Source organism: Setaria viridis, chromosome 6 (genome assembly GCF_005286985.2).
Source record: "Setaria viridis chromosome 6, Setaria_viridis_v4.0, whole genome shotgun sequence".
In the NCBI taxonomy this organism is placed as follows: Eukaryota; Viridiplantae; Streptophyta; class Magnoliopsida; order Poales; family Poaceae; genus Setaria; species Setaria viridis.
In genome coordinates, this window is record NC_048268.2 from 26,084,720 (window position 1) to 26,155,227 (window position 70,508).

General features: G+C 47.7%; 4 protein-coding genes across 13 annotated transcripts; 3 read left to right on the forward strand and 1 right to left on the reverse strand.

Annotated features, from left to right (window-relative positions):
* Positions 1-10,546: 10,546 nt before the first annotated feature.
* Positions 10,547-14,126, forward strand: LOC117860917 (dihydroorotase, mitochondrial). Of its 8 annotated transcripts, none has more exons than XM_034744346.2 (9): positions 10,547-10,960; positions 11,060-11,128; positions 11,305-11,629; positions 11,734-11,915; positions 12,245-12,378; positions 12,566-12,731; positions 12,804-12,920; positions 13,258-13,418; positions 13,637-14,126. In XM_034744346.2, the coding sequence occupies exons 3-9, from the start codon at positions 11,322-11,324 to the stop codon at positions 13,838-13,840; spliced, it is 1,272 nt and encodes a 423-aa protein (XP_034600237.1). In that variant the 5' UTR covers positions 10,547-10,960; positions 11,060-11,128; positions 11,305-11,321; the 3' UTR covers positions 13,841-14,126. The 8 variants fall into 8 exon arrangements, with proteins under 8 accessions (XP_034600237.1, XP_034600239.1, XP_034600240.1 ...); XM_034744348.2 differs by having other exon boundaries at positions 11,331-11,629; XM_034744349.2 differs by having other exon boundaries at positions 11,363-11,629.
* A 3,507-nt stretch (positions 14,127-17,633) lies between these two features.
* Positions 17,634-22,957, forward strand: LOC117860613 (sulfate transporter 1.2). Of its 3 annotated transcripts, XM_034743954.2 has the most exons (15): positions 17,634-17,936; positions 19,348-19,710; positions 19,786-19,834; positions 19,944-20,151; positions 20,227-20,401; positions 20,493-20,558; positions 20,651-20,764; positions 20,904-21,020; positions 21,104-21,230; positions 21,317-21,603; positions 21,685-21,875; positions 21,951-22,036; positions 22,122-22,198; positions 22,282-22,358; positions 22,440-22,572. In XM_034743954.2, the coding sequence occupies exons 2-14, from the start codon at positions 19,378-19,380 to the stop codon at positions 22,342-22,344; spliced, it is 1,893 nt and encodes a 630-aa protein (XP_034599845.1). In that variant the 5' UTR covers positions 17,634-17,936; positions 19,348-19,377; the 3' UTR covers positions 22,345-22,358; positions 22,440-22,572. The 3 variants fall into 3 exon arrangements, with proteins under 3 accessions (XP_034599845.1, XP_034599843.1, XP_034599844.1); XM_034743952.2 differs by lacking the exon at positions 22,282-22,358 and having other exon boundaries at positions 17,639-17,936; positions 22,440-22,957; XM_034743953.2 differs by lacking the exons at positions 17,634-17,936; positions 22,282-22,358 and adding an exon at positions 18,851-19,179 and having other exon boundaries at positions 22,440-22,957.
* A 483-nt stretch (positions 22,958-23,440) lies between these two features.
* Positions 23,441-28,253, forward strand: LOC117860614 (uncharacterized). The gene is made up of 9 exons (XM_034743955.2): positions 23,441-23,893; positions 23,990-24,128; positions 24,290-24,411; positions 26,081-26,284; positions 26,383-26,442; positions 26,843-26,981; positions 27,091-27,209; positions 27,382-27,606; positions 27,737-28,253. Exons 1-9 carry the CDS (start codon positions 23,462-23,464, stop codon positions 27,929-27,931), a joined length of 1,635 nt encoding a protein of 544 aa, XP_034599846.1. The 5' UTR covers positions 23,441-23,461; the 3' UTR covers positions 27,932-28,253.
* Positions 28,254-41,347: 13,094 nt separating this feature from the next.
* LOC117859721 (uncharacterized) lies at positions 41,348-42,574 on the reverse strand. The gene is made up of 2 exons (XM_034742900.2): positions 41,899-42,574; positions 41,348-41,791 (listed from the first exon to the last, which is right to left on the reverse strand). Exons 1-2 carry the CDS (start codon positions 42,297-42,299, stop codon positions 41,614-41,616), a joined length of 579 nt encoding a protein of 192 aa, XP_034598791.1. The 5' UTR covers positions 42,300-42,574; the 3' UTR covers positions 41,348-41,613.
* Between the last annotated feature and the right edge of the window lie 27,934 nt (positions 42,575-70,508).

A 70,508-nucleotide genomic window follows, 5' to 3' on the forward strand; every position in this document is an offset into this window, starting at 1 on the left:
TATACACTCATCTGTTTGTAATGTCATTGAGCGCTCATTTGGAGTATTAAAAATGAAGTGGCAAATCCTTTACAAGATGCCCGGTTATTCCATGGTCACACAAAAGAAGATTGTTGCTACTACTATGGTTCTACACAATTTCATACGTGAACATGCTAGCGTTGATGTGGACTTTGCTAATTTTGATAGAGATCCTACCTACATGCCTACTATTCCGGAAAGATACAACAAGTATGCCGTGCCTTAACATGCCTCCGATGGATCAATTTCGGAATCAAACTTTGTGACTATGGATACCTTTCGTGATAGTATGGCTACATCAATTGCCCTAGCATGGAATTAGTGCAATGATTATTGTAACGACCTTATTTTGGAACTATGATTTTATTTTGAAATTTTAAATTTTTGGAACATGTAATTTATTATTATTTTGGACTTCAATGCATGTACTTTCATTTTATATTTGTGATAAGTAGTTCAAATTGAACCAGGGGCAAGAAAGGCAATCTACCCTCAAACTCCTCTTTTCTGGAGCTAGGGACACCCTCCCAGCCAAACACCCTCACCAGACAGCTCCAACTCCATCCAGAGCTAGCTCCACCTGGAGTTCTGGAGTGGAGCAGCTCCACCCAGAGTTGGAGTCATACTAAACATAAGGTTGCCATTTTGATTCTCTCTCGACCACTTTGCTCTTTTTTTCCTCACGCCGTTTTTCTTTCTTTGCTTCTTTCCCCTCGCGCCAAAGTTTCCCTTTACGCGCACCAAAACTGGCCGCGCGCCTCCATCTGCACAATTTCCAGTCCCATTTATCCCTACTAGATTCATTTTGGTCTTTCCTATTGTCAGTGAACTCTACTTTTACTTCTTGCAATATTTAGACCCCGTTTGGAAGGGATTCTTCCAAAATGGCTTCATCGGTGAAGCTAAAGCTGGTGAAACTAAAAATAGTGGCTTCATCTATCTTCTAGTTCATTTTAATCTCAGCTTGCAAAACAAATTCACGCTATAATGCCTCATTTTGCAAAAAAAAACTGTGAAACCACAGTAAAGATAATCCCTACCACCGGACTTAACGTGTCGCAAGCCTCCTGCAAACGTGTCACGCTGAGGAGAAATTCCGGACCCGAATTTTTTTTAGACCCTGTTTGTTTCCACCCTCCTAAAATTTTAGCTCCTAAAAAGTGACTAAAGAACCAAACACTATGACTAAAAGTGACTAAAAATTTTTAGGAGGCTTCAATTTCTTTAGGAGCTCCACCCCTCCTAAAACCTCCTAAAGCCCATCCTGGACCCTACTGCCCTCATTTATTGCCCCCCTCTCTCTCTCTGTCGGGCATACACCCAGGTCCACGAGTAGGCCTTGGACGGCCCACCAAGGGACGTACTCGGACAAGATCAGAACAAGGATGGGCGTATCCTTCTCGGATTAGTCTTGTATGTTTATGGAAAACTACTCGGGCCAATACCGAGTAGAACTCTGTAATAGTACCCGACTAGGACTCAGACTTGTAACCCTGCCCTCCCGTGTATATAAGGCCGGGCAGGGACCCCCCCTCGACAGATCTCTCAAGACCCGAACAGACAGACATCTTCTCAATACAAAACCAACACACAGGACGTAGGGTATTACGCGATCTAGCGGCCCGAACCTGTCTAAATCGTGTTCCTTGCGTCACCATTGGTTCCTTGATTCTCGACAACCCTCACCGCATAAAAGACCACCTAGGGTACTCCCTAGGCGGGTTGCCGGTCTAAAACACCTACAGCTGGCGCGCCAGGTAGGGGCTTTCGTCGAGTTTCTCAGCGCGAACTCAATGGCGAAGGTCATCATCAGGCCCATTTTTCTTCATCGAAGCCGGCGCCACCTTCATTTTTGGATCCTGGTTTTGCGTCGTCGAAGGCTCGGGATCGTTCCGATGCCAGATCGTCAACACTCAGGAGAAGAAACCAGACAATTTGACCAGAAAAAATCAAGATTTCAAAGTCAACGAGTTCGAGTTCAACTACGCGTTGGATTCGACTTCGCCTCAGACTACTCCAACCTTCTGCTTAGGGGTCGGGCACTCCCGACCCCAGGACTCAGGGTCGGGCGAGGCGGAGCTTCACTCGGGGTCGGGCACGGCGGAGCTACTCCTCCAAAGGGTCAGGCTCAGCCGACCCCTGGACTCAGGGTCGGACTCGCTTCGGATTCGACGGCCCCAGTCAGCATCCAAATCGGTTTCGACTTCAAAGCGGTTCCCGCACGGACTCCGCAACGCAACCAAAGTCCACCAAGGTTTTCTTGCTCGAACCCGAGTCGAACTCGGGCATGACGAAGATGTTGACTCCGACTCATCCTACTCACCAGAGATACCATTATCTGGTCCAGCCCAAGGGTTGGTAATAACTTCGACATCACACGGCAGATTCGTCCACTGGCCGGGATTGCGACCACCTCTTCTCGACCGTGACTACGACTCGCGCCTAGTCGCCCATATAGACAACTTACCATATCAAGAAGGCGTTCCACTCAACCGTGATGAGAGTTACACAGAAATTGCAACATCAAGCTCTGAAAGCTACTACCCGGACAAGGAAATACTTGTTATTACTCAGAATAACAACTCGGGTACTAGCCAGGACAGAACCTCCAGGCGATTAGCACAAATCGACAACATCTCCGAAGATGAATCTACTGCTGACGCCCCTCACGGTGAAACTTCAGAGCAGCGCAACCAAAGAAGAGCATGCAATGCTACTCGAACCGAGCGACAACAGTTGATGGCTACAAGTATCCCCATTACGAATCTTGAAAGGGCTTTCAACGCAGTGCAGACTCAAGAGCACAATACTCCACTAGCGGCCATCGCCTCAATAAACCTTTTAACTATGTTGATGCCTTAGGATAGGGACAACGCAGCCACAGCCCAACTCGTGCAGCGAGGCAACGGACTGATCGCACAACTCGTGGAGCAAGCTTACAAGCTACTCGACAAAGAATCACCAATCCCGTCTGTTCCTCGTATCACATCTCATCAAGAAGGCAGCAGGGGGGCTGCAGACAAAAACGCCGCCCCACAAAACGATGATGCAGTCAACCAACCTCGGCAACACAGCCAAGGTCCAAGCAAACATAAAGCTCATGCGCGACATAAAGATATTGGTGAGGTCAGCTGCACCAACTCGGTTAAAAGCATCCGCCCTACTCGGAAGAACAACGAAATATCCAACTTCAGTGATTTGCGAGAAATTCTCAACAGTCGGCGCAAACGGGAAGTCGACAGCTACAACCATTTTCCTGCTTTCACAAACCGGGTAATGAAAATAAAATTACCCGATAAGTTCAAGCCAACCGGAATTACCAAATACGACGTCAAGCAAGACCCAGTTCAATGGCTACGCTGTTACTCGCTAGCCGTCCAAGCAACCGGGGGCAATAACGACACCAAAGTCATTCATTTCCCCATATGCATGGAACCCGCACCACTGACCTGGCTCGAGTCATTAAAACCGAAGTCCATCGATTCTTGGGCAGACTTGACAAAGGCTTTCACCAACAACTTCGCTGGCTCCATGGCCAGACCAGGCAACAAAATATACTTAAGACAAATTAAGCAAAAAGAGGGCGAGACCTTACGCGACTATCTGCGACGGTTCTTCGAAAAGAAGGCTACCATAGTTGACATCTCCGAAACAGACGTCATTGAGTGCTTCCAAAATGGACTCTATGATCGACGAACATACCAAGATTTCGGTCGCCGACGACCATCCAATGTCAAAGAACTCAAAGTCATGGTGCAACAGTGGGCTGACGAAGAAGACAAAGAGCGAGAACGGTTCGGTTCCCACTGTAACCGAGGACGTGACAACAACCATAACAATGAACCAGATAGAACTCGGCATAACGATGCTCGGAACTCCTATCCGAGTAACCACAATCGCAAAAGGAAGCCCGACAACACCGTTGCCGCCATGACTAGCTCCGGAAAAAAGGGGCACCGCAGAAACGACGAAGGGCCAACCTTCACAGAGCTACTCAAAAAGCAGTGCCCATGGCATCCGTCTAGCAAGCACTCGGCGATAGACTGCTACAGCATGCGCTGAGTCATGCAAGACTTACCCGCACCACCAACTCCTGAAGAGTACACCAAAAACAAAGATAAGGGTAAAAATAAAGCCCGTAACGACGAAGATAAGGACGGCGATTTCCAAACATCTTCAAAAACCGTCAACGTCATATTCGGCGGTATCCCAGGCACTGCATCCAAGCGAGCTAACAAACTCGTACTCAGGGAGATCATGGCCATTCAGCCAACGGACCCCGCACCGTTAAAATGGTCAGAAGTTCCAATTTCTTTCAGCGGAAAAGATCAATGGACAAAATTTTCAGAACCAGTCCTGGATCCAGTTGTGGCAGGTTCAAAGTTAACCAAAGTACTCATCAACGGCGGAAGCGGCCTCAACGTTATCTTCGCCAAGACATTAAGGAAGATGTGCCTCGACGTCACTGAAATGCTTACCCCAACGGATTCACCTTTCTACAGCATCGTGCCCAGAAATGCGGCTATACCACTAGGACAAGTTGTCGTTCCGGTCACCTTCGGAACTAAGGACCATTACCGCACCGAGTACATCAGATTCGAGGTCGCCGACTTCGAGACATCTTATCATGCCATACTCGGACGGCCAGCACTCGCCAAGTTCATGGCCATACCACATTATGTCTACCTGGTACTCAAAATGCCAGGCCCCAAAGGGGAGCTCACGTTACGAGGAGATCTCCGGAGATCCTACGAGTGCGACACCGAAGCCGTGGAAATTGCTGCGACTACTCAATTTCCTAATCCCATGCAGCAAGTCTTCACAGCTTCCAAGAAGCTCCACCCAACCGAACTAGAGATCCCAGAAAACAAGTCGGGGTCCACAAAGGTGAAACCCGCCAGTGAGCAAGACATCAAATCAGTCGACCTCCAGATCGGTGATCCTTCCAAGACAGCCCTGATCGGAACAGGGCTAGATCCTAAATAGGAATTCGCGCTTGTCAGTTTCCTTCGAGCTAACCATGATATCTTCGCTTGGAAGCCGGCTGACATGCCAGGTGTGACCAAGGAACTAATCAAGCATTCTCTCAATGTCGATCCCAAAGCTATTCCAAAACGGCAACGACTACGCCATTTCGCTCAGGACAGACGAGAAGCAATCAAAAAAGAGTTGGCCAAGCTACTCGCGGCAGGATTTATCAAAAAAGTCTTTCATCCCGACTGGCTCGCCAATCCTGTGCTTGGTCATAAGAAAAACAACGAATGGAGAATGTGTGTTGACTACACCGACCTCAACAAACACTGCCCGAAAGATCCTTTCGGGCTACCCAGGATCGATCAAGTGGTCGACTCCACCGCTGGGTGCGCTTCGCTATGTTTTCTCGACTGCTACTCCGGCTATCACCAGATAAGCCTCAAAGAAGAAGATCAAGCCAAAACAGCGTTCATCACGCCCTTTGGAGACCTTCTGCTACAAAACAATGTCCTTCGGACTAAAAAATGCAGGAGCAACTTATCAAAGGGCCATACAGATGTGCTTTGAAAAGCAACTTCATCGCAATGTCGAAGCTTATATCAACAACGTCGTCGTCAAAACAAGAAACTAGGAGGAACTCATTGCTGACTTGGAGGAAACTTTCTCTAGTCTCTGCACTTTCCGATGGAAACTCAATCCTACTAAGTGCGTCTTTGGAGTACCTTCCGGCAAATTACTCAGGTTCATCATTAGCTATCGCGGCATTGAGGCCAACCCGGAGAAAATATCTGCTATCACAAATATGCAGGCACCAGCCAGCATTAAGGATGTGCAGAAACTCACAGGCTGCATGGCTGCTTTCAACCGGTTCATCTCGAGACTTGGAGAACGGGGACTACCCTTCTTCAAGCTTCTCAAACGCCAGGACAAGTTCAAATGGACGGAAGAGGCAGATGAGGCATTAACACAACTCAAAGACTTTCTATCAAAGCCTCCTGTACTCGCCGCTCCCTCTCCGAACGAAGACTTGCTCCTATACATCTCCGCTACTACTCATGTCGTCAGCACGGCAATAGTAGTTGAACGGTCTGAACCAGGCCACGCTTACAAGGTCCAACGACCTATCTACTTCGTCAGTGAAGTACTCTCGGACTCCAAAACTCGGTATTCACCAATACAAAAGCTCTTATACGCTATTCTGCTCACCTCCCGGAAGCTGCGCCATTACTTCCAAGAGCACAACATCACAGTCATCGCCGACTTCCCGCTCGGCGAAATTCTCCATAACAGAGATGCCACGGGTAGAATCTCCAAATGGGCAGTTGAACTCGGAGCTCTCACTTTGAACTTCAAGCTAAGGACAGCCATCAAGTCTCAGGCTTTGGTCGACTTCATAGCTGAGTGGACTGAAAATCAAGTTCCAACACCAGTCGAACGACCAGAACATTGGGTAATGTACTTCGACAGATCCCTCAAACTTGAAGGAGCCGGCGCAGGCGTCTTACTTATCTCCCCCAAAGGAGACCAACTCAAGTACATGCTGCAGATATTCTGGGAAGCATCTAATAATGAAGCCGAGTATGAAGCACTGCTACACGGCCTTCGCCTCGCAATCTCCCTCGGCATCAAACGACTACAGGTGTACGGCGACTCCCTAGTCGTTATAAACCAGGTCAACGACGAGTGGGACCAAAACAAGGACAACATGGACGCTTATTGCAAAGAAGTCCGTAAATTGGAAAACAAATTCTCAGGCTTGGAGTTTCATCACATCATCCGCAACAACAACGTTGCCGCCGACGTTTTATCCAAAATGTGCTCAACTCGTGCAGAAGTTCCAGCAGGAATTTTTGTACATGAACTGCGCAAGCCGTCCATACCTGAACAAGTCACACCACCAGTAGCCTCGGCTACTGACGTCTCTCGCGAAATCATGATGATAGAAGTCGACTGGAGGACACCCTTCATTGACTACATCAAAGATCACCAGTTACCATCCGACAAGAATAAAGCTGAGCAAATCTTCCGGCGAGTAAAGAATTACGTTCTAGTCGGAGACAAGCTCTACAGGAAACGTGCATCATCTGGAGTAATCATGAAGTGCGCCACCAGAGAAGATGGCCAAGAAATCCTAGAAGAGATTCACAGAGGAGTCTGCAGCAACCACGCCTCTTCGAGGACACTAGTTGGCAAAGCTTTCAGAGCAGGCTTCTACTGGCCAATGGCTCTGGCCGACGCCAAACAACTAGTTCAGAAATGCAAAGGCTGTCAATTCTTCACAAAACAGCAACATGTACCAGCCTATAAGCTAGTCACAATACCTCCAACATGGCCATTTGTCTGTTGGGGCTCGACATGATAGGTCCGTTACCAACTGCGCCAGGAGGATTCAATAGAGTACTCGTGGCAATCGACAAATTCACCAAATGGATCGAGGTCAAACCAGTCACTTGCCCCAAGGCAGACCGAGTCCTCGACTTCTTGGATGAAATCGTACACCGCTACGGTTTTCCCAACAGGATTATCACGGACCTAGGGTCAAACTTCAATAATCACGACTTTTGGGAATATTGCGAGAACAGTGGCATCGACGTCCGCTACGTCTCGGTTGCTCATCCGCGAGCCAACGGACAAGTCGAGCGTGCTAATGGCATGATACTCGACGCTTTGAAGAAACGACTACATGACATTGGCAATACCAAAGGTGGCAGATGGCTTAAAGAATTACCTAATGCCTTGTGGGGCCTACGTACCCAACCATGCAAGACTACGGGGCTATCACCCTATTTTCTGGTATATGGCTCGGAAGCCATACTACCCGCCGACATCATGTGGCAATCACCATCCGTTGAACAATACGACGCAGAACTTGCAGCAGAAACACGACGAACGGATATAGACAGTTTAGAAGAAACAAGGTGTGCAGCACTAGTGCAATCTGCCAGATACCTTGACGGTTTAAGGCGTTACCACGACCGCAACGTCAAGGAAAGATCTTTCAACTCGGGCGATATGGTCCTTAAGCGTATTCAAGACACGTCAGGATTGCACAAATTCAATTCACCATGGGAAGGTCCTTACATCATATCAAAGGTTACGGGACCTGGATCTTACAGACTCCAGGAGCTCTCAGGAGAGCAAGTGCCAAATTCCTGGAACATCGAACATCTCTGTCGGTATTACCCATAGCACCACCCAAGTAATCGCTTCAAGGCAACTACTCGGACCAACCGCCCGACTACCAACTTCAAGATGTCTTAGCTTCGACATAAGCTTTCAGCACAACAAGGATCATTGCCCTGATACAAAATCTTCGTATCAATATCTTTACTGAAACAAGAGTACATCAAGTTACATACGAGTACAAATACTCAGAATACACGAAGACTACAAGCAACTGCCTACTAGCAGGCTGCATTTAAGCCTCAGGCTTTTACTATATCACAAGGCCACTCAGGTCTGCCGACCACAAGAAGGGCCCACGCGCAAGGAAGCTGCGCAAAACGCAGCCATGCCCAAGTACCCTACCCAAGGCAACGCCAGGAACTCCAGCATCGCCACTGCCTTGACAGCGGCAACGCCAAATCCGACACGACGCGCCTAGAGGGAACCAAGGCTGCTCTTTTGCTAGCCTTGCGGAGCCAATCTACTCTACGGTCGCACCTCCACCTCTCTCAGAGCGGGATAAAGACCGCAGCACTCATCACCCATCACTCGCGAGTTCCAGCGCGTACCCCACTGGATCACGAGCTGCAAGATGAGGCGTGCGACGAAACCTCCTACGAGGATTCTTCTAGCATCGCGGCTATCCCTACGAGTGCAGGAGTCTGTGGAGGGAAGGTGGCCTCAATCAACGAGGAATCTTCTAGCACCGTTGCACTCTTTGATGGCTCTCTACACTCAAACAGAAGCAACCGAAGGCAATCCATCGCTACCCAGGAACTTGAGTTGGTTCGCTCACCAGATGGCCCTATTTGTAGCCGAAAGCCACAACTACCACCAGCCCAAGAGTTACTATGCACCCTCCCTCCCGCCTAGGCCCCCGCCATTCCGCCCACCGCCGGCGTCCCTCCCCCCTGGCCCCCGCCGGCGGCGTCCTTCCCGCCGCCTGCCGCCGCCGCACGGCAACCCCACCCCCGCCGTCCCCGCTCCCTTGCGCCACCGCACGGGCCGGCCGGGCGCTCCCCCGCCGGATCCCCGCCGCCGCCAGATCCGGGTGAGGGAGGACCGGGAGGGGGGCGGAGGTGCCGGGGAAGAAGAGGAGGGAAGGGGCGCGGCGGCCGGGATTCGAGGGTAGGGGGTGGCGCCAGCGGGAGGAGGGGAGGGGGCGGCGCCGGCGGGTGGACCAAGCGCCGGCGGAGGGGCGGTGCGGGGCCGGCGACGGGCGAGCCAAGCGCCGGCGAAGGGGTGGTGCAGGGCCGGTGGAGGGTCGGTGACGGACGAGCCAAGCATCGGCGGAGGGGTGGTGCGGGGCCGGCGACGGGTGAGCCAAGTGCCGGCGGAGGGACGGTACGAGGCCGGAGTACACCGAAGATTAGCGCCAACAGTAGGGGCATGGGGAAGGGCATCTTGGGTATTTTACCACTTCATTAATTGCATTTAGTCACTTTTAGGAGGTGGAACCAAACATACTTTTTGGAGGTGCCTAAAAACTGGCTAAAAACTTTTAGGAGCTAAAACTCTAGGAGGGTGGAACAAACAGACCCTTAAGAGCAACTCCAAGAGGCTGCTAATCTTACCCTAATATTTTTCTAAGGGAAAAAAGGAGAAAAAACGAACTCCAACTGTCTACCCAAACCTTCCCCAACTTTTTATCAACGCTAAAAAACAGTCCACCACCGCGTATATTTTAGCGTTGGCATTCCTCCCCCAATCCTGATTCCCACACGCTCGCGCGTCCTTTCTGATGGGCCCAATACGATGACATGGGCTGTTTTAAAATATTGGGGATCTGCTGTGGATTGATATGTTTTTGGAGGAAATTTTTTTTGAAGAACGTCCGATACATAGTTTTGGGGAAGAATTTTTTGAAGTATCTCGCGGTACTCTTAGGGTGCGTTTGGTTGGGAGACAATGTAGAACGAGACGGTCCCGTTCCAGTTTTTCGGGATGGGATGATCCCATTTCTTGTTTGGTTGAATGGGATGGGTCCGTCCTAATTTTTTGTTTGGTTGGAGAGATCGCTATAGACGGGACGAGCACCGTTTTCTTCTTCTGTTAACACCGTTCGTGGGGCCCACCTGTCATACTAATAGGTATCTTCTTCATCCACCGGCCGACCGCGGTGGAGCTCGCGCCCGCCGGCCGCTGCCCGCGCCCGCCGGTGTGGACAGACGGCGCGTGACGGGGGCGAAGTGGGATGCCCCCGTCCACTCGTTTTGGTGGGACGGGGGCATCCCGCATCTGGAGGGTATATTCCCTCGTAGGGATGTCCCCGTCCCACCTGTCCTCCAACCAAACGCGGGACGAAGTGGGATCCCCGTCCCGTCCCACTTCGTCCTCGCAACCAAACGCACCCTTAGACACCGAATCCGAAATTTTCATCGAGTGCGGTTGAGAGGAGGCTGGCGTCCATCCGCCCGATCCGGCCCTCCCTCTCTATCTCGTCTTTTCCATCTCTCTGATCTGCCCCCTCTCTCTCCCCTCTCCTTTCCCGATACGAATTTCCGAAGCCTCCCCCATCCCATTCCGTGTCTCAGATCCGCAAGCGGGAAGCAATGGAGGGGAGGTGGTCGGCGCTATGGCGGCCCTGCGTCTAGGGATGACGCCGTTTCGCGAGCGGCAGGCTCTGTGGTGGCCCCGTGCCCGGCGACAACGTGGGTTCGCAAGTTGCCGGCAGCGGCGGTGGACAGGCCCCCGGTGGAGCCGCACTCCCTGAAGAAGGTAAGCGCCTCCGGTCACTGAAGCACTCCCTGGATCTGTTCGCCTCTGCCCACGCTCACCTCTTCATGGCATATGCCCAAAGGTAAATTCGCTTGCCTCCCCCCTTGCTTTCCTCAGAATCTGCGAAACCCTGCGGTGACTCTGACTGCATATTCTCCTGGTCTCGTTGATGTGGTGATAGGGCAGCAAGATGATTCTTACCGGGTGCAAGGTTAGGGTAGAGTACGGCGCCAGAGCAGGGGCATTCTAGGTTTGTTTCTCTCCTCTTCGTGGTTCTGAATAGCCTACCAGATGTAGAACTTTTTTGGCACTCCATTTTATCTGAGCTTGCAATTATCTCGTCAAACACACAAGACACAGAAGATTCTCACAGAGAAGCCAATAGCAATTCTCTGAAAATTAACTATTATTTCTTGCCTGACACAGAAAAGTAGAAAACTTCTATGTTGCAGAAATTCGATCCTTCTGTGATTTGTGAACACAGTTTTGGGAAGCCAATGCAGGCCGCCTCCACCACCACCACCGTCCGCACGCACACGCACACGCACACGAATCCTCCGTCGGCCTCCTTCCTCTGGCTGCCTCCTCCTCGCCGCGTCAGCTTCCGCGCTTCTCCGCGCCTGAGCCTGAGGGCGACTGCCATGGCAGCCACGTCGCAGCAGCAGGAGGAGCAGCTGATCATCACGCGCCCCGACGACTGGCACCTCCACGTCCGTGAAGGCAGCGTCCTCGAGGCTGTGCTGCCACACAGGTTCGTCTGATCGTCGTTGCTGCTTGGTTCTTTGGTGGGCGCATGCCGAGTGTTCGACGCAATGTCTCTGAGAGGTAGTTGTTTGGCTGTGTTCTCTGTGGCAGCGCGAGGCATTTTGGGAGGGCCATCATCATGCCCAACTTGAAGCCTCCGGTGACCACGACGGCGCGTGCGCTGGAGTACAGGGAGGAGATCATGAAGGCGCTGCCACCCGGGAGTAGCTTTGAGCCACTCATGACCCTTTACCTCACGGACAACACTAGCCCAGAGGAGATCAAACTCGGAAGTATGAATTATCTCCATGCAGTTACATGTTCTTCAGACCTTTTTCATCTTCAGATCTTAAGCTGCATCTTTACCTGTGGCATGTAGATCAACTTCACGTGTCATTTGTCTGGTTGTTTTGCGTTGCATCCATGTGCTCCTAATGAGTAAAAATCCAACAAGTAGTCAGTGCTATTGTTGGATTCACTGTCTATTTGTGGTAGACTCACACACAATGCAATGCAGATGTACATATGTGCTAATGTGCTTAAAATACCAAGGTTGTGTGCATTTATCCATCTATGGATTATCTGGATGGTGATGTTTATGTTGAATGCTATGTGGTTTTAGGAAAGAGTGGTGTAGTCTTTGCTGTGAAGCTGTATCCTGCCGGAGCAACTACCAATTCCCAAGATGGTGTCACTGATATTGGGAAATGCATGCCTGTCTTCGAGGAGATGGTCAGACAGGAAATGCCCTTGCTTGTAAGTAGCTTTGGTGCATTGCATCCTTGATGCACTACTGACCTTTTGATTGGAGTTGTGATACACGTGACTAGCCTTTAATGGACATAATCTGTTGAATGGTTCTTGCTTCTACTATTCGGTAATTTATTTTTTGCTGCACTTCCTTATGCAGCGGCTTTTATGGGTACTTGTGATTTTTCTTCAGGTTCATGGAGAAGTCACGGATCCGCATGTTGACACATTTGACCGTGAGAAGGTTTTCATTGATAGAATATTGGCACCACTTGTACAAAAACTTCCACAGCTGAAAATAGTCATGGAACATATCACAACTATGGATGCAGTGAACTTCATAGAATCATGTGAAGAAGGTGCTGCATTACTGCTAGAATGGCATTATACTTCTACCATTTTCTATGATTATAACACTTTCATGTTCCCAGGTCATGTTGCTGCGACAGTGACTCCCCAGCATCTCCTCCTCAACAGGAACGCTTTATTTCAGGGTGGCTTGCAGCCACACAATTACTGCTTGCCAGTACTGAAAAGAGAGACTCATAGTATGTTGCAATCACCCTCCAATAAGAAATGCTACCAGTTGTTACAAATGCACAATGATATTTCTTTTGGTTCATGAAATGACTAGACATTTCCTAAGCAATTATGAAAATCACCTCCTAAACAGGCACGATGATAATCATTTTGGTTCAAAATACGATCAAATATTCCATCATCAATGTATAATTAGATACATAACAATGTTCCTGTATTACATTTTTTGTTGCCTGGTTAGATTTGGCTTCTGCCCATCATTTTAATCAACTGTCATGTGAAAAGCTCTTGTTTCTGTAATTTTGAACAGTACCCCTGTTAACTGTTTCTCAACCTTCTACCCAGGACAAGCTATTCTATCTGCTGTAACAAGTGGGAGTAGACGGTACTTTCTTGGCACTGATAGTGCTCCCCATGATAAACGGAACAAAGAACGTTACTGTGGATGTGCAGGAATATACAGTGCTCCTGTTGCCTTGTCCCTTTACGCGAAGGTATTTGAAGAGGTAATCTCTATATCTATCACGTCCATCCTTATCACTAATCTTCTCTTCCAAGAGAATACATGATCATTTACCACCACCACTACTAGATTTCAAGAAAATTATCTTGGTGTAGATTTGTGTCAATTTCACAATACTGAAGTTGCGAAGTATAACAATCCATGTGGATGTTGAAAATTCTCTTTCTGATTTGGTTTTTGGACATGTTTCCACTATTTCAGGCTGGTGCCCTAGATAAGTTAGAAGCATTTACGAGCTTCAATGGCCCTGATTTTTATGGCCTCCCAAGGAACACTTCAAAGATTGTCCTGAAAAAGAGTGCCTGGAAGGTTCCTGCAACCTATACATACAGTTCAGGGGAGATTGTGCCCATGTTTACCGGCTGCACCCTTGAATGGCTTCCATCTGATCAGACCGAAGAATAAACAATATTGTTTACTTGGGGAAATCAATTCCATTTGTTTCCCCCTTTCTGTTAGAATCAGCATAGCAAACTACGTGGAATTCTTCAAGGCTAGATTAGCGAGAATAACATATTGATAGCAACGGCGAAATGTCTGCTTGTTGAGCTGTTATATTATATCCTTTTGGGATTGCAGACTTTGTAAGGAATCGGTACTCGTAGCCTAAGAGGGGGAGAGGGTGAATTAGGTAACTTACTTATCTATAGCTTTCATTACTTTACATCAAAACATAAACTAGATTATGCTATCTAGATGTGCAATCTATGGTTGATCTAGTGTGAAACCATCATCCAAAAATAAGTTTTACAACACCAATCTTATCAAAATACTAAAATACTATTTTAGGAAAGTAATGGCATGTAAGTTATCAAAATACTAAAATACTACTTTAGGAAAGTATGGTACTCTCTACGTCCCAAATTGTAAGTAATTTCAAGAATCTTGGAGAGTCCAAACATCTCAAGTTTGATTAAAATTATAGAGAAAAATATAAAGATTTATGACATCAAATAGGTATACTATGATAATATAATTGATAAAGAATCTAATGATACTTAGTTGACATCATAAATGTTATTATATTATCATATAAATTTGATCAAACTTGAGATACTTTGACTCTATAAGATTCTGATTCTTGGAATGACTTACAATTTGGAACAGAGGAAGTACATAAGTTGTAAGTATGAAATACGAAAACGTAAGAGAGGATGAAGGAAGCAAACTCTTGACACGTTCCTGTCGATGTGTCCTTCCCCGTGAAGCCGCGAGCCTCTCCAATTTCAGCATTTTTCCTTTGGCTGAGCTAAATTGCATCACACAAGTATCACATCGAGCTGCAGCAGCCGCAAGCCACACGTCAGTTCTGGTAACAAATCTAGCACCCATCCTCCCTGCTCAATCCAAAATCGATGCCTGACGGCGGCGTCGGTTGCGCCCGCCTGCTTCAACGAACGGCTCCAGTAGCTGCTGGATCGCGCCGAGCATGCAGATGGCCGCGCGTTCTCGTCCCCATGGAGAGGCTATCGATGCGACAAAGGAGATGACGGGGATGGGGTTGGGCATGGAGAGCAGCACCAGCACAGAAAAGGGTCCGCGACCTCGCGGCGATAGCGCCATGGCTGCAGCCTGCAGACAACATCGTGGGCCAGGCGGCATCGGGGCTTGCCGCTGATGAGGTCGCAGGCTTCCTGCTTGCTGCGTCGGTGTCAGTCGGGGGCTTGCGGTGCTCTGTGGCTGCTGGTGTCGTGGGCTTGCATTGTGCGGCAAGGGCGTCGGGCAGGCACGGGGCCGGCGGCGGCACTCCTCGGCAAAAGAAGAGGAAGAGGAAAGGGCGACGAGAAAAGAAATGCAGATGAGATACAGTAGAGGGTCCAGTCAGCGCGCCATGTCAGTTTTAGTTGTACATGTGGACGAGTTCAGATCTAGATGATGCAACATAAAAAGTTCATAAACCCAAATATGCAATTTTGAAATTTGTGAACCTAAGTGACACTAGCTGTAATTAAAATATACTACATGCAGCTATATATATAGCTAACGCACGGTCGTCTTTCGTCTGAACGTGACGAGCGGGTTGGCATCTTCCAGGCAAGAACTTTCAACATGACAACGTTATTGTCGATCAGGCGCGTGGAAAAATGTGGTGCAAGTACTCCAACATTTGGACGAAGTTGTATATCCTCGCTGATGCTGACACTGTTTGCGTTTGATTCTTTGAAAAATGTACATGATGCCAGAGAGCTTATTAATTAATTAAGGTGGTGAAAATGCAATTCCTTTTGGCCCCTACGCCAACTACAACTCCACACAACCATACGCTAGCGGAATTAAAAGCACTTCTTTTCTTCGAGGATGACTTGAAATGCTTGTTCTATATACTCCCTCCGCTCCAAATTACTATTCGTTTTGACTTTTCTAAATACATCATTTTTTCTATAATATCTAAACATAGTATATATCTAGATGCATATCAAAAGGTATGTATCAAGAAAAATCAAAACAAACAAATAGTAATTTAGGACGGAGGGAGTACTCCACTCGTTTTTAATATGACATTTAAAACAACCTAATTAGTTCAAATAAACTAGCTGGTTTGTCATATAATATTTATATTTGATAACAGAGTCGTAGTATTATATGACAAACTAGTTACTATACCTAATAAATTCCTCCCTGGCTATAATTTGGCAGACTTGTCCCGTTTGTTAACTAATGTGTCCAGTACGTAACATTTTTGCGTAAATGGAATAAAATTATTCCTTGACAAGTTGACATGATGAAACCTAATGGCCATTTTCAATCGTACGTATCCTGCATTGGTAATTCGCTGCATCGCCACCATTCAAAGTGCACGATTGCGGATAACGACCTCAGCCGCTGCGTGACTCATCCGTTGGCACTTTGTGTTTTGTGAATGGTACTATCTGTTGATTTACATCAGACCATGAGATCAAATTTGAAAGGAACACTATATATTATATTAAAAACCAAGACCAAGCAGTAGCGTGAAAGAATCTCTAGCGCAATGGTCAATGGTTATAGCACATAAGTAGCATCTAGTAAGTCCGGATTTGACTCACTGTGGAGATGAATTAAACGGGTTTGAAATAAAAAAATAGGTAAGAGATTCCCCTGCTGACTTCGGTAAAAAAAGAACAAGCAGAATATATGGGTGCAACAATATATGATTTTCACACTAATTATTTAGCGGTGAAAATTACCACACACCGCCATGCACAAAATTTGCATGAAAAATCTTGTAACTTGGGATGTGCACGTGTGTGGGAGCTTCTTTGGAATTTAGTATTTCTTTTTATAAAACCTTTTAGTCTCCTTAGTTACGGTTGGGAAATCAGACTCTTTGAGAATTCCCAACCGGAATCCCGCAGTGGTTAACGAGATCGGTGTAGGGATGAGAGTCCGTCGTCTGCCCAAGTCTCCATCCGGCATAATGCCCCCGCCAGCAAGGTTCAGAACTCCGGCGATGATACGAGGTGCTAAGCTTTAATAGTGTCACATCAGATGTTCAGATGCTAATTAGAACGACTAAACATGAGCTAATTATAGAACTAGTTGTAGAACCTTGTGCTAATTCGCGAGACGAATCTATTAAACCTAATTAATCCATCATTAGCAAATGGTTACTGTAGCACCACATTGTCAAAATATGGACTAATTAGGCTTAATAGATTCATCTCGCGAATTATACTCTATCTGTGCAATTAGTTTTGTAATTAGCTTATATTTAGTACTTCTAATTAGCATCCAAACATCCGATGTGAGAGGTGTTAATTTAATAGGGTGTTCCTAATAATGTCGCGGGCGCGGGCGCGAGTCCTCGCGCCGCCGGCAACCTTACAGCGACGACGCGACCTACCGCAGCTATCACGCCTAGGTGGGCCCACATGTCACCGGGGCATGGGCGCCAGGCTCCTGAGTCCTCCTGGTCCCCGCTTACTATTCCACGGCGACTCAGGACGGTTCGTTCGTCGTGGCTGGTGTGTGCACCCGCGCGCCGACCGCGCGAAGCAGTTGACTGGACCGGCCGGCCCTGGCCCGCTCGCCAGCGACGTCAAGGATTGGGCCTGTAGGTAAGTGGCCCAGTAGCCATGGAGCCCACAAGGACTTCCGGTTGCCGGGGAGATTGTGCTGCTGCACCGGACCGCGACGTCGCCTCGGCTCGACCGCTCGACCACCACCCGCTTCCCCTCTCCCCTCGCTCCGTCGCTCGCTCAGTATAATTGCAGCGCAAAATCTCCGCAACGCTCCAGACAGACACCCATGAATGATCATTGCTGCTCTCCATTTGTAGAAGGGAGATCGTTCCTTTGACCCTGCAAATTCTCTTCTGTATATATACAAATAAATTATAAGCGGGCGCGGCGGTGCTCGATCTCCGAGTCCTCGTTGCGCACGCCCTGCACCCGGCGGCCCGGCGTCCTTGGCCTCAGGCCAAATGCGGCGGTCCTGGTGGGAAGCTTGAGCGGCCGGCGCTCCATTTGCTCGCAGGACGCGCGCCCAAGGGCCGGCCAGGGCCCCGTCTCCTTCCCGCCCGGTAAAATCTCCGCCCTTCGCCCCCTCCCCCCCCTTCTCGTTGCGCTATCCTGTTCATCTCGCTTGTTTCCAGAATCTGTTTGGATTGGAATATGGTCATTGCAATCTTGGGCCTCCTTTCTCTTGGGGATTTTTCGCCTTTCTCTCTCGGTTCCTGGGCCGGTTTGTTATGAATTTTCCGGCAATCAGTTCCGTTTCTTTCTGTTTCGAACATTTCCTAAATATTTTAGCCCCACTGTTAAGTTCAGAGAACACCCCGCATCACTGAATCCGCTTCTCTCTGATGGTCATGGCCCATTGTTTCATGATCGATTACACGAATAATAATTGGGTTAATCACCTAGTGTTTATTCCCAGCTCATACATTAACATGGTTCACAGGTTCAGCATGATTTGTCCTGACTTCGTTAGCATGATCGTCAGAAACAGCACTGCGGCTCTGCACCTCACTTTTCATACTGGACCTAACCGTGCAACAAGAGTTTGCTGCAACTTTCGCCTGCAGTGCTTATAGAATGTTCAGTATAGTAAGTAGTTGACAATTCAAGGAAAAAGTTGGTTCACCCACCCATTGCTGCAAACTGCATACTCTTCTTAATTTTCCCCAGCTCCTCTGGCTTGAAGGGCAATTAGCAATTTTTTAATGTTGGTATGTAACTGATTCGGTGTTGCTTATCTCAGCTGCTCATCTGTTAGTATCTTCGCCCAGAAACTTGGAATTTTTTTTAAAATAAACTGTCAACCATCTCTACTACACTCTGTGTTTTAAAATACATGGAGGCAGAGTTGGAAACCATTTTAATTGTCTCGAAAGGTACGTTCATAATTTAAAATTGTGTGCTAGATTTTATAAGCATAGTAGTACTGGAAACGGGCAGACCAAGCTATGTCTTTGAGACTGAGTCAGTTCCCACAGCACCATCCTTCCTGTAACTGGACAAAACTATCTCAATATATTTGCTTGCTTACTTTGGACTGCCTGTTATCAATCCAATACGAACACACAGCTAATTTAGCATCTTTTACCCATACGGAATGTGCCAAAACTTCAAGTCTAATTGATGCCTCCAATTATAGGCAGATTGCCTGCCTGTTTGTTTCATAATTGATGCCTCCAATTCATTTTAGTACATCACTCAGTGAACAAGTTATGGACTTCTTCTTATTCTTCTGAATTTACAAAACATTTCTGGTCGATTGATCGACTTCTGTGCAATTCGTTGGACCTCATCAATTCATTCAAAGTATAGATTGTTCCTTGTTACAGTTTATAATTCCTTTCCCTTTCATTTCCTATGATATTTACTGTGTTTTGTTCTTGTATCCATTGGTTCCATGGCAGAGTACTCTCACAGTCTCACTTATAACTCACACTCTTACATTTTTAAGCTTAATTCACTTATTTTTTTCAGGTTAATTAGAAGTTATTTCAGTATCCAAAGATGGTTCATCATAAACCAGATGAGGCGACATCAGATGAAACCAACATCTCCACACAGCCTCTCTCCTATAATCCATCTCAAGCGCCACCTGTGTACAAGGTTGGGTATCCTCCTCAGAGGAACCTCACCACAGAGTTTACGAACACACTGAGGGAGACATTCTTCCATGACAATCCACTAAGGCAGTACAAGGACCAATCTGGGTCGACAAAGTTCAAGATGGGTTTGCAGTTCTTGTTTCCAGTCTTTGATTGGAGCAGGACCTACAACTTGAGCAAGTTCAAAGGTGATCTGATTGCCGGATTGACAATTGCAAGTCTCTGCATCCCTCAGGTATCAAGGTTGACTGCACCTATCACTATAAATTTACTACTTACTGTGCCTGACATCGAGTCTTGGACTAAATAGGATATTGGCTATTCGAAGCTCGCTTATCTGGATCCACAGTATGGGCTTTGTAAGTGTCATCAATTTGGGTGTTCCAACAATGAACCTTGATTTAAATTCTTAATTGATGGGTCTTATCACTGCTATTGTAATTCTATTTTTTTGTTATTTGGTTTCAGACTCCAGCTTCATCCCCCCATTGATATATGCTGCAATGGGTAGCTCTATGGATATAGCAATCGGGCCAGTTGCGGTGGTATCTCTTTTACTAGGTTCACTCCTACAAAATGAAGTTGACCATGAAAAGAATAAGGAGGAATACTTGCGTCTTGCTTTTACGGCAACCTTCTTTGCTGGTATCACTCAAGCAGCCCTGGGGTTTCTAAGGTATACCGTGAATGGTACACTACTTTTAAGCAAGATACATGTAGGTCAATCAATCTCAGAACTGCTATTTTTCAGGTTAGGATTCCTCATCGAGTTCTTGTCGCATGCTGCAATTGTTGGATTCATGGGGGGAGCAGCAATCACTATTGCCCTGCAGCAGCTCAAATATGTGTTGGGTATCAGGAACTTCACAAAGGAAACGGATATAGTTTCTGTTATGGAGTCTGTTTGGGGTTCGGTTCATCATGGGGTACTTATCTTGAACTTAACACGTATGAATAAAATGTTACTGTCAGACTGACTATATAGTTATCTGATAAGGCGTGATTTTGTATATGCAGTGGAACTGGCAGACAGTTGTGATTGGCTTCACTTTCCTGGCTTTTCTTCTGCTTGCAAAGTACATTGTGAGGTTCCCTTTTTTTTCCATACAATTTAGTTTCAATATTTGTTCTTTTTTAGAAATTTGTAACTTAATAATGATGTTTCATATGCACAGGGAAAAAAGAATAAGAAGTATTTCTGGGTGCCAGCTATTGCTCCTATAACTTCGGTCATTCTTGCTACCCTTTTTGTGTACCTTTTTCGTGCTGACAAACATGGTGTTCAGATTGTAAGTACTCAAGTTAGTACTATCAAGGCTCAATAGTTTTTGCATGACCTCAACCACCACAACCATATGAGCCCCAAGACTCAGTTCATATCGATCATGTTTTAACTAGCGAATCATTTTTGGCACTTGGTAAACACAGGTGAACAATATCAAGAAGGGCATCAACCCATCATCTGTGCACAAGATTTATTTCACTGGTCCATTTGTTGCAAAAGGTTTCAAGATCGGTGTTGTCTGCGGCATGATCGGTTTGACAGTATGTATGCAATGCAAATCTATCTTGGCCCTTCATGTTCTTTTCCAGATTATTCTCACATCAATCTTTGTGCACCTTATCAGGAAGCCGTGGCGATCGGAAGGACATTTGCTGCCATGAAGGACTACCAGTTAGATGGAAATAAGGAGATGGTAGCACTTGGAACAATGAACGTTGTAGGCTCAATGACGTCTTGCTATATTGCAACAGGTAACTATATCTACTTTTCTGAAAGGAATTGTAGTGATATTTGATATTTCTGAAAATTGAAACCTGTTTGCTGCAATTTCTCTCAGGTTCTTTCTCGCGTTCTGCAGTCAATTTCATGGCTGGGTGCCGAACACCAGTATCTAATGTGGTTATGTCAATGGTTGTGCTTCTCACCTTGTTGGTCATCACACCATTGTTCAAGTATACTCCGAATGCAATCCTTGGATCGATCATTATTTCTGCTGTGATCGGCCTTGTGGACTATGAAGCCGCAATTCTCATTTGGAAAGTTGACAAAATGGATTTCATCGCTTGCATGGGAGCATTCTTTGGTGTGGTTTTCAAATCTGTTGAGATAGGTCTCTTGATTGCTGTAAGGACCCATCCCAGTCTTGACTGTCCAGTATTTATTAGAGGGATAAGTGAAACTTACTGATATTTTCGATATTCACAGGTGTCAATCTCGTTTGCCAAAATACTTCTTCAAGTAACAAGACCAAGAACTGCACTTCTCGGAAACCTTCCAGGCACCACAATTTACAGGAACACTGATCAGTATCCAGATGCAAGGCATGTTCCTGGGGTGGTAATAGTGAGGGTTGATTCTGCTATCTATTTCTCCAACTCCAACTATATCCGAGAGAGGTATAAATATGACTCCACCTTGTGCTGCATGTATAGCTTGAGTATCCTCATAAACTTTTGTGTGCTCCATTTCAGAATTCTGAGATGGTTGACAGATGAAGAAGAGAAAGTCAAGGCAGATGGACTGTCTAAAATCAATTTCTTGATAGTAGAGATGTCACGTAAGTAGAATCTTCTGTTAATATGATATCATGAGATGTTATCTGTGATTGCACTGATGAAAGCCAATGCAAATTTTGTTTGCAGCGGTTATAGATATCGATACAAGTGGTATCCATGCTCTTGAAGATCTCAACAAGAATCTTCAGAAGAGAGGCATTCAGGTAAGATTGAAATTAAAATTGACTGACTAGTTAAAAAAATAGTTTCAAGAATTTTTCGGTGAATCTTAGGATTTGACGTGCAGCTTAAAAAGAAGAAAGTATCTTATTGGAGGAAAAAGTCAAAAAATCTTGCACAAGAAACCTGAGAACAGAAATAAAGGTTACAAATGATTAAGAAAGAACTGAACTTAACTGTGCCATTGATTTTAATGGATATATTACGTGTTTGTGCATGTGGCAGCTCCTCCTATCAAATCCTGGCTCTGCTGTCATCGAGAAGCTCCGTTCGTCCAAGCTAACTGAGCACATCGGAAGCAATCATATTTTCCTGACAGTTGCTGACGCTGTGCGTTTCTGCACTTCAAAGTCGATGCAAGAGCCCTGAACTGAAATGGATTTACGTCAGGCATCTGCACGCCAGTATATGCATCATGTAAAGATGATACAGGATTACAGGTCACAGGAATATAGTTTCGAAGGTGGTTATCGGCTGCTCGCTGTTGCTTAATGCGAAAGAGGGCGATAGTGTTTCAGATGTATGTAGTTCTGTTGTTTTGAACGCTGCTTACATACAGGTGGATAGGAACAATGTGTAGCTAAGTGCTGTGATCATTGTGCAAACGGAAGGAAACATAGACCCAAAATCCGAAATGTGATCAGTCAGTCAGGCGGGCACTCCCTTGAGGTGTTGAGTCCCTCCTATATTTTTGAAATGAATGAAAGAAGAAGTTAATAAAAAAAGTCAATTAATTTGTGTTATTGTTTTGTTTCGACATTTTGGCCGCATTTGTCATTGGTTTATGGAGGTATCAAAGGAGTACTTTCTGGAAAATAAACCTACTTAACACATTGTTAGATGGGTCTGAATCGTGTTTTCACTGTGATCCAAGATGTACTAGAAATCTAAGTATTTACAAAAAAGTGTGACAAAAAAAGGTGCGGAGATTTTCTCGGAAAGAAGTGTAGTGATTTGTATACAAAGAGAGAGAGAGAGCATCTTAATTATTCTTCGATAAAATGTTTGTGGCATCAGATTCTGAGAAAATTTCAACAATTGAACTTGTAACACAGTTGCCACAATGCCACATCGGTTTGTACTTCTAATCTCCCCGTGGATATGGGCCGTGAATTTTAGGATCCAGAGGGGTGGGTGATGGAGAGATGCTGGAGCGGGCTGCCCGTCCGGCTCCGGCCCACCCAGACCCAGCTGAGTTAACGAGCGACCCTCCCCAATCGCAACGGCTCGCTGCTCATCCCAATCCAATGGCCCGCGCCGCCGCTCGCCTCCTCCCCCTCTTCCTCCCATGGCGGCGCCCGCCGCCGCCCCGCCTCTTCCGCCGCCGCCTCCTGAACCCAAGCAGTCCCAGAACACTTGCCGCACGCGCCGACACCCTCGTCCTCCCCGGCGACGAGCGCTCGCCCACGCCGCCGCGCCTCCCGCACCAGACGCGCCAGGACTACGGCGGCGGAGGCGGGGGTGGCGCTCCCGGGACCATCGCGGCCATCGTCACCTCCCTCGGCGGCGGCCCCTCGGCGGTCGGGATCGTGCGGCTCTCGGGCCCCGACGCCGTCGCCGTCGCCGGCCGCGTGTTCCGGCCCGCCAGGAGGGAGCCGGCGCAGGCGCCGTGGCGGCCGCGCAGCCACTTCGTGGAGTACGGGCTCGCGCTCGACGCGGATGGCAGCGTCATCGATGAGGTAGACGGCGGCGCGGCTCGGTCCTCCGCTTTTCGCTGGCTGTGCTTTGCTGCTTCTCCATATGTTAGCTGCAAGCTCACCTTGCTGTTGCTGAAGGTCCTGGTGGTGCCTATGCTGGCTCCGAGGTCGTACACGCGGGAGGATGTGGTGGAGCTCCAGTGCCATGGCAACGACCTCTGCTTGCGCCGCGTGCTCAGGGCTTGCCTGGAAGCTGGCGCCAGGCTTGCTGATCCTGGTCAGTTGCTACTCACGCTCTCCTTATGGAACTGCCATTGTGCCTTGTACCAAGATTGCTGGTTAACCGTTCATAGAGAAATAATTTCGTCAATTATGGATTCTTAGTTTCTGGAACCAAATGCTATGCTCTAATCCGCCAAGTTTGCATCTTCTTTCCAGGCGAGTTCACTCTTCGTGCCTTTCTGAATGGGAGATTGGACTTGGCCCAAGCAGAGAACGTGTCAAGGCTCATTTCAGCAAAATCAACAGCTGCGGCAGACTCAGCTTTAGCTGGCATCCAGGTAATCAGTTCATGGGCTTACATTGATGCACCATCTCCGTTTACCTATACATTGACATAGGCGTTTCAAATTAGGCTTTTGAGCTTAAACTTGGAACCCCAGAAGCTTAAGCCGTTCCGGAGTGGCTGCAGCTGAAACAGATTCATATTATTAGGATAAGGAAGAAGTCCAGATAACAACCCCCCCCCCCCCCCCCCCCCCATCTCTTCCCGTGGTCTAAAATTCAACACCCAAGTACAAACCCGTCTAACTGACCCCCTGAACTGCACAAACCAGGCACGCGACACCCCCGAGCCTGGTTTCGATGCACGCTGGCATCCACATCAGCCAACTGCGCCCCTCCTCTCTCTCTCTCTCTCTCTCTCTCTCTGTAGGTCTCGGTCTCTGTCTCTACATGGCAGCGGCACAGGCAGGTGAAGCCGGCGACGCGCCTGCCTGTCTCTCCCAGGGCCAACCTGGACGTCAAGCTGCTTCGCGCTGCGGGAGAAGAAGCGCGTCGAGGCCCGGTCCCGGAACGTGCAGGTGTACGCGGCGACGTCCGTGGCCGGTGTCACCGCTGCGGTGGCGGCGCTGGTGGCCGACGCGGTCTTCTCGGCACCTCCGCCGCCGGAGCAGCAGCCCAAGAACGGGGCGTGAGCAGCGCCACCAAGACCGCTGCGGCCTGGTGTCTGCGGCTGCGCTGGTGGCGTCGCACTGCGTGGAGATGACGTTATGGCGCTCACCGCCGGCGTGGCGACAGGTACGCACGCACGACAACCGTGCTCATTCAGTTTAATTCCTCCTTCTCTGCTACTGTCCTCCTCCAATCAGTTCCCTCTACTCTCTGAAAAAGCATCTCCTCCTAATGTGCTCTCCGAACAAGCTGTTGGTCGATCTGTGCCCTTGCCTCTGAAATTGAAGCTCTCGATTTTGCATTTTCCTTAGCCAAAGCCCAAACCTTGTCCCTTAAATTGATCAACAATTGCTTGACAAAAGGGGAGGTGTTGTCATCATCATACCACTTCCAGAACTCGCATCCCCCAGCCTGCACACAATCAGACACAAACTGAACATGCGGCTCCACACCAAAATCAAACTGAACACACCAAGATGAAGCAAATACCAACCCGACATCTCATGCATGTGAAGTAACTCCTCCCAGGGTTCAGAATGCTCCACGAAATCCATCTTGCTGCCTTCTTCCTGCACCTGCAGTTAACGGCTGGCTCGTAGTCCAGGGGCCCCTCCCGATAAGCAACAGGGGACCAACAAATCCCGTCGTCTCCGGCGTCGGGGACTGAAGACGTGCTCGACCAGGATGAGCTCCCACTCGCCGCTCTCGCCATCTCCCTCCGCAGCCCTCGCCTGATGGGAATCGCCTGGATGAGCAAAGAGAGAGGGCCGCACTCGTTTTGCTGACGTGGATGGACGCAGGTCGACATGGATGCCAGCTCGGGTCGAAACCGCTGTGGAGCGGGCTCGCCGGGGGGGGGGGGGGGGGGGGGGGGCTCATTTGGGCAGTTCGGGGGGGGGGGGGGTCTGTTAGACGGGTTTGTAGTTGGGGGTTGGATCTTAGACCAAGCGAAGAAATGGGGGTGTAATCTGGACTTCTTCCTTAGGATAAACTCCTTTTGTATTGGAAGCTCAAAGTGCTTCAAAATAGGTCTGAATTTGACATGTTTGAATGTAGGGAGGCTTCTCTACTCTAGTAAAGTCATTGAGATCAAGGTGCATTGAGTTACTAACTGAAATCGAGGCACGTCTGGATTTTGAAGATGAGATGCCTCCCTTGGACCCAGTGATGCTTATCAGCAAAATTAATTCTATGAGGCAGGAGGTTCAGGATGCATTAGACACCTCTAATTATGATAAGCTGTTACAATCTGGCCTACAGGTATGCTATTCACGTTATACATTGGTTATGCTTAAGGGTCAGATGTTTAGAAATCAACATAATGAAGATTAAATAAATGCATTAAAAATATTTTACAGATAGCAATAATTGGCCGCCCAAATGTTGGCAAGTCAAGCCTCCTTAATGCTTGGAGTAAGGTATGTACCTAGATATCCCTCTTTCATGTTGAACCAGCATGTCTTGTTTGGTGTTTTCTTTATGTAACAGTATACTAGTCTTTTTTATCTGTTGTACCTTCATGTGGGCAACAGCATGAACTGTATTTTGTTTAATATTTTCTGCTGTGAATTTACAAAAACCATAGGGGATCAGCTACAGATACTCGAATGTCATGCAATTTCTGTGGAGAGTTGGCTGTAACTTATTCTGTACTGAACGTCATGCTGCTTGTGGCCTGTGGCAATGCTGGCTTCTTAGGAAATCAACAATCCTATAAATTTGCATACCATATTCTTTAAGGAGTGTTGTGTATAGATGAATTTGTTTTGTATTGCACCCATATTAGTTGATATTGGAATTTAAATGTTTAGCTTGCAGAGTGAAAGAGCTATTGTTACTGAAATAGCCGGAACTACACGGGATGTAGTAGAAGCAAATGTCTCGATTCATGGCATCCCTGTTACTCTTTTGGACACTGCTGGTATAAGAGAGACTGATGACATTGTGGAGAAAATTGGTGGGATTTTTTTTCTTAGAATATGCTTTCAGTGTCTCATAGGAGTTAGGGACTAATGTTAAAGATAATACTAATCTTGACATCTATATTCAATTCTGATCTTACACAGGCGTGGAAAGATCTGAGGCTGCTGCACTGGGAGCTGATCTGATTATAATGGCAATAAGTGCTGTTGATGGATGGACTGATGATGACACTATGCTTGTTGAACATGTTTTGATTAACAAGGTACAATTTCTTTCATTTTCTCATCAATTTTTCTGGTAAGAATGCCTGCTAAATATTGTTCCTGCCTTCTCCTGCTAATATCAGTAAACCTGTTCCTGAGAGCTTAATATGTTCCTTGTGAAATTATAAATAGTAATTGTTCTCTTTTTTTTCTTCCTTGTCTGGAGATTAGAAATCCTCAGGTTCTGCAGTTCCAATGGTTCTTGTAATCAACAAGGTAGATTGTGCACCATTCGTTTCTGGAGAACAGTTTGAACGATACAGAGGCCTCTTCAGAAAACATGTACAGACATGCGCAGTCACTGGCAAAGGCATTTCCGAGTTGGAGAGTGCTGTAGTAGAAGTCAGGGGTATTGAGCATGTACCTTCTGGAGGGCGACGGTGGACTGTAAACCAGGTAATTGTGTTCAACAGTTCGAAAAAGTTATCTAACTGCTCTGCTTCTGAACTCTGAGTATTGCTGCCCTAATGAATGTTGTATCTGAAAGGTCACTGAATGCTTTCTCATTGTGTGTCATATGATGCAGAGGCAATTTGAACAGCTCTTGAGGACTAAAGAAGCTTTCACACGGTTAGAATCATCAATCAATGAGCAATTACCGATGGACTTTTGGACCATAGACTTGAGGGAAGCCGCACTTGCTCTTGCAACAATCAGTGGAGAGGACATCTCTGAAGAAGTATTGAGTAGTATATTCAGCAAATTTTGCATCGGGAAATGATCCACGAGCTCCACGCCCTGCAGATCCTAGAATCTGAAATGGTGCATCCAACGGTTTTGAGCTGAAGCTTGTTCCTAGAATCAAAACAGGAAGAAACGTACTGACTGGCACTTGCAATGGTGAACGGGCACGCTTTTCCTCTCAAGTGCCCAGATGAAGAATGTTGCAGGGAACTGAAGCACCGTCCACCTTAGTGCACACCACATAGATGCCGAGAATAGAGTTCATTGAGATCTCAGCGTGGTGTCAGAGATTGTATACTTGGTGATGTTTAGGAGAGACTTTTAGCTCTAATCGAAATAAGAATACACTGTTTGATTCAGTCCCGTAGCTGTTCAGAGTTTTTGTACCGAGTGCTGACGCTGCATCCTGAACTTTGCGCCTCATACAATTGAGGAAATTTTGTACCACCGTATCACGAGCGGATACATGAGAAAATGGTAAGGGGTTTGATTCAGTCGTTTAAAACTTCAAACCGTGTGTTATATGATCGGTTCATTCCATATTTTCTTACTAGCCGTGAATATGTGATGAGCCATGCTTGTCCCTGAGACATCAGGAGCGTTGATAGCTTACCTTCCTAGCTGAAAACACGGAGCCGATTGCCTACCTTTCCCAGATAGATGAAGTGTTTGACATTTATTCAGAACACAAATAATCATATTTAAATTTTGTACTCACTCGGCGTTGTGCACAAATAATCATATTTCGAATCCGGTAGGGCTGAGTTTTTTTGTTTTTTTTCTTTTAGCATGCCTTCCTTTCAGTCAGCCGAGCTCAGAGCACGACTGGTTCCACCTTCAGGTGGCCACAAACAAAACAAGCGTCCCTCGCCAATGGGGACGGCACAAGAATGAAGAATCCAGGGGCCCCGGCCTCTTGGTGCCACGCACGACGGTCGGTTTCAGCTTTCATTGGCTTCCACATGCATGGCCTAGACTTGCTCACCGGGAGATGCATCATTACTGGCCGGGTATGGGACGGTTGAGTTCATTTCTCCTGTAGCTATGATATAGAAAAGAATATACTTCACTGAGTTGTACCCTCATAATGTGATTTTCGCTCTTTTACACATGATATTTCTACTGTTAAAACCCCACGAACCCCAAACAATAGTTCGTTGGCAACACAATCTCTTTTTTTTTGCACAGAAATGAATCCTATCATATCAAAATTCTCACCTTTTTTTTCTTTTACGTGCGAATCCTTTTTGAACCATGAAGTTTCACCCGCTTATAATGAAAAAAACAAATAAGATTGACCATGATCCCACGGCTGCATTCCCACTAACACCACGATCCATCCAACCTGCGTCTAAGGCTGGAGATCAGCAATTCACCGGAGTGAATTCCACCGCCACTAAAATTATTGGACACGCTCGGTTCCTGGACGAGCGTTGCCTCACCTCGCCCGCGCGAGCGAGCGAGAATCCCTCTCCCTCAGGAGCGAGCCGAAAGCTTGCTAACGCAATCCCCGAGGAGAGCTTGATGAGAAGGCAAGGAGCAGCAAGGGATCCGAGCGTCCCCATAGTTGCTGTCGATTTCAATCGACTAAACCGCAAGGAGCGTGCAAAAATGAACTTCACAATTTCCCAACTACAAAGTCCACAAGTGAACTATACTTTGCAAACATAAACAAGTGTCTTACATGAAGAGCAGGGTTTTAGTGCTACTATAATGCTCCTAGGTGATGGATGCTAGCCAAAGCCTAAAGCCTACGGATCACCCTCAAAGTTATTTTTCTTTTGGGAAGCTTTCAGTGTGATCTGGCGACGGGCAATCAGCCAAATATTTAATCAAGCTCTCAATGATGATGCCACCCTCTCGCTGCTCCCTCCCACCCCTGCATTATGAGATGGCCCTTTCGGCCTCTGTCACCGCTTTGCCCGCCCTTCGTTAAACAAATTCAGGTTCGCGTCGCTGCCTGCCTCAGAGGAGCTCACATCACGCTCACGCCTGTTTGTTCCAAACAAATTGGTCCGATGTGCATCATTTCCATTTGTATATTTGCTGCCAGTTGCAGGGCGTCGCTTTGGAGTGCATACCTAATGCTTACCAGAAGGTGAAAGCTACTGCAGCCCAGTGGATCATACGCTAGCTTCTCCGTTTTGTTTTCGTAATTTTGATGGAGGATAGGCGAATGCTGACTCGGATAGGTCCCATGCATGTCCCATCTGAAAGGTGGTTGGGTTCTTGTTTCAGGAATGAAATGGTGTTAGACCTCTGTCATGGGCTTCTTTTTTTTCTTCCTTTTGTAAAAGGCGTCAATCGAATGAACTCGAACAACGCATCATGGCAAATATATTGATTGTGTGGTTCTGTAGTTGGCACACAGTAAACCATAAGTATCTTTTTTTTGTATAAACATCAGTAATGGAAGAATATGATCTTGGAAGCATAGATCAGTTCCTGTTCAATAGCCGCCGCGCAAAAATCAGTATCAATTCGATCTACACATTTCTTCCACAGAATCTATCTCTCCATCTATGTTCTCCATATATATTTGCCGATCATCCTTTGATCATATCATAGCCAACTTGCACAGTCTCCATCTCCTTTCAGCCGTTATCTACAAACAACACATGCCCCTCCGTCCAAAAAGACAAGTCATATTTTCTCAACTTTGACCAAATTTATAGAGAAAAGTATCAATGTATATGCCATCAAATAGGTATGTTATAAAAATATATCTCATGATAAATCTAATGGTACTTATTTCATACCATAAATATATGTAGTTTTTTTATAATCTTGATCAAACCTAAAATTTTTTTGACTTGGAACAATTCTATATGTAGTTTTTTTATAATCTTGATCAAACCTAAATTTTTTTTGACTTGGAACAATTCTAAAATGACTTGTTTTTTGGGACGGAGGGAGTACGCTAATTACTATACGACCAGGTCGCCACTTGCCAACAATCGTCACAAGCAAACTTTCTCTATTTTTCCCATTCACTTACAAACCCTTTTTTCACAAGCAACTTACATGTTGGCAAGTTGCAGCCAAAAAATTGAAAAGCTCATTCTTTGGCATGCAACATCATCGTCTCTCTACCTTGTTCTTTCTCTCCTATCCCTTTCTCTTACTGAAGCCAACTGCATGGGGAATTTGAACAGGTGCACATGAGAGAGAGAGAAAGAGAGAATTGTAGGCACGCGGAAATGTTGGCAACAGAGATGCGGAGAGCAACGAATAGTGGAGCTCCGAAGTGTTACAGGGATGGACAAGTGGACGGTGCTGGAGCGAAGAGTGTGATAGCCGCGGTTGGACGAGAGCGCATCGTCGTCTCCCGGCAAGCCAAGGAATGAAGGACCACCGGCGACGAGCAGCTAGTGCATCCACTGATCCACAGCTCCACCCGGTGACGAAGAATCTAGCACGCAGCCTCTTCTTAGCTCGAAAGCAATGCGGCACTCCATCCAAAGATGCACGCCCTTTCTTCTGTTGGAAAGGTTCGTGTGTTGCTGTCCTTGGCATAACATGCACCATGGCCGTCGAGATGCCGAGGCTGAAAGGGACCTCGCAGATCTGAGGATTGTTAGTTGTGTCTATCATGCGTCCATCAGCGTTTTTGCTTCCCGAAGATAAAGCTCGGTAGCTAGATCTCGACTGGGTTATACATATCTTCGTGATAATTGGAGTTGATGATGAATTGATGATTAATTGTTGATATTTCAACGAAGACTATGTTGCTTATCCACGAACTATGCTACTCCCTCCGTTCCAAATTATAAGTTATTCCAACTTGGAGAGTCAAATCATTTTATGTTTGACCAAAATTATAGAGAGGATTACAAAGATTTATGACATCGAATAGATATACTATGAAAATATATTTAATGAAGAAACTAATAGTACTTATTTGGTATCATGAATGTTAATACTATTGTACAAATTTGGTCAAATTTGAGATACTTTGACTTTCCAAAAAAGTTGGAATGACTTATAATTTGGAACGGAGGGAGTACTTCCTATAAGATTTTGCTGTTATAGGTACACAATATCAATTAGGTCCAAAACTTAAAATACATAAGGCTTCGTAGAAAATGGAAATAGGCCTGCTAGGTAGCATTTCATGGAGCTCAAATTTGTTCTCTTTTTTTCTAAACACAAAGTTAATTAGGTTTTACCTTATTATGTACTCCCTCCATTCCAAATTATAGGTCGTTTTAACTTTTTTAGGTTCATAGATATTTTTATGCATCTACATATAGTGTATGTATAGGTGCATAATAATATCTATGAACCTAGAAAAGTCAAAACGACCTACAATTTGGAACGGATGGAGTACTCCCTCAATCCCAAATTACTATTCTTCGTTTTTGCTTTTCTAGAAACATATCTTTTGATGCTCACCTCAATATATGCAATGTCTAGATACAAAGCAAAAGTGATGTGTGTAGAAAGCTAAAATGAATAGTAATTTGGGATGGAGGGAGTACTTTCTTCCTTTAATTTGTTCTTGTCAAATATAACTGTGAGACGTCCACAATCCTCGTATAACAAAGGAGCTACCTCTCACCCTCTTAATTCTGAAGTTTGATTTGGATTGTCATATATAAGTGTGTTTATTATTAACTTCTTGATGCCGTTCTACTTCGACATCCATCTATCCTTTTATCACAAGGTTTGCACAAATTGAAGGACAAAGTGGTTCCTCATATCCTAGAGCTCAAGGCTTTAGTGTGTCAAGTAGTGGGTTCCATCGTCCTTCACTTCTTTTGGTGCCACACGGAGGTCCTGCGCCTATATGAGTGCAAACCGGGGTTTAATTGGACATGCTCCTCAGGAGCTCCACCAAGTACCAACTGCCCTAGAGGTAGTTTACAGACAGTTGAGAGACATGTTCCAAGATACTCTGTGAGAGGATAAATTATGGAGCATATATCAATAATATTGTAGCCTATATCAACAAGAAACTATTATAAGTGGATTGTTTGATGGGTGGCATGGAGGCATGGTGCTAACATAATGCCAGCTACTATAGCTAAATTATTAGTCATGCTCGTAATGTTTTGTGTACGTTAGTGTGCTGGCTCAAAAATCAGTGTTGTGCTAATTGACAGTTTGCCTCTTCCTAGCTAAGTTTTCTGTTGAGGGCTCCTTTATCACTATCAGACGTGAAGTTTTACCGTTTGGGTCAGAGTACATACTAACTTCCTCTCTCTTTTTTTCTACTCCTACTTATTGATGTAATTTGCAGCTCGTTTGTTAGTCTGCTTCAAGACAAAAGGTCTAGCCTTGAAAACATGTCCGGTCATACTCCGGGAGCTTCTAGACAACATGTTTGATCATACTGTTGTGGCTAATTACAACGCTACCAAGATCCTACAACTTCGTTCATGAATATGTATTGTTTTACTGAAAACACGAAAAAAATCTTTAACAGTTTCACAGGATTTCAGAGGTATGTGCAAATTGTCCGATGTGTTTATTTCAATGTCATAAACACCAATTGCTTATGATTTCGAGAAGTAATTTACTAAATTTCCATATAGTGAGGCGTTAAAGGTTTTTTCGAAGTATAGATCCAAGCGCTCACATTCACACATATGTATTCATCCCTACGAATGTATGCACACCATATTTCTATAAAAGCTTCCAAGAGATTGAGCCAATAAATTTTAAGATTAACAAATTTACAAGATTAACAAATTTACAACATCCACTTTACAGTTGATGAGCATGAGTTGGCAGAAACCGCAAGCACAGCAAGGCCTCGTACGCACAACTATCAGCTCAACGACGTCATCGCGCTTCTGTCAGTTATGGATGATACCCAGCCGATGCATCAGCTCTCAACAGTAGCGTTCTGACGTTAAGGGTCCGACGCCTGGCAATACGAGGAGCAGGGGTAAAAATCTATCGGACCTAGCATATGTAAAGCAATAAAAGCATGCGAGATCTAGCCAACCGATACAATCAGATAACTGGTGAACGTTTGAACAAGGTCAAGGAGCCGATAAAGACAACCTAACCAGATCTAAGCCGTTCGATAACTGTGAGCGCTTGATAAAACTAACAGACCGATACAATGCAACTTAATAAAATCAAACAATTCGATACCTGTGAGCAACGTCGAAAACAAGCAAAATATTGAACAAAGCCTACAAAGTTCTACTTGCAATCTAAGATAACTCGATAACTAGCTACACATCCGAATATTAGAATATAAGACTTAACTTAGAAAGTTCTGACAGAGGCCGTAACAACTGGGTGACGGTACTTGCAAGCTCACCTGAGATCGAAGCTGATGCAGCCGTGCACGCAAGAAGGAACTCGTCGAAACTACTCTACTCCTACTCCTAGGGTTTTGGCGACGTGGCGTCGAAAGGTTGTATTGATTGATTGATTCCTTTGTTACAGGGCTCATGTGCTTATATTTATACCCTGAAGCAAACTAAAATCCTAGTCCATTACAACATAACTATTACAGCTATCTAAAAACTATTAAAGATAAATTTCCACACTTTCCCTTAATTGGTGGAGTCGATTTCGCTTCGGATCGGATCTTCTCCGATCTTCTATCAGCTTCTGCAACCTTGGTCATCCGCGGTGGGGCTTGGTCAACGCAGGATATTCAACGGCTCTTTTCTCTCTCCATCATCGGCTATAACAACCTTATCTTCTTCGGTTGATCTTGGCCAAAAATCGGTGTCAACAGATTCTATGGATGGAGCTATTCCATTCGCAAAGGTTACTTTTTCTCTTATCGCAAATATAACTCCATCTTGGTGCGTCATATATAAGTCAAACTTTGACAAGCAACATATATAAAAATATATTATCTGTTTTTAACCTAAGAGCAGGAGCACTGCCAAATCCTCTTATGCTAGTGCCACCTTTTATGGTCATACTATACACTCACTCCGGAAAAACAGGGACTCCTCTAAGGTATTCGAAGTAACAATAAATTTTCTCGAGCTGCAGCACCTTGGAAGGTCACGAAGACTGGTTATATAAGACGTGCATGTGGCTCATATAACGTAACTTTAAAAATAACCATGTATAAGGGTGGTTTTTTTACTAGGACCAAAATATATTAGCGAGACTGCAACCCGGCAGCTGCTCGCCTGCTCCACACTACTGACACGCGGGCCCGCCATGTCGGCACTGTTGCTCATGTGGACTACCCGACCTGGCGCCTCTTGCTGCATGTTGACGACGACGTCGACACGGGCTGGTCCACGAGGAGGGTCCTGTGGACCGGAACCACGCAAGCGTCATGATGACTGGGAATGTGGACATGGTGTCGACATTTTCCTTCCAGTTTCTAAAGAAATGGTGGTGTACAGTAATTTGCAGTTTGCCCCCTGAGAGCAGGCCCAGCGCACCAGCAGAGCCACGTAGGCTTGGATGCCGCATGGAGGAGGGAGAGGACGTGAGATGGGGGTTTCGCAGGATGTCAGATAACGTTGCATAGGCGCCGATAGCCTGGGCAGGAAAAGGTCCAAGCTGGTGAGAGAGAAAATCACTGCAGAAAAGAGAGGAAAAGTGACAGGTGCTGCATAGGCTTGCGTTGGGAGATGGTGGTTTTGATCCACCAGTTCCTAGTGGACAGTAACTTTTTGCCTCGTACCCTCGTCTTTGAAATGGTCAGAAGGATGCATAGTTGAATTTATGAATTTACAAGGGATCTTCTGTTACAATTGTATACGTTTATGATGAGGCCATACCATACACATCGGTTTTACGCCAACATCTGTTGGTTCACTGTCACAGTCTTAACTCGCGTACTTTCTTTGTCCCGACGCACTAAACTTTATATGGCCTACTGTAATTATAAAAAGAAATTCAGCAACGAAACAAACAAAGCCTCGAGAAGCATGCAAGTGGCCATTGCATATATAGAGTTCAGACACGGCTACATGCACACGGCCTAGCTATTTCAAATGCACGGATATCCAAATTACGTAAGACCAAAATCCATCAAAATAAAGCAGTCTGAATTTCACAAGAAAAGTAAAACGAAAATAAACTAAAGCAGTGACCTAAGATACCACTTGGATCTCTAGTCCTAAATCAATACAGACACTACGGGAAAGATAAAAATTGCCGAGTGTTTTTTCTTTACCGAGTGTTTTTTTTCGAACACTCGGCAAACAGGCTCTTTGCCGAGTGCTAAGCTAAAAACACTCGGTAAAGAAAAAACACTTGGTAAATCGGGGCTTTGCCGAGTGTCAAAAAAAATACACTCGGCAAACCCCCATCTTTGCCGAGTGTCAAAAGAAACACTCGGCAAAGAGGGGGGTTTGCCGAGTGTTTGTTTTGACACTTGGCAAAAAAATATTTTTTTTCTCTTTTCACCTTAAAATTTTTTCTACTCCCCACATACAACATGTGGTACTCCAAGTTAAAATTTGGTATATTTTTGGATTTATTTACTATATTTATTTAATTAATTGCATTTCAAGGAAATTTTTGGTATAAGTCAAATTTGAACTGCAAGTGATTCAAATTATGGAACAAAATGAGTAGAAAAATGATATTCATGTTATTTGGCCCAATTTGAGACCTGACCCATGAAATGAAAAGAAATTTCGAACATCTTGTTCAGGAAACACGACCATGAACGTGTGGCAGTAGTATTTTTAAATTGTAAAAAAACAAGCAAAGTCTGAAAATCATGAGATTTGTCATGATGTGATGATATAATACGTGGAGGCTGTGGAAAAAAATTGAGAAGGTTTTGCACATTTCATCATGTACGATGATTACAAACCGAAGCATCTCAGCAGAAGAATAGTAACTTTGAGAAGGATTTGATAAAATTTAGAGTCGAAGTGACGGTCGAGTTCAATTTGACTACAAAACTTTTTGTATAGTCAGTAGAGAAAATATCTTGTTTCGTGTGAAAATTGGGTATTTTTTTGAAACTGTTGGATATTTTTTATTTTTTTTTAAAAAAACTTTGCCGAGTGTCCTAGGGTGGACACTCGGCAAAGAAACCCTTTACCGAGTGTCCACCTAGGACACTCGGCGACTTTATTTTCCCCGTACTGGCCGGGCCCGCCTCCTCTCACCGGCCCCCCCTCAAGACACCCCCTCCCCCCCCCCGCGCCTCCCCTCACTGCACGCCGCCTCCCTTCCCTCCCGAACCCCCTCGCCGCGCGCCCCCTCCCCTCCCTCCCTCACCGGCGGCGCCCTGCCCCTCCCCTCCCTCCCGAGCCCCTCCCTCACCGGCGGCGCCCTGCCCCTCCCCTCCCTCTCCATCTCCGGCTGCCGCCCACCCCCTCCCCGGATCCGCCCCCCCTCCCCTCCGCGCGGCCAGCCCCTTCTCCCTCTCCGGCCGCCGCCCCGGCCCCTCATCTCCCTTTCTCCGACCACCGCCCCACCCATCTTCTCCGGATCCGGCCAGATCCAGCCCCTGCACAGCCCCTCCTCCCCGGATCCGGCGGGGACTCGCTGGGTGGGCGCGGACTTCGTGGTAGTGGCGCCGGATCCCTCCCCTCCCTCTCCAGGCAACTCCCTCCACTCCTCCGCTCTTCCCCTCTCTCACGCGGCGGCCTCTCTCTGGCGGCATCTCCGGCCTCCACCCCGCCCCTCTCCCCGGATCCGGGGAGGGGGGGGGACTCCGCCCCTCTGCCCCGGATCCAGCTCCCCGACCCGCGACGATGCCGGTCATGGAGCAAGGAGTGGGGCGAGCTTGCTCGTGCGGCGGTCGACGTCGAGTCCAGGGTGTGGTAGAGGTGGTGGCCGGCGGGTGTGGTGGTGGTGGCCGGCGGGTGGTGGTGGTGGCGGCGGGCATGGCGGCGCGGAGGCAAGGCACGGCGGCCGGTGTGAGGCATGGGTGCAAGGCACGGCGGCAGCGTCGACGGCAGGAGGCAAGGCACGGCAGCATGGGAGGTGGTGCTGTGGTGGTGGTGCTGGCGGTGGTGGCGGCTGGCGGTGGTGGCGGCGGCGGAGCTGGCGGTGGTGGTGGCGGCGGAGCAGGATGTGGTGGTGGCGGAGGATGCTTTTTTTATTTTTTCAAAAATTGGTTGCCGAGTGTTTTCTCGGCACTCGGCAAAGACTTTGCCGAGTGCCCGACACAAAACACTCGGCAACTCAGTGTTTGCCGATTGAAAATTTACCGTGTGCCATTTGTTGAGTGTTACACTCAGCAAACGGTTCGCCGAGTGTTTTTTGCCCTTCGCCGAGTACCCCTAGCACTCGGCAATTTCCCTGTCTCCCGTAGTGAGAATTTTCATTGCTAGGCACCACCTACTACACACTTGTCGAAAAACAAAAAAGTTTATTTTCTACCTTGTCTAAATTAAAAAAAAGGCCAAGCGTGTGTGTGTCTAAAAAGTTTATTTTCTACCTTGTCTAAATAAAAAAAAGTGCATTGCACTGCTTCACCAGTTGACCTCTTCACCACTTCAAATCATTTAATTAATCAATATATTCGCATTGATATATCATATAGTAGGAGAAAAACTTACCAGCTACCGTATAGCAACCATCTACCAGTTACCGTATACATAGATATAGAAGGAGAAACATATATACAAGAATATAGTCATGGATGCTATAGCTGCGAAAAAATAAAAAAAAACCACCAACTATCAGCAACCATCTACGACTATGAGTGAATTGCAGTGCCACTCTCAAGACACCATTACAGATATCCCGCTTGAGTTACCATTGTCAAATCGAACTAGTCATCACCGTGCATGCGAGAGCAAACTGTGTTGGTGGCGAACGTAGCCCAGAAGCTAAGGAAGGCTTATCTCAATGTTGGAAAAGTGACCATTAGTCCCGGTTGGAGAGATGCATAGGTCTCAAAAATCCAACCGGGACTAATCTTTCGAGATTAAACGTCCCCTCTTTAGTTCCGGGTATTTCACCCGGGACTAAAAAGGTTCAACAAAAAATAAAAATAAGAGGCATGCCGCTGCCCCCTGCAGCCCCGTCTCAACCACCGTACCACCAAGCTCCAACTCCACCACAGAAACAATCAAAACAATTAACACTTCACAAATTGAAGCAATAGACATGCTCATCTTATATGAACATCACATAAGTGAGAACACACAACCAATCAATTCGTATAAGATTCTGATTCACGACACATGAGTTCGATTTGATTCACAACACAGCACAATCACAAATGAATCATTCACAAACAAATCATGCACTACCACTCAAAAAGGAAACATTCGCCGACTTCTCATATCCACAAGCTCCCCCACTTGCCATCTGGCCCGCATGCGCGTCGGCGGCGACTGGTGGCCAGGGGCCGGTCGGGGAGGGCTTGTGCGCCCACGTGGCTGACGGGCCATGCGCCGGTGGCAGCCAACGCCCTAGGGCCCAGCCGGGAGGCCCCGTGCGCCCGCGTGGCTGGCGGCCAGTGGCTAGGGGCCCGGCTGGGAAGGCCGCACGCCTGCGGCAGCCAGTGGAGGGAGCAGAGAGTAGGCGAGGGAGGAGAGGAAGCGGTGGAGGGAGAGAGAGGCCGGTGGTGGGGAAAGGATAATGTAGTGGGGAGAGAGATGAGGTCGGTGGGGTGATAAAGGCTGCTAGGCTGGTGTGGAGAGAGAGTCCATCGGGGGAATAAAAAAAGAAGGAAATAGTCCCGGTCGTTGGTTGCAACCAAGACTAAAGATCGCCATTTAGTCCTGGTTGGAACCACTAGTCCCGGTTGAAAACACCAACCGGGACTAAATGTCCTATCAGATTTCCTCAACGTTCCTAACCATTACCACCAGGACTAAAGAGAGTTCTTTAGTGCCGATTGATATTTAGTCCCGGGTCAAAAACGACCGAGACTTTTGTAGTTGGATGGAATGTTGTTTTTTTACCAGTGTCTACCTCATCATTCTTCTTGTTGCTTCTCTCCTTGCTCTTTCTCTCCTTGCTCTTTCTCTTCTTCTCCCATTCTTCTTCCTCTGTTTTAATCTTTGATAAAAAATTCTGGGGGGAAATCCATGAGCTGTGAGCCGGTAGGGGGGAGCCTAGCCCCTGAACTGTGTCAAGGAAACGCCTCCAGCTGACTATTGCTGCTGAATTAATGTGGCCAATTGGCCACTACTAGCATACATGACCGGTCGGCGCCGCGAGTTTTAATGATTACTTGTTCCAGTGCTCAAATCGTTGCGCTGATATAACAACCTGGCCATGCTCAGAAGATGAATGTGCTTCCAAATAAAGAGGTGGGAGCTCATATGGTTTTATATAAAGGTTCTCATACTCAAGAGTTCCAAAATATCCTTAAATTAATATATAGAGTGATCACCTTAATGTAAAATTAAATTTGACAAGCATATACTCCTCCGTTCCAAATTGTAGGTCTAAACATACACTATATTTAGATGCATAATAATATCTATGAAACTAAAAAAAGCTAAAATAACCTACAATTTGAAACGAAAGGAGCATACAAGTGCATGCAGAGTGCTCACAAATCACAAATATTCCAGCAGTTGAATCAGATCTTTATCAGCACGCGACTCGCTTCCCCTGGGTTTGGTGCAGTTGCATGCCCATGTGAGGAGAGCAAACCCCAGTTATGCCAGGGTTATTAGACAAAGCGCCATGATTCGGAGGTTGGCGCACAATTAAGCTCGTGAACGATCAGTTATTATCTAGCATATGCATGAACCAAAAGGAAATGATCAACCCCCCCCCCCCCCCCCCCCCCCCCCCCCCCCCCGGGTCTCATGATTGCGGAGTGTGGTGCTGAGTGCTGACACGACGGACAAGATCGTGGAAGATTCGCGCACGCAGAAGCCCCAGGGATCACAAGAACACAGGGTATCGCAGCCTCTGCAACCACCAATCTGATTGGCATCCTTTAATTTGCGATGCAGGAATCTCACAGAAATCAGTTCGCTTCTCGCAAAAACTGTGGGAAAAAATCCCTTGCTCCCAAGGAAACCTTAGGGTTGTAGAAGAAAGCCAATGCTAACTTGCCAAGACACCTGGCCTGGGAGAGGCGGGTCTGCTACGACCTTTTCCGGAGCTGAAGAAGAAAGTCTCAACGAGTGAAGAAGGAACTGAATTGAAGGTCTATAAAGAAAGACCTCTGCTTTTTTTTTACTGGCCAACCGATTGGTTTCTTGAGATCTCTCGCCTCTCCTGTCTGTCCCGTCACGCGCACGATCGATCGATACATGCACCATGAATGAAGGCAAGGCATGTTGAAAAACAATCAAAAGCACACATGGCATGTGGGCTAAGCTGTGGCTCACGTCTCGGCAAGAGGAATCCAGCTAGATCCATCCAGCCAGATCCAGGGGCGGATCTAGGCCCGGGCTGCAGCCCGAGGCGAGCCCACGTAGCCCTTTTAATATACGTGGTGTTCAGTTAAAAAATTATGATTTCAATTAGAGAAAAGAAGGCTCAGAAGGTGTGAATCAGCAGCTCAGCTCGGGATGGAGCCCCGTTCTTGATCCGCACCTATCCATCATCGACAGCGCGCCATATGGACCATACGTGCGAGGAACGTGTGATTCCAAAGCTGATCACAACTTATACGGTTCATGACAAAAATCATGCGTGGCCAAGGCCGTTCTGAGATCAAATCATCAAAGATGTATGCGTGGCATGCATCCATCGCAGATGATATGATGAATATAGTAGCATCCAGTGCTAGATGATCGAGCATATTACACAGCTGATGATGGCTCTCCCCTCATGGTAACGTGTGGAGTAGTGCGTGGCGCGCCAGCGAGCTCGATCTCGTCCGTCGTCGCCAGCTGATCAGGCCGCGGCGAGCGTGCCGGGCTTGTCGGAGCGCGCGGCGGCGGGCTGCGGAACCACGGGCTCGGACGCCGGTGGCGGCGCCGTCGGCGGCGTCGCGAGCGCGCACTTCTCCTTCCACTCCTCGATCGTGATGTGCTGCTGCCGGCACTCCATGCTGCAGAACGCCGTGTCGCCCCTGCAAACCAGACGACAGACAAAATCAGTCACCGGACGCTAGCTAGTAGCTTCTCCTTGCACGAAGCCGAAGCCAACGAGCCGTGCACGCGGAGATGTCTGCGTTACCTGTACATGAAGGTGTCGCGGCCGGGGCCGAGGCGGCGGTTGCAGAGCCCGCAGGCGCGGAGGAACGCGGCGGTCTCGGCGGCCGAGAAGTCGGCCGAGTTCCGCCGGAGCCCCGCCAGCGCTGGCGCCGCGCGGGCGCGGTACGCCGCCAGCCAGTCCGCCCTCCCCGCGGCGCACCCGCCGACGGCCCACCCGAAGGGATCCTCCCCGGCCGCCTGGACCTGGTGGTGGTCCCCCTCGGCGTGCGCCGGCAGCAGCTGCAGCTCCGCCTCCTCGTCCTCCAGCTCCTCCTCGGGCACGCCCGCCAGCAGGTCCGGCGGCGCGAACTCCGTCATGCTCGTCGTCCGACGCATGTGATGCCGCGCAGGCGCCGGCCTCCCGGATCTCTTCCCCACCATCATCCTCGCCTACTCTGTCTCTCTGTCTTCCTCGTATGGTAGTAGTATACACCTTCTCCGAACCTATGTACGGCTATTTACTACGTAATCCTTGCAGCTGCTGGGAGAAAGGCTAAAGGAGGTGGTGTATGGGTTTGGAGCTGTGCCGAGAAGACAAGGTGGAAGTGGTGGTCGTCGCCATGGCTATGGCCGTGGGGAGGGGGAGAGGAGCTGAGGAAGAGGTGGGTGAGCAAGGAGGAAGAGGAGGGTGTGTGGGTGGTGGGAACGGGGGAGGGGCAACATAAAAGAAGGGGAGGGGAGGAATCGGGGCCGTTGACAGGAATCTCCTGATCCATCGGATCCATGTCAGCAACCACTAGAGGTTATTCCACTAGGGCCATTTGTCTTCGCCTTGCTGATTGCGTTGTTGATTGACTTGATGTATGGTTTTGTTTTGCGCGATATTTATCAATATGAGTATATGAGAAGAGAAAAAAATTGCTTAGATTCACCTTACCACAGTGATAAAATCTTGGTAGCACAACATAGCTGCACTTAGGTGGTTTGCGGCATGACTTTTATTCAAATGGCGAGCAGGATGGAGATGTTTCGTGAGCTAAAGGAATTGGAACAAAATACTCCCACCATTTAGAAAAGTAAAAATGAATAGTAATTTGGGACAGAGGGAATACTTCCCAAGATAGTCCGTTTAAAATAGAGCGTGTGATTATTCCTCATATAGAATAGTCTTCTTTGGAACATACTCACCTTGACAAATAGTTATATTCCTCATTCCCTGTCTGATATCATTTCTTTTATCTTAAGGGAAAAGTTTGTCTATAGGACACCCCCAAAGTGCGATTTTGTGCCGAACACATCCACAAAATGGATTTTGTCCCTAGCACATCGCAAAAGTCTGATTTGGTATGCAACACACCACATCGAATAACTAATCATTCCCAACAGAGAGGATGGGTAAAAGGACCATTTTGCCCTTCATGGAGCCCACATGTCATCTTCTCCCTCTCCCCTCTCTCTTCCTCCTCTCTTCACTCCGCTGGTCCCTCCCTCTTGTGCAGTCGTGCTTGAGGAGCTCGCTCGTGAGCAACAACAAGAAGCTCGCACGGGGCATGCACCAACAGAGAGCTCCAGCAGTACAGGCGCGCAGCTCATGACGGTCAACGGCGGCGAGGAGATCAAGCGGCGTGGCTAGCGGCGGCCAGTAGGGGTGTGGACCTCGGGCGGAGCTGTTGGCGGCAGTCGGCGGGGCCGCGAGGCTGTGGACACTATAAGAAATGTGTTGATCTACGATGAAAATTTTATGACACATTTATTCTCGTCATAGATCTATGACGTTTCTAGATGAAAACGTCATAAAGTTTGACATCCGAGCAAATTTAGTGACAAACTTATTAACGTCATAAAATGTGCCATTGTAGCCAAAAAGAAATCGTCACTCGCTGTTAAATGGTGGTTTTATGACGATATAAGGTTCGCGAAAACATCATAAACTAACCAGAGTCCTACATGTAAGTTTAAGCTGATAAATAGGACGGTAAAATAAAAAGGAAAATGTCCTTCTCCCATAGGTCGAACCTGTTACCGATGGAATGGGAAATCTTTACCGCAACCGGATCCCACATGTAAGTTTCAGGTGAGTTGGTGGCAGAAGTTTTGGTAAGTTATGTTAGTCTGAGATGAAAAAAGGAAAGGAAAATAAAAAGGAATAGTGTCGATAGCAAGGCTTGAACCTTTTAGCTCTTGAATGTGCTGAGACATCACTACCACTAAGACATGAACTATGTATCTTTTTTCAAAAGGACACATTTTATATATTTTCATTCTAATAAGTGTGGTCCACATGTCACTTGCAAACCCAAGCTAGAGGTATATTTCTTATTTCTCGACAAGGCGTACACTATTGCAAGAGACTTGCCGGCACCGCGCTCCTGTTGGATGTGGCAAAGACTAGAGTGAGCGTCGATGCGCAGATCTGCAACTGCCCGCGGCGGGAACGGTGAATCCTAGCGGACCTAGCGGTGAAGGAGAACGACGAGGAGCTCCGGTCAGGTCAGTCCCCTGTTTTGTGCCGCTACTTTCCCCTATCGTCCTAGGGAAGGGGATTCCTAGATTTCGGGATCTGGGGTGAAGATACTAGATTCTAATTTCATCGTACCCTTAGATCTGGGGTGAAGGGATGAAATGCGCGTCGTTTAGGTGGGTTGATCCTGAATGGGATGCTAGAACCAAAGGTGTTCTAGTGAAGCTGACGAAGAGGAAGGAAAAAGCTGAAGAGGAAGCAAAGTCATGGAAGAAGCCTGAAGAATTGCTAAGAAGGAGGCCAATGACACAACCTGTGAGCTACACTTGATGAAGCGATACTTTGGAGAGGCAACCGATTTCCTGATGAACACAAGGAAGAAAATGAGAAACGATGCATTGCTGAAGAAAATGGAAAAATCTTACAACGGTTACGATGCAAGGAAGTGGAAGGAAGAATACACAAAGGCTAGCATGGAGCTTGAAGAGACTACCGCTGAGCTGCAGAAGGTGAAGGGACACCTGGACCAAGCCACCAATGTGGTGAAGAGGATCAAGCGATCGATGTTGGATGCCATATATAGAAGGAAACTCATTAGGGACAATTAAAGGCAGAATGTCACTCATCAGGCCAAATTATGATGAATGGCTATAACACGCCATCTTATGAAACTTGTTATTGTTGTGATGTTTGCTGCTTGTTGCTGCTGTGAACTTTGTAGTGATAAATGACTATGACATGCCATCTGATTATGCTGCTTTGGTTTAATCTACTTTCAATTTGATTCCAGCAAAACTACCATTCAGAATTCAGATACACTGCATAATTGAGGAACACTAATAATATAGATATTGGTAGTATATATACAAATACGTTATAGGTGTTACAAAATGAAAGATCAATAATCTACTAATAGCTAGGCAACATCCATATTCCTCACGACCAAATCCAGTTCCCAGGAACCTGCGTAATGCGAATCGCAGAATCATTGTTGACGCCTGCCACATTTCTTATCCCTGCTGGTAGATCTAGTATTGCTTCTCTTAATCATGCCGATAAGTTCCTAGGAAGTAAATGTGATTTCCCTTCAGGTTAGGCAAGCCACAAATGGCATGCTCTTGTACAACAATGCACTTACCAGTTCCAAATAGGATGATCTTATTCTGGAACTCTGAAGCTGTCTCCAAGGGAATAGGCTATCAATGAAACTTTGCATTGTGTGGAGTAGTTAGTTTCTATAAAATAAATGTTATCATGAAATGAAATTAATGTATTGGAAATAGTGTGATGATGTGGCACTCATGGAGAGATTGGACGACCGCTTTATGATTTTACATTTCTTTGAGGGGCAACGGAGGGACAGCCTCATCCGTGTTTATATTATTATGGTATTACCCTGTTTTCTTCCCTTGTTGAGTAAGCTACTTCTTCATTCCTACAACCACTAAAAACCCTAGTCTGGTAGCGCACCCCTTCCTGTCCCCATGGAGCCATCGTCTCCAAGAACAACGATGTATGGCACATCCTCTGATGAAGAGGAGAAAGCTCCAGGGCTGACGGATCCGGAGCCGAGCAATTTGTTGTCTCCTAGAGCGACGGTGGACAAATCCTTTGATGATTTGGAGTATGTGGACCAAATGGAAATCGCCGATCAAGTGCCTCTCCAACATCTCACCATCTGCAAGTTAGCCAGAGGTGGCCGTGGTCAATGGCGTGGAAGCACCGCCACTCGTCGGGGCACCACCGTCCCTAAGTGCAGGGCTCGAGGAGGCAGGAAGGACCGCCACCATCCTCGTCGGTCGGTGCCAGTCGATCTCTACCATCCTCGTCGAGTGGCGGCCATGGACCTCCGTCATGGTCCTTGATCGACGGCCATGGAGCGGTGCCATCGTCCGCGGGCGACGGCAATGGAGGGATGGCCTCATCCGCAGGCGGCGTCCAAGGAGGTCCGCCATCTTCCATGGGCGGTGGCAACGGAGGGATGGCCTCATCGACAGGCAACTGCATCAAGACCCCGGATGCACCATCGACCAAGAAGCGGTACCTAAGTTAGTGGTACCTGGTACTGAAGAAGAAGAAGAAGAAGAAGAAGAAGAAGAAGAGAAGAAGAAGAAGAAGAAGAAGAAGAAGAAGAAGAAGAAGAAGAAGAAGAAGAAGAAGAAGAAGAAGAAGAAGAAGAAGAAGAAGAAGAAGAAGAAGTGATAGTAGTAACAATCCGTTATCATCTTGGATCTAGATCCCAAGTAGATCCCATTATGATGCGATTTTATCTTCAATCTTGATCCCAATGCGATGCGGTTTTCTCTTTTTGATCAAGATCCAGTTGCTACTTTTTCCTTTTGCTAATAAGATGGGTTTAATTAAGTAGCATTATTATTGGTAACACTTTCATTTGGTCAGTTCAAAAACGTAGAAATGGATTTTCCCCTTCATTCAGTCAGTACAAAAACAGAGCAACAGAGCAACAGAGCAAGAAGGCCTATTGATGGCACTATCATCTGATCTGTTGGAAATCAGGGAAACAAACTTTCCCCCCTTAGAACAAATGTGTCTTAGAACATAGATAAACATGACCATTTTTATTACAAACAACACACTCCATGTACAAACGACACAAATGCATACATAGGCATAGATCCACTATCGATACAAGTACAACGACACACTCTAACAAAGGAATGAAGGATACTTAGGCATATATCCACTGTTGGTACAATGAGACACTCTAACGAACGAAGCATGACAACACATAGGCATAGAAATGGTGCACCTTCGACATACTACTACCATCAAGGGCTCATGGCAACCCCGCGGCAGCACGGAATTCAGCAAAACGGCCATCCTGGCGGAGATACTCTTCTAAAGCATGATGCCTCACCCTAGTATCCCACAGCTACGTAGGTGAAATGGTGATGGTATGCGTATGGAACACGAGGTCATGAATGGTCCATTGCCTGTGACAAATTTGGCAAAAAGGGCAAACCCATATACCATAGAGATGAACACGGTTGAGACTGGACTACTGAAGCCAAGCCAACACAGACCATTTCGGCTCATGCAATTCATCTGGTTCGATGAGGATTGGTCACGGAGGTGCCATTTCAACGGGCAACAGCAGAGGTGGAGGCCTGGGCCGCGGGTGAAAAGGTGGTGCCATGAGGTTCAGCTGATCCTGAGGTGCTATTGCTAGTGGCTGAATCGGAGGTGCCATGCGGACAGGGTGCTGCTGAGGTGCCGTTGCCATCGGCTGAAGCGCAGGTGCCATCAGAGCCGGCTGTTGCTGAGGTGCCATGGGGCAAGCTGCTCCCGCTTCTCCGACTCCTCCAAGTTCCATGCTCCGTCTTTTCCATGTCCAGCCATTCTCCACTACATACACAAATGAAGAACAAAGACACCATACACTTACAATGTTGACCATATCAATACCATGCATATATAGTAAACGAGATAGACAAGAAAGTGAGCTCGCATACCTCCAATCAAACAATGCAAGATGGCAAACCGATAAGTGTAGGTGTTGCCTTGCAAGAACACCGTGCACCCGCTTATTTATTGAGCACTACGGCGGGCACCCGAGCTCGGTGTGGCAGGCCAAAGTTGCAATGAAAAACGTGAGATGCTCAGAATATATTCAGGCCTAAGCCTGCCATGAATCTAGGTCAGAATCTTCAGTGTTGCACATCGGTTACGCGTGTGCATGATGGGTGTCACGGGATGAGCCCAACATGTGCATGTGTACATTTCGCTGGACTGTCCGGCATACAACACAAGACATTTCTGCGAGACAAGTACGATGTGGTTTTCTTTTGCTAGTAAGATGGGTTTAATTAAGTAGCATTATTATTGGTAACAATTTAATCCAGTCTGTTCAAAAACTAAATAATGGACTTTTCCCATTGTCGAACCTAACAGAACTTTTGTGAGACCAAGAAGGCCTATTGCTTGCGCTATCATCTGGTCTGTTCAAATGCCTAATAATGGACTTTCCCCCTTGTCGAACGTTATACAACTATTGTACAACCAAGATGGCCTATTTATTTGACTTTCATCCAGTCAGTTCAAAAGGTAGCAACGGACGTTCCCTCTTCCTTGGTAAAGATATCTTGGGCAACGACAACGTACCAATCACAAATGCATCAATTTATGTTAGAACATAGATAAACATGACCATTCTTATTACCAGTACCACATTCATAGGCCACGACATACATAGGCATAGATTCCTTGTCGGTACAAGTTCAATGACACACTCTAACAAAGGCCTCCAGTATACATAGGAATACATCCACTATGGGTACAATGACACATTAACGAACGAAGCATGACAACACATAGGCATACAAGTGGTGCACCGACATACAACTACCACCATGGGCTTATGGCAACCCCGCGACAACACAGAATCCAGCAAAACAGACATCCTGACATAGATACTCTTGTAAAGCATGATGCCTCGCCCTAGTATGTTGGAGGTATGCCCTAGAGGCAATCATAGAGATGATGATATTCCATTTGTATCCATGATTTGTATATTGTGTTCATTGAATATCCATTAAAGGCTACTTGAATTGATTTGCAATTATGTGAATTGTATGTGAAACTCTTTACTTGTATGGTTATTCTAAAGTTGTCCCTAGTCGGAGTTCATGTGAGGGCACACATGAATATTAGACTAGCACATGTATTTGATGACTATGTTTCACAAGTCATGGACATGGAGATGTTGAACTAATAATGTGGACACATGTGGAGACATGTGCTAGGACTGACCCAACACGAGAAGTAGTTCTCTCTTTAAACAACATATACGCTTTGTCCTTAGACCTAAGATTGTCGCATGTATTCAAGATGTGGATCGACCTACTTAGGGGCTATCAAACGCTACACCGTAACAGGGTAGTTATAAAGGTAGCTTTCAGGTTTGTCAAGAAGCATGCTATGAGACATGGTCAATCAAGATGAGATTTGCCCCTCTCTGATTGAGAGTGATATCTCTGGGCCCCTCGAGTGATCGGATCCGAAAATGCATGGCCATGTTACGTACGGTTAAGAGTTAACCTACAAAGGGATTCCGAATCACAGGATCAAGAAAGAGCGGTCGGGTTGAAGCTAGACCAAATATCGTGAGGCAAAGGGAATAGCATGTATATTATGTTATGATGGTTCGTCTGATATGATCTTCGTGTGCGTATAGGAGTTGGCACGTCTTGCTAGAGGCCGCTACCGACTATTGGGCCGAGTAGGAGTACTCGGGCCATGTCTATACGTATCCGAACCCATAGGGTCACACACTTAAGGGGCTGGAAGTCCAATTCGGATGTGATCCGAGTTGGATTAGGTTTAGAAGTACTGATGGGCCTCGGACCCAGAGGCCCGTTAGGAACCTCTATAAATAGAGGGGTGGGGGCGCCCTAGGGTTTACACCTTTTTGGCAAAACACATCTGCCGCGCCTCCCACGCCCTCGCCTGTTGCAACTCGCGGATCTAGCAGTCCGGCTTGCGATGCTTCCTCCCTGCACGTGTGGATACCTTGGAGGTGTTGCGCCTGCAGCACTTGGACAAGCCGCCGACGAGCCACGACGAGCCGCCGACGAGCCACGACGAGCCGACGACGAGCCGCGGCACGAGGGCGATCTTGCTGCACGTGGATGAGCTGCTGAGGAGCTGCTGGACGTTGACGTGATCGACTACGTACGACTACGTTGATCGACTACGTACGAGTACGTTGATCGTCTTCACTGCATCGACGCAAATCTACATCTTCCGCACCAGTAGTGCGTCGAGTGGTAATCCCGTGATCCTTATACGGCAGTTCTTCCTGGTTTTACGCGGTAGAAATTTTGATTTGCGCTAGTGTAGCCTACCTCGTATCCCTACATAGTATTCCACAGCCACGCCAGTGAAACGGCAATGGTATGCGCATGGAACAAGAGGTCATGAATGGTCCATTGCCTGTGACCAATGTGGCAAAAAGGTCAGACCCACATAGAACAATGCAAGACGGTGAACTGATAAGTCAAGGCGCCGCCTATTTATTGAGCACTACAGCGGGCACGCGAGCTCGGTGTGGCAGGCCAAAGTTGCAGTAAAAAATGGGAGATGCTCAGAATATATTCAGGCCTAAGCCTACCACGAATGTAGGTAGGAATCTTCAGTTTTGGACATTGGTTACATGTGTGCATGATGGGTGTCACGGGATAAGCCCGACGTGTGCATGTGTACATTTCGCTGGACTGTCCGGCATACAACACAAGACATTCATGCGAAACAATTCATGTGAGATGAGTCATAGGTTTCCTTTTGAATGTGAGTTAAATGAAGGAAAGACGTTGCCACCGTTCATCTGGATAAAGAGAATAATTGTTGTCATGTTGCACAAATCGATAAGGTCGGATAGTCCTTACGTTGTTAGATGCACGGTGCAGGATGTCATGACTAGTCCAACTCATCTATGGTACATGGCTAAAAAGGTCCGCCAAGGGCATCGATTCGCATTAGATGATTCTCGCATGCTAGCAGAGCCTGAAAAACGTGAATTGGTCGATGTGACTAGGCTTAGGCGGAATATGGCAGACCAAATACCGCCAAATGGTAGGAATCAAGACTGGTAACGAGCGTTCATGACTGCCACTGTAGGGACGTGTTGATTCAAGACTGGTTACGGGCATTCATGACCGCCACTATAGGGACGTGTGGATTCAAGACTAGTAACGGACATTCATGAATGGCCATTTCGGAACGACACAATCCCACCTATAAGAGGCAGTCTATCCACGAGTCGATCATTGTTATTTGCAGTTATGGCATTACACAATACCATGTTCCCTTCGTCGCAAGTCGACTTCTCAGTCTCAAGCGTGGAAGCAAAAGCAAAAGGAACTATTGGGCAGTACAAAGAATCCACTACATTCATTATCAGAGGCTGTCAATGGAGGATACGTTGCCACCCTGCTGGTATTCATAATCTGTGGTACCCACAAGGAGGATCAAAAGGAATTTCTGTCATCCTCGTTCTGATGAACAACGCGCAAAAAGTAGGTGTCTCGTTGCTATGAATACACATGCTCACATATACGCTCCAATGGTCAACCTTGCGAATGCTTACATGTAGGTACGAGTCTTGTTCTGTGCGGTGGCTAAAGACATAATAGATTCTGATGATACGTTTTGAGTTCAAGATTTAAAGGAACATGAATTCAGGAAAAACAAATCGCCTTTTTGCTCACATTGGTCACTTGTCAAATTTTCAAATGCACCTTCATTTTCTAAGTGTTGAAAACACCACAAAAAGGGCATAATGAAGTCAATAGGGAAAAAACAAGAATCTAAAGGTGAAAATAAGGAAATTTAGGAGGAAAGAGTAGAAAACACGCCAAAGTTCAAAATGTCAAACTCTAAGACCTTTGAAATTCACTAAGTGTTGAAAATGTTCTAAAAAGCACTAAATTGGGGATAGAAGTTAAAAACCAAATTTTTTATAAGAACTTAACTTTTGGCCAATATAAAAGTTGTAGAACTTTTCAAACTAAACACCTTTTGTTATTTAAACTTTCTCTAACTTTGAGTGGAAGACATTCAAAAATTGAATCAAAGTTCAGCCGATTTTGGAGCAGTTTCAAATTCAGCCTAAGCCGGCATTCTACCAAACTTTGCATGAGCCTAGTTCCAAATCCATTGAGTTTTTCCCTAGACAGCCTTTGTAAAAGTTGAAGCCTGTAGTCCCATCTCCAACTTTTAGATTTGGAGAATTCAAAGTTTGAATTCAAATTTTGGAGAAAAATAGGCCCAAAGTTGCTACCCTCGCACACCACTGCGTCACCCACGTGCCCCGAGATGCGGTGATCGCGCACGGCACGTCACGCTGCGCCATGTCATGCCGCGCCGATGGCCAGCGCCACTCGACCTATCCTCGCTGGTGACGAGACAAGTCCTAACCGGTGCTCGCCCAACCTACGCACGCGTTATCCTAGCTCCTCCGCGCTGCATCTTCGCTGGCCAGTGCCCGGCTGCGCACCCACGCGCCCTCCTGCCCAATCTCGCCATCGTGGCCACCACGTTGCCTCCCGCCACCAGCCATCGCCACCTAGCCAATGCCGCCACTGACACGACCGGACGAGCACGCTGCCTCCGCCACTCTGCGCGCGCAACAAAGAAGGTGCTCCACTGAAGCGTCCCCACATAAGTAGAGACTAAATGTGATCCAAACTATCAGTCCCAGGAGGCTGATAACACATTTATTCAACAGATAGTTCAGAAACCGTACAACTCCCGAAGGAGCGGGCGGGCAAGCCACACCCAAAGCAAGACTAAAGCGATAACAACACAAATCCAAGTTGCAGTCCAGTCGGACTCCGGGCTGCAATCGGAGCTAAGCGTCAGCGGAAGCATCCTGCAAAGGGGCCAACACCACAGGCAGCGTTGGGTGCAGACGCAACCTCCTACTCGAAGCCCTCGGCGACGAAGTCCGGATCCTCCTCTGAAGTAACAACACAAGGGTGAGTACAAAAGTACTCAGCAAGTCCAACCCCATCCACGGAGGGGGATACAACAGAGTATGCACAAGAATACACAAGGAATAGGCTATGGTTTATTTGCAGTAAAGCTAAATTTTAGACACATGCAGGGTTCCATTTCAAAGAAGTTTCATGAAAACATTTTAATAAACAATAAATCAAGTGGGGTTGATCCTACACAAAGGATCCAAGTTTTATCGCTACCGGACTCCCCGTCCGCCGTAGCGCACGACACATCTGCCGGACACTTCCAAAATTCCACGCACCCACACACGCAGTACAAAACCAGACATCCTCAAAAGCTAGTTGTGTGACCGAGCCGTAACTCGTCCAATGCCGTGGACCCGGCTACCCGGATAGGTTTTAACTCTGCAGAGGTTGTACACTTTTCCCACAAGTAGGGTACCGTATCGCGATCACCTTAGTGTCGGTACGGATCCTAACAAAGCCATTACCCACCTTAGCCAACACTGACTAGTCAACGCAAGAGCGCTCAAGGGGTTAACAACCCATCCACGGGGCCGTAACCGGGACCTAAGTCACCAAGAGCTTAGTCCTTTTCCAAGGCCTCCCGTTGCTCACCAGCACACCTGAAGCCTAGCAGTTTAGCTAGTGGGGTTTATGCTAAGCCGTTGCCCATACAACGGTCAAGTGGTTGTACGATGATGGAATTAGGCAGGATGACACATCAACTCGGTCCTTAGTCATGACAAGATGGATATCTCCCACACTGCTCAACCACTGAGGTACGAGCCTATCAACCCGGCGTTCCACACAAGAAACACCCATCCATCTCATCCGCCACCTCTCTTAACACCCGAAAACCCAACTCCTCAATTAAACATACTCACACATTAATTTTCGAGTAATCAAGTGTAGTCAAGTTGAGTTTGGATAATGAGTTCCTAAGCGTTCTAGCAGTATTTATCATCTAAACAGAGCAACTCATATTTAGAGATAAATATGGGACAATCAAGGAATAGTCATAACAATCAAGGGGTGGCTATCCAACCATGTCTTGCGATAAAACAATATGCATGTTATAAAACAGGCCAATAGGTTGTGTCTAAAAAAAACTGGGTATTAAATATGCATCAAAGGGTGAGATTGGACTTGCCGTTCTCAAAACCTTCCGGGAGCTCCTGCTCGCGGTACTGGTCCTCGGGCTCGGGCTCGCGGTCGAACTCCTCCTCGCGCTCCTCCTCGGGTACTTCGCGATCTACGGCACACACAAACGAGCACACAATAAATAAAAAGGAAAAAGGGTTTTACCCGATGAGCTCCGAACAGGAAACATGAACGGAAAATAGGTAGGAAGGGTATTTTCGTGGGATTTCGATATGCCTCGGCGGAAATATATAAGAGGAGGCCGTGGTCGAGTTTGGGGTTAATCGGAGGAGGTTTGGCGCATGAAATGACGGGTTAAAGGAGTATTAGGGGCTTTAAAACGGGGTTTAGGACTGAACCGCGAGAGTAGGGGCCTATCTGTAATTATTTTTGGAATGGTGGAAGGACTGGTTCGCGAACCAGGGAAATTTGTGGGTTGGGTCGCGAGGAGAGGGATTTACCCCTTCTTCTTCCTGGAGACAATCAGGAGCTTGAGAGGAAGATGGTCGTCGGCGTTCTGGTGGTGGGAGTGGAGGAAGGCAAGGTGCTCGTGGTGAGGGTGTGGAGGTGAAGGCTCGGCTCCCTCCTTTTATAGGCGGCTCGCGGGCGGGCGAGGGCCGAGGTAATGATGGCGGCCGGACTTTTGACCGGTGGCGTGCCGGAGTGGTGGAGCTCGTGGATGGCGTGGCGGCGTGGTCAACGAGGCCACAGGGGCGGCGACCGGTGACCGGCGACACGACGCGACGCACCGAGCCAAGCGATAAACGCCAAGGCGCGAGCGGGCGCGGTACGGGCGACGTGACGCGGCGCGGGCGCGGCGGGCGCGGGCGCGGGGCGGGGCGGCGCGGCGCGGGGCGACGCGGGCGCGCGCGGCGCGGCGCGGGCGCGGGCGCGCGGCCCGGCGCGGCGCTGCCCAGCGCGCGTGCGCGCCTCGGCGCGCGTGCCGCGTGGGGAGGGGCGCCCGGCGCCTGGCGCAAGTGGGGGGCTGCCAGGGGAGTAAAAGAAGAGAGAGAAGAAAAGGAAAAAGGGAGGGGAGGAAGAAAGAGAAGGAAAAAGAGAAGGGAAAGAAAGGGGAGGAAAAAGAAAGAAGAAAGGGAAAGAGAGGGAAGGGAGGGGAAAAAGATGGCGGAAATTTCGGGATTCGACTGCGCGTGGTGACGGATTTGATGGGCACGCGGCGAAAAAAATACGGGGAGTGGAAATTGGAGAATTGACGGGCCGGGGCCAGGACGGCGGGTCCGACGGAAGAGAAAGGATTTGACGGAGCTCGGCGGGCGGAAAAATTTTTGGAGAGTGTTTTTAGCGGGTGATTTAACTGGGTGTATTTTACGGGCGTTACAAACCTACCCCACTTAAATTGAATCTCGTCCTCGAGATTCGGCTGAGTCCTGAACAGATGGGGGAATTCCTTCTTCAACGCATCCTCGCGTTCCCAAGTGGCTTCTTCCTCACCATGCCTACTCCATTGAACTCTGCAAATCCGTACCGCTGAATTCCTTGTCCTCCTGGTGACTGTATCCAGAATCTTGACGGGTACCTCCTGATACCGCAGATCTTTCTGCAAATCTATGGTTTCCACCGGTATTTGCTCTTCTGGTACTCTCAGGCATTTTCTTAGCTGGGATACATGGAACACCGGGTGGATATCCGACATTTCTTCGGGCAACTGGATACGGTAGGCTACCGCTCTAATTCTCTTTAGCACCTTGTATGGTCCGATATACCGAGGGGCCAGCTTCCCTTGCACTTGGAACCTCCGGGTACCTCGGATCGGAGAGATTTTAAGGTACACGAAGTCCCCCTCACTGAAAATCAATTCTTGTCTCCTCTTATCTGAGTAGCTCTTCTGTCTAGACTGTGCTGCTTTCAACTTCTCCCGTATTTCAGCTACTCGCTCTTCTGCTTCTTTAATAAAGGCAGGTCCTACCAGGGTGCGCTCCCCCACTTCTGACCACATCAACGGGGTCCTGCACTTTCTTCCATAGAGAGCCTTAAACGGTGACATGCCTAAGCTGGCTTGGTAACTGTTGTTGTATGAGAACTCTGCATATGGTAGACTCTGCTCCCAATCCTTGCCATAAGTAAGGACACATGCCCTCAACATGTCTACCATGATTTGATTTACTCTCTCTGTTTGACCATCGGTCTGGGGGTGATAAGCTGAACTAAAGTCCAGTTTGGTGCCCATAGCCTTATGGAGACTCTTCCAGAATCTAGAGGTGAATTGGGTCCCCCTATCCGAAACAATTCTGCTAGGTACACCATGCAACTTCACTATGTTGTCCACATAGAGCCGAGCTAGTTTCTCTCCCCCATATGTGGTCCGTACGGGCAAGTAGTGGGCAACCTTAGTGAGTCGGTCCACTATCACCCAAATGGAGTCATTCCCTTTCTGAGTCCTGGGCAATCCTACTACAAAATCCATGCCAACCTCGTCCCATTTCCAAACTGGAATGGGTAGTGGTTGCAGTAACCCAGCTGGCTTCTGATGTTCAGCCTTAACTCTTTGGCAAATATCGCAGTGAGCGACGAACTGGGCTATGTCCGCTTTCATCCCGTTCCACCAGTACTTTTGTTTTAAGTCCATGTACATCTTGGTGGATCCCGGGTGGATGGAATATGCTGAGTTATGGGCCTCATCCATGATGGTTTGCCGGAATTCACCTACCTTGGGTACACAAATCCTATCCTTGTACCACAAGGTTCCCTTTTCATCCACTCTGAAATCTGGGGCTTTGTTGTCCCCGGTTTGCCTGCGAATCCTCACCAGGTCCGGGTCCGAGCCTTGGGCCTCTCGGATTCTTTCTTCTAGGGTGGGCTGAACACTTAGCTTGCGGCTGGTACTCTGAGGGATGATATGTACATTTAATCGGGCCATTTCCTCTTGTAAGTGGGGGTCCTTAGGTCCGATCTGCCCATGGGGTTTCCTGCTTAATGCATCCGCTACCACATTGGCCTTACCGGGGTGGTAGTGAATTTCCAGATTATAGTCCTTGACCAATTCTAACCATCTTCTTTGCCTTAGATTCAGATCTGGTTGGGTGAAGATGTATTTTAGGCTCTTGTGGTCAGTGTAAATCTCACACTTATTCCCGATCAAGTAATGTCTCCAGATCTTGAGGGCATGCACTACGGCTGCAAATTCCAAGTCATGGGTGGGGTAATTTTGTTCATGGGGCTTAAGTTGACGGGAGGCGTAAGCCACTACCTTTCCATCCTGCATCAGGACACACCCTAACCCTTGGCGAGAAGCGTCACAATAAATGACAAAGTCCCGCTGGATATCCGGTAGGGTTAACACTGGGGCGGTTGTTAATTTTCTCTTTAGTTCCTGAAAACTCCTCTCACATGCCTCGGTCCAATTGAATTTCTTGTCCTTTCTGAGTAGCTCTGTCATAGGTCGGGCTATCTTGGAAAATCCTTCAATGAACCTCCGATAGTACCCCGCTAAACCAAGAAAACTCCTGATTTCACTAACATTGGTGGGTTGCTGCCAGTTGGAGACGGCTTCCACCTTCTCGGGGTCGACTGCTACTCCTTCTGCAGTCAAGATGTGACCAAGAAATGCCACCTTCTCTAGCCAAAATTCACATTTACTGAATTTAGCATAAAGTCGGTGGGTTCTCAATTTCTCCAGTACCACTCGCAGATGTTGCTCATGTTCTTGGACACTCTTGGAGTAAATAAGTATGTCGTCGATGAAGACCACGACAAACTTGTCTAACTCCTCCATAAACACCTTGTTCATGAGATTCATGAAATAAGCAGGGGCATTGGTCAGTCCAAAGGACATCACTGTGAATTCAAACTGGCCATACCGGGTAACAAAAGCTGTCTTCGGGATATCACTTTCCTTAATCTTGAGCTGGTGGTACCCTGATCTCAAATCTATTTTGGAGAAGTACTTGGCTCCTTTTAACTGGTCAAATAGGTCATCTATTCTGGGAAGGGGGTACTTATTCTTGATGGTGACCTCATTTAGTGCGCGATAATCCACGCACATCCTCATGCTTCCATCTTTCTTCTTGACAAATAGCACTGGGGCTCCCCACGGGGATGAGCTAGGTCTGATAAAGCCACTCTGCTGTAGTTCACCTAACTGTTTCTTCAGCTCTGCTAACTCAGATGCTGCCATTCTATAGGGTCTCTTGGCTATAGGGGAGGTTCCAGGGATAAGGTCGATCACAAACTCTATATCCCTATCCGGGGGCATTCCAGGCAGTTCCTCAGGAAAAACATCCGGGTATTCGCTCACTACCGGAACTCCTTCTATGGCTTTGGCTTCCATGTTAAAAACCATTGGGTCAGGCCCACTTCCCCGGGTGTGGCAGGTTACTTGTACGCCTTCCTGATTAATTAGGCGCACTACCTTATCAGCACATCCTATGTGTCCATCATGTAGGCTTAACCAATCCATTCCAAGGATCACATCTATTCCTTTAGACTTAAGTACTACTAGATCTGCTAGGAACTCTACCCCACTTAAATTGATCCTTACCCGGGAACAACCTAGTCGACACTGGATGTCGGCTCCAGGCGTCCAGGTTATTAGGGGTACCTTTAGTAATACTGTAGGTATGTGGTACTTATCCACAAAGCTTGATGATATAAATGAATGTGATGCTCCAGAATCGAAGAGTACTGTTGCCAATACTGAGCTGACTAGAAACTCACCGAGTACAACGCCCTGAGCTTCCTGAGCCTCTTGCGCGCTGATGTGGTTGACGCGGGCGCGTCCAAACGACTGCTGGGGCTGCCTCATCTGCTGGCTGTTGTTGTTGTTGTTGTTGTTGTTGTTGCCAGGGTTGTTGCTGCGGACGGGAACACGATTGGCTCCTGACACTGCTGCCCTTGGCCCAGTCACTGCGTTGGAGAAGGCTGATGCGGCTGGCTTGTTGGCGTAGGGGCAGTTGGCAATGAAGTGCCCTGGCTCACGGCAGTTGAAGCATGCCCTGCCGTTGTTGGTGACCTGACTGGCGCTGTTCTGTGGGGCCTTGACAGGGTTCTGGCTTCTGAATGGGGCATTGGTCTGATGGGAACCGGAGGCTTGAGACTGGGTCCGGTACTGCATGGGAGCTTGGGACCTGGGCATGGGGTAACCAAAGCTTCTTGGTTTCTGGAACCTGTCCTGCTGGTGGGTCTTGCTGTCCAGGAACCGGCGCTTGTTGTCCCTCCTTTCATCTGCCTTGGCTCTCTCAGTCAGAATGGCCATGTTCATCAAGGTGTTGAAGTCAGGGTAAATCTGAGGGGTGAGCAGGGTCCTTAGTTCTGCGTTCAAGCCCTTCTTGAACATGTCTTGCTTCTTCTCATCCTTGTCTACTTCCTCTGGAGCATAGCGGGCCAACTCCATGAACTGATAGGTGTACTCTTCCACTGACTTGTTGCCCTGGCGCAGTTCACGGAATTCATCCGCCTTGCGCTTCATGGTAGCCGCGGGAATGTGATAGCGGCGGAATTCTGTCACAAACTCATCCCAGGTGATAGTGGAGGCATCCTGGGCGGCCGTGCAGTAGTTCTCCCACCAAGCTAAAGCAGTCCCAGTGAGCTGGTGTGCAGCCAGGAGAACTTTGTCCCTGCTCTCACAGCCGAATGGCTCTAGCTTCCTCTTAATGACCCGCAGCCAGTCATCTGCGTCCAGGGGGTTGATGGACCCGCCAAAAGTGGGCGGCTTGGTGCGGAGGAAGTCTATCAGCTTCTCATTCATACCCTGTCCGCGGGGCCTCTGGCGAGTGATGGCATTGGCCAAGGCTTCCAGCAGAAGGGTCTGGTTGTTCATGACTTGTACCAGATCAATGACCGGTGGGGGCGGTGGCTCCTGTGCTCCCACTTGACTCTCCCCCCTGCCTTCGGGTTGATTCACCTCCTGCTCCTCATGGTGCACTATTGGTGGGGGTCCCTGCCTTTCCTGCTGCCTTTCTGCACTAGGAGTGGCACGTGCTTGACTCGGGGAGGTCCTGGTGGCACGCTTGGGAGGCATCTGCAGATTGAGCGAACTTTCATGAGACTTGGATTTGGATATTAAGGTGCTGTTTAATTAATTAATTCGAATTTTCGAAGAGACAGAATCCACCTCCTGTCGACAAGCACACAGACTAACAAACAACAAGCACAAATGATTTTATTATTTTGCCGGGGCGGTTACAACACTTGGGGTAGGGCCAAAACACGTGCTACACGACCGGTACAACAACACAGCTGGGGGGTACAAATCTAGACTCGGGACGGCTTCTGGAGTACAACTCTGGACTACGGACCATGACGACTCCACTCCCTTGGGCAACTCTGGGCCGGGCACTCTACTCGTGGGACGAATCTGCACACTGCGCGGAGTGATCTTCTGGCGGAATCAGGAGGGCCAGCACCTCATCTCTCAGGGTCCCACCTGCGGGAGGGAGCTCGTTGGCCACCTCAGAGTCCCTTTCCGAAGGCGGTGGTGCTGGTGTGGCATCGGGGCTCTTCCGCTTCCCGGACCCCTGGGCAACAGGGACTCCATCCAAAACTGGGGCCTCGTCGTCCTCCTCGATCCGCATCTTCCTCCGTGTGCGGTCTGAGCGGTGGGCTTCCTTCAGGGCCTGCGCATGCCGGTCCTCGGCCTCTTTGAGGGCCTCGATGGCGAGGGCCTCATTGCTTTGGGCGGCCGCGGCTCGGGCCTCAGCTGCTGCCAACCTCACCTGGAGCCTCCTCACCATAATCTCGGCGTCCTCGGCTCTGCGGATCTGCGGCTTCAAATGAGCAGCCTGCTCATCGCAGAGCTCATCCAAAGTGAGGAGGTAGGCAGCCATATGGAGCACGGTGGGGTCATCCTCGCGCTGTCCACGTCCTTCCAAAGTCCTCACCCGGGCCAGCCAAACCGGGCGGTTCTTCTTGACAGGCGGGTAGAATCTCATCGGTGTGCGTCCGATGTGCCGCTCATAGATCTGGCACAGGTAGCGCAGGGCTTTCCGAGCTGCCGCCTGGTAAGTGTCTTTCCGCCGGAAACCAGTGGCAGACACATTCCAAGGCTGAATCTCGGGGAAGCGGTTGCTCCTGCCCACAAAGATGGTCATCTCGCACCGGAGAGTCCCACGGTCCTCATACTCCCTGCTGGAGTACTCCGGGCGCTCGTAAATCCCGAGGCGGTCCATGCAGGCGAACAGCAACCTGGGAAAACCGGGCTCCTCCAGGCAATGGCTGTTGGTCCAACCTTCTTCGGCCATCTGGAAAGAATCGGGGTGTAAATCAGTTTTGCAATTGAGCAGGGGTAGCAAGAAATTTTGCAAATCATTTAATTTGGTCAAAAAGGCTTTTCCGGTCCTAATGGTTACGTCCTACGGCCAACGACGGCTCTGATACCACCTGAAGCGTCCCCACATAAGTAGAGACTAAATGTGATCCAAATTATCAGTCCCAGGAGGCTGATAACACATTTATTCAACAGATAGTTCAGAAACCGTACAACTCCCGAAGGAGCGGGCGGGCAAGCCACACCCAAAGCAAGACTAAAGCGATAACAACACAAATCCAAGTTGCAGTCCAGTCGGACTCCGGGCTGCAATCGGAGCTAAGCGTCAGCGGAAGCATCCTGCAAAGGGGCCAACACCACAGGCAGCGTTGGGTGTAGATGCAACCTCCTACTCGAAGCCCTCGGCGACGAAGTCCGGATCCTCCTCTGAAGTAACAACACAAGGGTGAGTACAAAAGTACTCAGCAAGTCCAACCCCATCCACGGAGGGGGATACAACAGAGTATGCACAAGAATACACAAGGAATAGGCTATGGTTTATTTGCAGTAAAGCTAAATTTTAGACACATGCAGGGTTCCATTTCAAAGAAGTTTCATGAAAACATTTTAATAAACAATAAATCAAGTGGGGTTGATCCTACACAAAGGATCCAAGTTTTATCGCTACCGGACTCCCCGTCCGCCGTAGCGCACGGCACATCTGCCGGACACTTCCAAAATTCCACGCACCCACACACGCAGTACAAAACCAGACATCCTCAAAAGCTAGTTGTGTGACCGAGCCGTAACTCGTCCAATGCCGTGGACCCGGCTACCCGGATAGGTTTTAACTCTGCAGAGGTTGTACACTTTTCCCACAAGTAGGGTACCGTATCGCGATCACCTTAGTGTCGGTACGGATCCTAACAAAGCCATTACCCACCTTAGCCAACACTGACTAGTCAACGCAAGAGCGCTCAAGGGGTTAACAACCCATCCACGGGGCCGTAACCGGGACCTAAGTCACCAAGAGCTTAGTCCTTTTCCAAGGCCTCCCGTTGCTCACCAGCACACCTGAAGCCTAGCAGTTTAGCTAGTGGGGTTTATGCTAAGCCGTTGCCCATACAACGGTCAAGTGGTTGTACGATGATGGAATTAGGCAGGATGACACATCAACTCGGTCCTTAGTCATGACAAGATGGATATCTCCCACACTGCTCAACCACTGAGGTACGAGCCTATCAACCCGGCGTTCCACACAAGAAACACCCATCCATCTCATCCGCCACCTCTCTTAACACCCGAAAACCCAACTCCTCAATTAAACATACTCACACATTAATTTTCGAGTAATCAAGTGTAGTCAAGTTGAGTTTGGATAATGAGTTCCTAAGCGTTCTAGCAGTATTTATCATCTAAACAGAGCAACTCATATTTAGAGATAAATATGGGACAATCAAGGAATAGTCATAACAATCAAGGGGTGGCTATCCAACCATGTCTTGCGATAAAACAATATGCATGTTATAAAACAGGCCAATAGGTTGTGTCTAAAAAAAACTGGGTATTAAATATGCATCAAAGGGTGAGATTGGACTTGCCGTTCTCAAAACCTTCCGGGAGCTCCTGCTCGCGGTACTGGTCCTCGGGCTCGGGCTTGCGGTCGAACTCCTCCTCGCGCTCCTCCTCGGGTACTCCGCGATCTACGGCACACACAAACGAGCACACAATAAATAAAAAGGAAAAAGGGTTTTACCCGATGAGCTCCGAACAGGAAACATGAACGGAAAATAGGTAGGAAGGGTATTTTCGTGGGATTTCGATATGCCTCGGCGGAAATATATAAGAGGAGGCCGTGGTCGAGTTTGGGGTTAATCGGAGGAGGTTTGGCGCATGAAATGACGGGTTAAAGGAGTATTAGGGGCTTTAAAACGGGGTTTAGGACTGAACCGCGAGAGTAGGGGCCTATCTGTAATTATTTTTGGAATGGTGGAAGGACTGGTTCGCGAACCAGGGAAATTTGTGGGTTGGGTCGCGAGGAGAGGGATTTACCCCTTCTTCTTCCTGGAGACAATCAGGAGCTTGAGAGGAAGATGGTCGTCGGCGTTCTGGTGGTGGGAGTGGAGGAAGGCAAGGTGCTCGTGTTGAGGGTGTGGAGGTGAAGGCTCGGCTCCCTCCTTTTATAGGCGGCTCGCGGGCGGGCGAGGGCCGAGGTAATGATGGCGGCCGGACTTTTGACCGGTGGCGTGCCGGAGTGGTGGAGCTCGTGGATGGCGTGGCGGCGTGGTCGACGAGGCCACAGGGGCGGCGACCGGTGACCGGCGACACGACGCGACGCACCGAGCCAAGCGATAAACGCCAAGGCGCGAGCGGGCGCGGTACGGGCGACGGCGCGGCGCGGCGGGCGCGGGTGCGGCGCGCGGCGGGGCGGCGCGGCACGGCGCGGCGCGGGCGCGCGCGCGGGCGCGGGCGCGCGCGCGGGCGCGGGCGCGCGGCCCGGCGCGGCGCTGCCCAGCGCGCGTGCGCGCCTCGGCGCGCGTGCCGCGTGGGGAGGGGCGCCCGGCGCCTGGCGCAAGTGGGGGGCTGCCAGGGGAGTAAAAGAAGAGAGAGAAGAAAAGGAAAAAGGGAGGGGAGGAAGAAAGAGAAGGAAAAAGAGAAGGGAAAGAAAGGGGAGGAAAAAGAAAGAAGAAAGGGAAAGAGAGGGAAGGGAGGGGAAAAAGATGGCGGAAATTTCGGGATTCGACTGCGCGTGGTGACGGATTTGACGGGCACGCGGCGAAAAAAATACGGGGAGTGGAAATTGGAGAATTGACGGGCCGGGGCCAGGACGGCGGGTCCGACGGAAGAGAAAGGATTTGACGGAGCTCGGCGGGCGGAAAAATTTTTGGAGAGTGTTTTTAGCGGGTGATTTAACTGGGTGTATTTTACGGGCGTTACATCCACGCCACGATCTTGGCCAGGTAGTAGCCACAGCCTGCCCACGCACACACGCTGCCACGGCCAACTGCTGCCTGCCCGGCTCTTGTCCGCCTCTGCCGGTGTGCTTACTTCACCAATGCCTGGCTAGCTCCTTGCCCACCTAGTAGCTACCCAGCTCCCCCACGGTGTCCTTATCCTTCCCTCGCCCCGCAGCCACTATAAAAGGAGGCCAAGCCTCATCGCTGGCGCTGCCCTGCCACCCTCTCCACACCGAAGCGCTGTCGGAGCACCCCACCATCGAGCACCACCCTCCGAGCCCTGCCAAAGCCCCCTGAGTGTGCCAGTGGACCACACGTGCCCAGCCATAGCTCCCAGAGCCCTTCCCCAGCTCCCTTTGCCATCACCGTCGTTGGAGCAGAAGCTCCTCCACTGCGCCCGAGACCTCCCCGTCGAGTGCCGCCACCACACCTCCTCCACCCTCAAACCCTACAGCGGTAAGACTTCTGATGAGCCCCTCGCCGTCTTCCCACCCCTAGCTCGCACCCCCGTCACCGGAGCTCGCCGGAGCGCCGCCGGCGAAGCCAGGGACTACTTTGCGTAGCCCCAAATCTTTCTAAGGTTTGAACCATAAAATACCAGGACCGTGTTGTCATGTTTCAAAGGATTCAGGGGCCTAGTCATAAAATACGTTTATCCTTTTTGTTTTTGAAATCCTTTAAAAGGCTGAAACTTTGAAAACGTGTAAAAAAATGTAGAAAAATGGGAAAAATGTGAAACTTATTTTTGCTAGGTTTCTGGTGATGTCTAGTTTCTTTTAAAAATATTCATGAGCATGTTACTATCATGTTTTTAGCACTAGATTTTATTTGGTATAAAAGCCATTTAAATGTATAGTAAATTATAGAATGCTCTGAAAAATATGAAACCACTTTTGTTAGCTTCCTCTTGATATGCTTGTTCTAGATATGTAATTTATGCTACTGGATTAGATGATGATCTTACTATTTTAAATCCAAATCCTTAAATGCTATGTTGTGTTCGGATAACTTTCCAAATGAACATTGAGCAACCCCAAAATCACCCCCACCTTTCTTTGTGAAGGCTAAAGTTGTTAAAATCTTATGTGTACACAATCACCATCAAAGTTAAGCCCGAGTTTTAAATTGCAACACACTTTACTTTATGAAGAAATCAAAGTTCGAAATCATGTCTAGGTGAATGTGGTCGCAATGCAAAGCTATACTTCTGTAATAATTCATGAAATGCAACCTACACGTAAAAGCATTTAATTGAAATCTTGCAGTAGAAGCAAATCTCGCCGACGGTACCTACGAGCTGATCCCGAAAGCTGAGGAAGAGCCATAAGTTGAGGTGAACCAGATCGAGGTCGTACAAGACCCAAGTCAAGCTTCGAACGAGCCCCAGACTAACATAGCGCAGGAAGGCAAGCCCCGGAGCATAACCTTGATTTCTAAAGTTTATGCAATACTTTTGTTACTTATGTTTGTGCATTAAGTTTATAGGCATTGCTTGAAACCTTAGTTGCATTATCCTAAGTGCATATGTTCTGAATACTAGTATGTTAAGTCGAGTAGTTGCAATGCGAAATAGGGACACGGTAAAAGTCAAGTGATTTCCTATCACTCGCGAGCTATAGGGGTTGCCTGTTTACTTATGTTGGAATCATAAGGTTGATGGGCGGGGTTGGGCAATGTTATCTGGAATGGTGGATGCTCTGCCTGTATAGAGAAAAAATATGCTAAGGTTGAACCGTGTCGGTGTTCGTGGTTAAGTGTTTGAAAGTACTAAGCACATACTGAGTATGGAAATGGGAAGCCTAGTACCTGATTGAACTAGCGTGGACCTTTTCCCCGCTCTCTCTGAAACTAGGTTCCCTTGGTGCACCATGTGGGTACAAGTGCAACCTCAATACGGCGTCGTTCTGAGACCGTTGGGGCATTGTATCCAAGGGAAGTGGGCTCTGGACAAGTGCCGCGAATTGACGGGAACCATTGATATATGTGAACCCATCATGGTACACATATGTCGTGTGTTTAGGTCCACCTTGCAAGGTTAAGAAACTCGATTAGAATCATCTGCCTCTCACAGTTTGGGACTGTTTGATCACTATGCTGCACTGAGTAAGAAAGGAAACAAGTTTGATGATAAATACTGATGCTTGAATTAAATTGTTTGATCACCATGCTTCCTTAGAATAAGTGCTTACTTAGAATGGATAATCAACTAGAATTTTCTACTAAAACTTGAAAGTAAGGATCTACCTTAGATGTTTTTGGCAAAACAAACCCCTCAACCAAAAAGCCTTGCACGGGTGGAATAGCTACCACCTGACGGGTAAGCCTTATTGAGTATTAGTATACTCAGCCTTGCTTGTGGCTATGTTTTCAGGTAATGTGGATGTGAATGACTTGTTTGCCAGTGTGACTTGGCCATGCCAGCTCCCTCCGGGATGGACGTTCGAGTGGGACCCGTCCTCGGTCGGCGAGGAACGTGGTGATTGATACCATGGCAGGCTTCAGTATGGTATCTTGTATCGACATAGACTACTATTTTATTTCCACTGCTTTGAACTCTAAAACTCTACTTTTATGCTTTTGAACTCGTGAGTTGTAATAACTTAATTTGGGACCTGTAATGGAATATCTGGATTATTGTAATCTATGGACTCGCCTTTGTGTGAGAATGCTTTGTTTCGATCCGAGACAAGTGGTTTTATCCGGTGAAACCCGACAGACTATCATTTTAATTCGATTAAAGTGACCATTCACATTTGAGGCGAGGTTGAGTACACTTTAGCCGGGTTAATCTAGGTGCTTTTGCCACAAACATGGCTTTAACTGCCTCGTGGGGCATCATGAGATTGAGCGTGTGTGGGACCATTTCGGTTGCGTAAACATATCCTGCACTGTTACAGTATTGGAGGATGATTGCATTGAAGTTCCACTTCCATCAGTAGGTAGAAGCATATGCACAACAATTGCAGCCCAAGCCCCTATGGACGTCATCTTCGCCATAGGAGGCCGGGTGATTCGAGCAAGACGGGCTGATGTGGCGGCACTATCTCGTGTGATGGAGGCATTGCTCTATGGTAGCAGAGTGAAGTCAAAGTTAGAAATTATTTCAATTAAAGACACAAACCCTGCTGGCTTCTCGCTGCTGATCAAATACGCCTACGAAGGATCACTCCCAGAGGAGGCCGATTTACGGGACACCCCTATCAACACCTGGCCCATGTTACTCTCACTCGCCGACATGTATTGCGTCGAACGGTTGAAGCTGCATTGTGCGTCAAATATGTGGGACATGGCATGTAAGAAAACTGTGACTACATTTCTACAATGGGCAATTGAGACTAACTGCACCTGATTGCAGGAGAAGTGCATGTCTCTCATAGCGCTAATCTCACCGGACGGAATTCTCATAGAGGATTTTGTATTCGTGTGTTACCACCATCCTAAAGTTATCAAGAGGCTCCGCGTGCTTGCTTTAAAGAATGTCGAGTAGAGATTAGGAGGCTGCCGCCAAGGTCTGCTGTAGCTTTAATGTATTATTTAAGTGTATTTTATCATGTAAATAGTTGAAATGGTACATTAATTTGTTGCACTAAAGTACATTTGCAATGCAATAGTCAGATCATCCTGCAGACATGAATCTACCAAGGAGGATAATCCGTGGAGTGCTCATCAATGCCATGATGCCAGGGACTGTCCCAGACTCCCTTCTGGAACTGCTCATGTACTTAAGGTCACTAACGCTTGGGTCCGAGTCCCAAGCGGTCCAATGTGCCAGTGACCCAGGTCTCATGGTGGTTTCCAACAAGTTTCATCTCCCGCTACCGAGCACAAAGGCGGGATCTGAAATTTTGAATTTCTCGCTTTTCCCCCGAGTCCTCCCCTGTTATGTATAAATAAAAGAGGGGAGTCAAGCCTCCCACATCCCGCCTGGTAATTACAAAATCAGTCCCCTCTCCTCTTAGCACCAAAGAGCCCTAGTAAATCTGCGGTGGCGGTGGCAAGCGTGACCTCGTCAACGCCGTTAAGCAAGACTGGCGGCGGGCTACCTAGCCTATGAGCGGCGGGCTTCCTCGGCGATGGGGTTGAAGCTACAAGATGGTTCGAGGCTGTCGCTCCATCCACTTCCCCAAGGCTGCCACCAGCGGCTGCCATGCTTGACTACGTGTGAAGAAGACCGAGGAAGCGACGCATGCACGGGCTGCTCCATCGAGGCAGCATTCGGCACCTCCTTCTCTTCATGTTCGTCAGGTCAGCGGTCTCCTCCCCGTATTACTAAATTCAATTATTAGATTGCTTCCCCATGCTCTTTGGCTTTCAATATTGTAGTTGCATGCTTTCGTGAATGTGGATCTGTTGTACCCTATTGCGAGAGTTGGTGAAAAATTACTGCTCCACTAGATCCCCTTTATCTTTCACCTTTTCCAATAATTATTTTTGTGCCAAGTCAAATTATTTAGTGGTTTGTAGAACTTAATAGATAAAATTATTAGATTGCTTCCCCGTACTCTTTGGCTTTCACTATTGTAGTTAGATTGGGGAATGTGGATATGTTGTACCCTATGGGTAGAGTTGGTGAAAAAATACTGCTCCAGCAGATCCCCTTTATCTTTCACCTTTTCCAATAATTATTTTTGTAGAACTTAATAGATGGAATTATTTTAGTTTGCATATGATATCAACCATTCCCACATGTTCTTATGCTTGGTTATTTGTCCATTCTTAATTTATACTTAAACAAATGCATCAACTGAAGTTTGACTATATCCTATTTCAACTGGCCAAATGGTCAACATCTATAGTCGCTCCTATTCAGTCCAACTCTTGGGTAACAAACTAAACACATGATGATTATTGATGTTCCTTCTTTTCTTAGTTTAAATCAATTACAAGATCACAATCTGATTTCGGATCCACTGTTGCTAGATGAAAGTTCTCAAATCAATGATGCTTCTTGCTAAAAAATCTGATGAGGCAACGGAGCACTCAAGAAGCTTTACCAAATCCTTATGCAGCAGTGTTGATGGGGAGCAAGTTGAAGTGGACAAACCAGATGGGGTACAACTTTGACAACAATTTGTTGCTCACCAGGAAGAGTTAGCTACCTTGAAGAAGAAGACAGAAGAATCAGAATCAACTATCAAATTGTAGTCAGCCGAGATTGAGAAATTGAAAAAGGTAACACAAGATAGTGAAGCACTCCTTCGTCGACTACTAACCTATACAAGAGGTTAAGATCAATGCTCTACTTTGTCTCTTGAGATTATGACCTGGATGCAACTATGTTAATCTCTGTTCTTTGTGAGACAATTATCTTGTAATAGTTTGTAATATATGATGAGCAATATGGTAGTGGTTGTATTGATGGGGAACAATAATTTGTATACTTATATACATAGATATGTGTGTTCTGTTTATTATTTTGCCAACCGGATCGGAATTGAAATGAAATCAATTATTTGTCAAGCTCGATTGGTTAAATTTATGTTCATCTTAAGTGGGCTTGGCCCACGTATAATTGAGTCAAAAGTCAATTTCATTCATAAATTGGGACTAAAAGGCCATCAAACAATTTGCACAACAAATGAACCAAATTCATTTTATGACGAAACAATTTGTCACAATTGTCATGCCACATCGGATGTCACATCAGATTCTGTCCATCGTGGCAAAACAGTAGGAACCAATTTATGACTTTTTTGTTTGACGATTCGTAGGCATCATAATCTTAGTGATGTAGCAAAATAAGGAATATCACTAGTCGCGGTTTACGACGCTTGACTAATGATGAAGGGTTTTCGTCACTCCCGCATCATAAATCACGGTTTATGATGCAAAAACGCGTTTATGACACTTTTTGGTTCGTCATAGGTCGGAAGATTTCTTGTAGTAGGAGCTTGGACGGCACGGCTCGCGGCAACTGGTGGCAGTGTGGAGCTCGAGTAGTGCCGCCCGTGGCGGCTGGTGGGGGTGGGGAGCTCAGGCTGAGTCGCTTATGGCGGCTGGCGATACAGAGCTCGAGCGGCACGGCTCCCGTCGGCGCTCCTCCATGTGCCCCCGCGCGCTCCGCCCTATGCTTCTTCCTCCTGCTTCCTCCCAAAGCTCCATCTCGGCTGCGAGCCCCCAGGCTCGCCGCCGGGGTGGGCTCTCTCCATAAGCGCCGATGAGCGCCGCCCCCACGCTTCCTCCGCAGCCCATCACCCGAAGCTCCATCTCGATGGCGCAGCCCCATGCTCACCACTAGGACAGGCTCTCTCCACCAAGGATCCGCGGCCACCAGGTGTGCCTCGTGCGGTCGCGCTTGCAGAAGCTATTGGTGAGGAGAAAAGGAGAGGCTAGGGAGAGAAGCCGGAGAGGCGAAGATAGGATGAAGAGAAAGAAGATGGAGGACATGATAGGCGGGGCCAAGGGTAAAATGGT

Excerpts from the sequence above, each read along its gene's own strand:
- LOC117860613 (XM_034743952.2), top strand. The coding sequence starts at position 19,378 with ATGGTTCATCATAAACCAGATGAGGCGACATCAGATGAAACCAACATC. Across the intron at positions 21,231-21,316 it reads GTCTTGCTATATTGCAACAG|GTTCTTTCTCGCGTTCTGCA; the intron begins GTAACTATATCT and ends AATTTCTCTCAG. Across the intron at positions 22,199-22,439 it reads TTCAGAAGAGAGGCATTCAG|CTCCTCCTATCAAATCCTGG; the intron begins GTAAGATTGAAA and ends TGCATGTGGCAG.
- LOC117860614 (XM_034743955.2), top strand. The coding sequence starts at position 23,462 with ATGGCCCGCGCCGCCGCTCGCCTCCTCCCCCTCTTCCTCCCATGGCGG. Across the intron at positions 24,129-24,289 it reads CGCCAGGCTTGCTGATCCTG|GCGAGTTCACTCTTCGTGCC; the intron begins GTCAGTTGCTAC and ends TCTTCTTTCCAG. Across the intron at positions 26,443-26,842 it reads TCCTTAATGCTTGGAGTAAG|AGTGAAAGAGCTATTGTTAC; the intron begins GTATGTACCTAG and ends TTTAGCTTGCAG.
- LOC117860917 (XM_034744345.2), top strand. The coding sequence starts at position 11,322 with ATGTTGCAGAAATTCGATCCTTCTGTGATTTGTGAACACAGTTTTGGG. Across the intron at positions 12,732-12,803 it reads CATAGAATCATGTGAAGAAG|GTCATGTTGCTGCGACAGTG; the intron begins GTGCTGCATTAC and ends TCATGTTCCCAG. Across the intron at positions 12,921-13,257 it reads ACTGAAAAGAGAGACTCATA|GACAAGCTATTCTATCTGCT; the intron begins GTATGTTGCAAT and ends CCTTCTACCCAG.
- LOC117859721 (XM_034742900.2), bottom strand. The coding sequence starts at position 42,299 with ATGATGGTGGGGAAGAGATCCGGGAGGCCGGCGCCTGCGCGGCATCAC. Across the intron at positions 41,792-41,898 it reads CGCGACACCTTCATGTACAG|GGGCGACACGGCGTTCTGCA; the intron begins GTAACGCAGACA and ends TCTGGTTTGCAG.